The 54,743-nt window shown below is 41.3% G+C and overlaps 2 protein-coding genes across 4 annotated transcripts; one reads left to right on the forward strand and one right to left on the reverse strand.

Annotated features, from left to right (window-relative positions):
- Positions 1-5,902: 5,902 nt before the first annotated feature.
- BIVM (basic, immunoglobulin-like variable motif containing) lies at positions 5,903-28,965 on the reverse strand. Of its 3 annotated transcripts, none has more exons than XM_081948421.1 (10): positions 28,719-28,965; positions 23,483-24,072; positions 22,302-22,428; positions 21,946-22,041; positions 21,698-21,802; positions 19,742-19,836; positions 13,279-13,411; positions 12,367-12,450; positions 9,312-9,408; positions 5,903-7,197 (listed from the first exon to the last, which is right to left on the reverse strand). In XM_081948421.1, the coding sequence occupies exons 2-10, from the start codon at positions 23,958-23,960 to the stop codon at positions 6,904-6,906; spliced, it is 1,509 nt and encodes a 502-aa protein (XP_081804547.1). In that variant the 5' UTR covers positions 23,961-24,072; positions 28,719-28,965; the 3' UTR covers positions 5,903-6,903. The 3 variants fall into 3 exon arrangements, with proteins under 3 accessions (XP_081804547.1, XP_081804548.1, XP_081804549.1); XM_081948422.1 differs by lacking the exon at positions 28,719-28,965 and adding an exon at positions 28,297-28,454; XM_081948423.1 differs by lacking the exon at positions 28,719-28,965 and having other exon boundaries at positions 23,483-23,628; positions 23,870-24,025.
- Positions 28,966-29,347: 382 nt separating this feature from the next.
- Positions 29,348-54,359, forward strand: POGLUT2 (protein O-glucosyltransferase 2). Its single transcript, XM_081948741.1, has 10 exons — positions 29,348-30,743; positions 33,721-33,926; positions 36,392-36,597; positions 37,806-37,883; positions 40,858-41,030; positions 42,260-42,497; positions 44,181-44,390; positions 49,015-49,104; positions 51,629-51,733; positions 54,177-54,359. Exons 1-10 carry the CDS (start codon positions 30,562-30,564, stop codon positions 54,192-54,194), a joined length of 1,506 nt encoding a protein of 501 aa, XP_081804867.1. The 5' UTR covers positions 29,348-30,561; the 3' UTR covers positions 54,195-54,359.
- The last annotated feature ends 384 nt before the right edge of the window (positions 54,360-54,743 follow it).

Below are 54,743 nucleotides of genomic sequence, written 5' to 3' on the forward strand. Positions count from 1 at the left end.
TACTTTTAATTTCCATTAATCTGTTCAGTATTACTGCTATTGGTTATAGCATTTACAGTACTGTGCACATACCATTGTAGTTCTTTTTATAATATAGATTGTGCTACTGAACTGCATTTTCACATTGTATTGCTGTATTTTTACAACACACTATGTTATGGTTCAAATCTGTTTAAAAAAATTGTGTAGAAAACAGTTTTTGTACTTTGTAACTTTTGATTATCCAGTGCAGAGGTTTTACACATTTCCTTTTATGTAAGAATTTGGCTAAATATGAAATAGAATTTAGTTAGGTTTATACAGCAGAACCAGAGGATTTGCGCTCCCTAATTTTAGCCACTTGTTCATACTAAATATATATGTATATATTTCATTTTTTCCAATATTTTAATAGCATATGTCTTTACTTTTTCTATCACGAAAACTTTGTAGTAATCTGAAGTATGAAATTCAGATAGGAATAGAAGGTGTGTGCAGAAATTGGAATTTTTTAGATTTTTTAGTTTTTTTTATCCTATCTTATTTTTATAAATAAACTAGATGATCTATAATTCTTTTTTTAAAAAAAGAACTGTTTTATATAGAGTCTCCCCTTTCCGTGCAACTGCACACCCCTAGCTGTACAATGTCCAACTGCTGTAGATAGGAAAGGGATCCAATCTTTGTGGGAAGAAATTAAATTTTTCACTCCCGCATCTACATTTTAGCTTCTATAATTACTAACTTCATTATTCAGTGTAACAGGTTCAGTGTAATTGTCAATAATATCTTCAGTTAAATCAGGTGAGAGGAATCACATAAAGATGAGTAGCTCCAGACTATCCAAAATTATTTTTTTTAAATTGTTGAGTTGTTCTTTTTTATAGTATTCCCTGTAACATTGTTTGAACCCTTTGACATCTCATAGGCAAACCTCCTTCTTGATGAACTTTAGAAAAATTACCAGTGTGCATCAATGGAGGAAAAATATCCATAAAGAATTTGACAAGGACACAGCTGATTGTTGATACAAACATTGGTTTAACATGTTAAACAGATGTCACATCCTTTCGCAGGCCATGACGTAATTCCATTTCAAATATTTTGGGCAATTTATGACACTGCTGATTCCAAGTGTGACATCTTAGCAATCAATAGGGATAGCACATCTGGATTTCAACTACCCAGACAACCATTCTATAACAGAAGAATTTTTTAATCTCTTTTTTTTTGCCTCTTACTCAAAAAGCTTCAGCTCAAATACACAATGTGTAGCATGCAAATATTGTTACATATTTTTATGGAGATTCTCAGTCATCCAGGTCATAGTTGTCCCAAAGGTGCTTTTTCAAGAGGCAACTGGACTTTCTGGTTTTGTTTTGAAAACGTTTCGCTTCTAGTCGGAGCTGAAGAAGCTTTTTGGATAAGAAGTGAAACGTCTTCAAAGAAAAAACTGAAAGTCCAGTTGACTCTTGAAAAAGCACTTTTGGGACAATATTGTTACATATCATATTTTTCAGACTATAAGATGCTCCGGACTATAAGACGCACCTAGCTTTTGGAGAGGAAAACAAGAAAAAAAAATCTGCCTCTGCCTTCCAGCAATTTGGCTCCTTGCAGTAAACAGCAAACAGCCTGGTTAGCTTCAGCACAGCCTGATTTAGCACGAGCAGCTGATTGACGGTTGAATCTGCCTCCCGGAATACCGCCTATCAGCTGTTCCAGGCTGTGGGGATCGCCACCTCCCAACGCTGCTGCCCATCGCAGCTGTTGCCTATCACTGCCTCTGTGTGTTCCATTTTCGGCCACTGCACATGCCATTTTTGCCCTCCGCATGCCCAATTTTTGCCCCACCTATCCCTGCCTGGAACGGGCTGAAAATGGGGTGTGTAGAAGCGATAGGCGGTAGCTGCCCATGCTAAATCAGGCTGTGCTGAACTGGAGCAACTGAATTAGAGAAAAAGCTGATGTAGAGCTGCTGCTGCTGGTATAACAACTAAGGATTCAAGATTTTCAAGGAACTGGGATTATGTAGCTTTCATCCAGCTTCTCTCTGGAGTTTTAACCCCAAATTAATAGGCAGAAAGCAAACATGAGATAGTTCAAACTTCCTGTTGAGACAATCTGCTGGCTTTCCTCTCCTCACTGGGTTTGGGGAGGTATGTTTGCTGATATTGTCTGCTCCAAGATAATGTCTGTTTCTTGCAGCAGCTTCAAGCATTTTGCACTTGAATACGCAGTCAAGGAGAAGAGAAAGGCTTATATCAGGAATGTTGATTCAGGAGTCTGTTCTTGCTATCTGGTCTTTGCAATCTGGCCTAAACATCAGTCACTAAGGATGAGACATCTTCATTCCCTTTAAAAGCAAACAGGAAACTCAGCACACAGGCATCAAACTCAAATTTCTATTCCCTGTCATTTCCTTTCTCTAGATGAGCAGAATTTCTCAGATGTCCCCTCCCTCACTTTACTAGGAAAGCAAGATCAAAACTATAGAACGTGGAGAAAGGATTTTTATCCATCAGAAGAGAGCCAGAAGGGACATTGGAGGTCTTCTAGTCCAAGCCTCTGTTTTTTCCTTTTACATGCCTTCTAGGTTTTCATCCTTGGTTTTGTGCATTTCTAGGGACGCGGTGGCTCAGTGGCTAAGACACTCAGCTTATCGATCAGAAAGGTTGGCAGTTCAGCAGTTTGAATCCCTAGTGCTATGTAACGGAGTAAGCTCCCATTACTCGTCCCAGCTTCTGCCAACCTAGCAGTTCAAAAGCATGTAAAAATGCAAGTAGAAAAATAGGAACCACCTTTGGTGGGAAGGTAACAGCCTTCTGTGTGCCTTTGGTGTTTAATCATGCCAGCCACATGACCACAGAGACATCTGCGGACAGCACTGGCTCTTTGGCTTTGAAACGGAGATGAGCACCGCCCTCTAGAGCCATGAACGATTAGCTCATATGTGAGAGGGGAACCTTTATCTTTTTAAAAGAGATGTAGTGATCTTTTACAGATAATGCAACTCCAGTTCCTGTTTTGTTAGGTCTGTTTCTTTTGGAATAGTTTGTATCCTTCCATTAATACATTCCGGTAGTGAGTTTCATCCCACCAAGTTTCGGTAATGGCTGCTATATCAAATTTCAAATGTGTCATCTTAAAAAAAACACGCTAGGAAATAAAAGTGAGAAATACCATACCTGTCTGGCAAATCTCCTGTTGAATTAATATGTAAAAATATTAATTCAAATAAATGTCATACTGGCAACATGCTGGTTTCTTGTTGCACAGGATGACATTTCGTGTTCTAGTCATGTGAGGAGCAGGATCTAATTGCTAAGCTACTGGGAATATTATTGAAGTTAAAATATAATGAGAAAGTGCCGATGGCTCCACCATGTGGCTAATGTAGTAATAATTCTATTGAATTATTGAATATGAAGAAAAACTTTAGAGGTTACCCCCAAATATATGTCTGCATAGTTTCCATTTCATAGAACTTGCAACTCTGAAGCATTTTTATCATAAAAATATGCGGGTCCTATTAGGAATGACTAAAGTCTCAGATAAATACTATCAGCAACTGAACGTTATTTTCCTCCCTATGCAAGCTATGGAAAAAATTTGCTCAGACCTAAACCTTAGTTCCAAAAGAAGGCTCAGACAGAAACTGATTTTACTTATATTCTGCATTGAAGAGGTTTATCTTTGGCTTAATCCCTTGTGTTGGAAGGAAAATGACACCATTCCCAAATCTGAACGAATCAATCTTTGTATAACTGGAAGAATTAAACAAGAATGCATATGTTTTGCTAACTCTTTTGTGCCAATTTCCATGCAGTTATTATCCTTCTAAATAGATGTAGAATAAAGGAAGATAGTCAGGTCCAGAAATATTGGGACATCGACACAATTCTAACATCTGTGGCTCTATACACCACCACAATGAAGTTGGAATGAAACAAACACAATGTGCTTTAACTGCAGACTGTCAGCTTTAATTTGAGGGCATGTACATCCAACTCAGGTGAACGGTGTAGGACTTACAGCAGCTTGCATATGTGCCTCCCACTTGTTAAGGGACCAAAGGTAATGGGACAGAATAATAATCATAAATCAAACTTTCCCTTCTTAATACTTGGTTGCAAATCCTTTGCAGTCAATCACAGCCTGAAGTCTGGAACACATAGACATCACCAGACGCTGGGTTTCATCCCTGGAGATGCTCTGCCAGGCCTCTACTGCAACTGTCTTCAGTTCCTGCTTGTTTTGGGGGCATTTTCCCTTCAGTTCTGTCTTTAGCAAGTGAAATGCATGCTCACTGGGATTCAGGTCAGGTGATTGACTTGGCTATTGCATAACATTCCACTTCTGTCCCTTCAAAAAATCTTTGGTTGCTTTTGCAGTATGCTTTGGGTCATTGTCCAGCTGCACTGTGAAGCGCCGTCCAATGAGTTCTGCAGCATTTGGCTGAATGTGAGCAGATAATATTGCCCGAAACATTTCATCCTGCTGCTTTTGTCAGCAGTCACATCATCAATAAATACAAGAGAACCAGTTCCATTGGCAGCTATACATGCCCACGCCATGACACTACCACCACCATGCTTCACTGATGAGTTGGTATGCTTAGGATCATGAGCAGTTCCTTTCCTTCTCCATACTCTTCTCTTCCCATCACGCTGGTACAAGTTGATCTTGGTCTTATCTGTCCATAGGATCTTGTTCCAGAACTGTGAAGGCTTTGTTAGATGTTGTTTGGCAAACTCTAATCTGGCCTCCCTGTTTTTGAGGCTCACCAATGGTTTACATCTTGTGGTGAACCCTCTGTATTCACTCTGGTGAAGTCTTCTCGATTGTTGACTTTGACACACATACACCTATCTCCTGGAGAATGTTCTTGATCTGGCCAATTGTTGTGAAGGGAGTTTTCTTCACCAGGGAAAGAATTCTTCGGTCATCCACCACAGTTGTTTTCCATGGTCTCCGGGTCTTTTGGTGTTGCTGAGCTCACCGGTGCGTTCCTTCTTTTTGAGAATGTTCCAAACAGTTGTTTTGGCCACGCCTAATGTGCTTGCTATCTCTCTGATGGGTTTGCTTTGTTTCTTCAGCCTAATGATGGCTTGCTTCACTAATAGTGACAGCTCTTTGGATCTCATCTTGAGAGTTGACAGCAACAGATTCCAAATGCAAATAGCACACTTGAAATGAACTCTGGGCCTTTTATCTGCACATTGTAATTGGGGTAATGAGGGAATATCACACACCTGGCCGTGGAACAGCTGAGAAGCCAATTGTCCCATTACCTTTGGTCCCTTAACAAGTGGGAGGAACATATGCAAGCGGCTGTAAGTCCTACACCGTTCACCTGAGTTGGATGTACATACCCTCAAATTAAAGCTGACAGTCTGCAGTTAAAGCACATTGTGTTTGTTTCATTCCAACTCCATTGTGGTGGTGTATAGAGCCAAAGATGTTAGAATTGTGTCGATGTCCCAATATTTCTGGACCTGACTGTATAAGCTTATTTCTGCTTTTGAACTCATGCTACAGATTACAAGAGGGTTGTATGTTTTCCTGTTGCTATAGGGACATCTCATAAAATGTTAGAAATAATCAAAACAGTTTCTTGGTGAATACACCCAAAACCAGGTTTTAGTTAGTTCATGTTTTCGGGAAATAGAAAATTCTGATCTATGATTGAAATAAATTACAAATGATTCATAATGTTTTTCTCATTTTGGCCAACTCATTTCACAGGAAAAATCTTATCATCTTACACAGGAATATGAACACTTCATTTTTAGTACCAAGTTTCTAAAAGCATAGACAAAAGTTAATCCAAAACGTGGACAAAATAATCCTACATTTTTTATTGTCTCCAGTTTTGCATATCCAAAAGTCAAACATACACATTTAAAGACCAAGCAGATAATCAATGGATAAAGACCGTTTTTATTAAAATGGTTTTTCCATGAGAACCAATATTATACTTCCAAATAAAACTATTTGATATGATCATTTGAAAAAAGTAGTCACAAAGAGTGCTCTGAAGAGGTATATTGCTGTGGCTGCCAGTTTATTTGGGCACTTAAACATCTTCCTCAACAATCAAACTTCAAGTTGTGAAGCGAAAGAGAATGCAAACATTACAAGAAATCACTGCAGCCCACCACAGAAAGTTTTGGTATTTACTGGATAACCATATGAAATGAATGTGAGAGATTTCTTTAAAAGGAGCCAATCAACTGAGAGTGAATTCAGGTCACACAAAAAGGATATGACTGGCAGTGGTGGTTTGTGTTTATACTAGACCAATTCTAAAAGAAACAGATAGTCACTTATCTTTCCTTAGGTTTCTTGCTTATTAATTATGAACTGCCAGCTCAAACAGCTTAAACTGTACAGAACAATATTTCCATTGATCAACAGACCATCAATTAATTATATATTGACATTTAGTGTTTTGTCAGTTCTGAATTGTACCATAATTTATTGCATTTTTGAAAATACTTAAAAGCAAATATATTTTACACATTTGTCGTCATTATATAGTTTGCAATTAATAAATAATTTGGGAAGGTAATAATCTCATGCTTTATCTATAATCTGCATCACGTAAATAACGAACTCTCCTGCCCACAAATGAATTTGATCTACATCTGTTCTGATTTGATAGTCTGAAACATAAATCAATTAGCCATTGTACTAGATTGCCCATTATCTGGTACTCTGTGCTTATCTTTTAACTAACTTTTCTTGTTATTCCCAATATATAATAATTACAATGTATTATATACCAATTACGTACTGAAATAACAAACATTCCTAAGAATTTTATATGAAATTTCCCTACATTCCTGTTTCTGTGCATAATAAGTTATTACCATGCTTTAGGAATGTACTAGAGTAGCACAGATGAATTTGCCTTCCTTTTTAGTCTTTCCCATCACAGTTGGCGTAATGTTGAAGGCCACTATTCCGCCTTTCATGAAGATGAGACAGCTTCCTCCAAACAGAAACTTGATGGAAGTTAGCACTGAATGATCGCCCAAGGCGCCCATGTTGCTTCTTGGAGATGTTGTCTTCGCTCTCAGATTTGGCTAAACCCTGAGTTGGAGATGGAGGCTGCAGTTCTTGCTGAGCATTTCCAAGTGGAAAATTCCAAGGTCCAAATCGATGCCAATTAAACCTCTGAAGAGCAATGATACAATGTAGATTCCCTCCTACCTAAAATGTACACAACGTTTGTTAAAATAACACTCTCGATATATTAAGTAAGAGCTAAGTTCGCTACCCCTTTGAATTAATGCCTGGAATGCTCTTCCCGACTCCGTTGTTACAGCCTCAAACCCTCACAGCTTCCATCTCAAACTGTCTACCGCTACCCCTTTGAATTAATGCCTGGAATGCTCTTCCCGACTCCGTTGTTACAGCCTCAAACCCTCACAGCTTCCATCTCAAACTGTCTACCGTGGACCTCACCCCATTCTTAAAAGGTCCGTAAAGGGGACGTGCATAAGCGCACCAGCGTGCCTACCGTCCCTGTCCTACTGTTTATCTGTATTTATTTCCTTTGTTCATATTTATGTTCATACTTATACTTGTTATCTTGTACATGTTTGACAAACAAACAAACAAATAATGCTTTCTTTGTATTTTGCACTGGTTAGAATTCTTTACTGAATATAATCTATGGTTACAATAAAACTGAAGAACTGAAGAAGTGGTGAAACATATTCAAGGGGAAAAATACCCAAAGAAAGTCCAGTTGCCTTTTGAAAAAGCACCTTTGGGACAAACGTGACCTGGATGATTGAGAACTTCCATAGACAGTTACAATTTATTCTACATTAACATTATTTTAATTAGTTTACATGCAATTCCCCAATTCAGATTTTTGTGCTAACTTTTTTCAGTCCACATAGCACACCTGTTACATCTTCTCATCATGCATTGTTGGTTCAAGGTATTTGAAAAATCTAGTGCAAATATTTTCAAAATGCAGGCCTATCTGATTTCATTTCTCTTGCATCTGCTCCTGTTTTATTCCTGTTCCATTTCCAATTCCATTCCATTCCAAAATTTATTTGCTGCCCATCTTGCCCTGGGGCTACTCTGGGCAGATTATAATAATAAAACAGGGGAAAATGATACAATTAAAAATAACAATAGCAAAGGAATGAAATAATAAAACAGGGGAAGTAGAGCCATATGAAATTTAAAAAAATGAGTGGTGTGGGGGCAGGAAGTGCAGGGGGGAGTGGATTCAGCAAGTTAGTCTAGCAACTTCCAGTAATGTAGTATTGGATAGCGGGCCAACTGGCAGGGCCAGGTTTTTAGGCCCTTGTAGATGGATAGGAGGGTGAGGGACAAACTTCACCCAGGGAGATAGGATACTTCTGAGGGCCAGTACTACAGCAGAGAAAGTCCTGTCAGTATAAATCGACAGACAGCACAAGTAGGGCAGTCTTGTCTTAGAAGAATGAGAGTTCATAAATTAAGCTATGGAAGGCTTAAAAGAAATAACCAACACCCTGAACTGCACCTGGAAGTAAACTGGCAGCCAGAACAGCTCATGAAGTAGCTGTCTACCATGGGTCATTCTAGAGCAGTGGTTCTCAACCTTCCCAATGCTGCGACCCTTTAATACAGCTCATGTTGTGGTGACACCAACCATAAAATTGGTGGTTCCTTAGACCATCGAAAATATGTCCTGACCCACAGGTGATCCTGACCCACAGGTTGAGAACCATTGTTCTAGAGACTCCAAAGATTGCTCATGCTGTGACATCTTGTACCACTTGAAGCTTCCATATGCATTTCAGGGTAGCCCCAATTTAAAGCAGTAATCAAGAAAGAGATGATTGGGCTTGAGTGGGCAAGTACAGGGAGTCCCGATTCAGAAAAGGTGGCAGCTGGTCAGTGGTGGGTTCCGGATTCCGTTCCAACTGGTACGGTTGGAACGGCCCCGGCGTCACCCACATGAATGCGTGCGGTGCGTGTGCATTTGTTGTAGCTTCAAATGATGCCCCCTCTGATGATCAGCTGTGCTTTAGAAACTATTTTTTATCCCAAACTAGGGGATAAAAAGCACGTGCGCGGACACTCAAAATGAGCAAAGTTATGTGCTGAAGCTGACTACACTAAGGACGTTAGCCAGATGAATACCTGGTAGGCAGATTTCCCCCCCCTCTTTTCCTCTCCAAAAACTAAGGTGCGTCTTATACTCCGAAAAATACAGTAATCATCTAATAATTACTAAATGAGAGAATATCTAAATGTGTTTTATGAATGCTAACAAGGCAAACATGCAGCTCTGCTTTGATATGAAGCCTTCTTACCTTCTTTGTCTTCCGATACTGAAGACCCCTTTCCAGGTGCCTAATATCTAAGTATTCAGGATTCTGAGTGTTTAAATCTGTTACAATGTCTGCCCACCTACACAGTAAGAGGGAAATAAGTTCATAAATGCAACAGAAATCTGGAATATTATTACTAGTTAATCCTAGATAGACAAAAATTCTAATGTACTTAAGTAAATTAACCTGTACAATAACTAGCAAATACTGACTTTTTTTTCTGAAATGAAATTCAGGGGTTCTGGTCCTTTGATTCATTTTGTAAGTAACACCACTTTATTATCCTCTTTTTCCCATGAATTTGTTTTAGTTCTATGTATGAAAAGCACGGGAAAAATTAATAGATACCTAACTTGAAGACATTCCAAAGCCACCAAAGAGATGCAAATGCTTCCATTCATACACTACCATCAAATATACTTTTGATCCTGGTTACCACAGAAAAAGTTCATTCTCAAAAATCTTATAGGCCAGGCAGATTTATAAGCAAGAATTTGATTTTTAAAAGTCTGGTTTAAAATCATTAACTGAAATTTGTTTTTGAACTGTCATCATAAAGGGAATGGCAATCTGTGATGTTAACTGTGGGTCTCATTTTTCACGTAATAGCTGCAATAATAAATATTCTGCTGGACTAGTAAATATTTTTTCTGGACCAGTTGATGTTTTTTAATTACTTCTTATAAGCAGCTATATGGATAAAGGTAAAGATTCTCCCACACAAGCGTGCTAGTCGTTTCCAGCTCTAGGGGGCAGTGCTCATCTCCGTTTCTAAGCCGAAGAGCCAGCGCTGTCTGAAGACGTTCTTCATGTTCATGTGACTGGCATGATTAAACAACAAAGGCGCACGGAGCACTGTTACCTTCCCACCAAAGTGGTCCCTATTTTTCTACTTGCATTTTTTACGTGCTTTCAAATTGCTAGGTTGGCAGAAGCTGGGACAAGTAACGGGAGCTCACTCCATTATTAGGCGCTAGGGATTTGAACCGCTGAACTAGCAACCTTCTGATTGACAAGCTCAGCGTCTTAGCCACTGAGCCACTACGTCCCATACGCCATATGGATACCTGGCCCTTCAGTATATTTTAAGGGCAATCTAAAACGTTGCCAAGGACGTTTTATAAATAGATCCTCATTAATACTGATGTTTTATTCAGTGGCAGCTAGCAAATGTTATCTAAAGAAAAAAGGCCTTCTGCCCAGTTTAGGAATCTACTATTCCAGGCAAAGAACTGTCTAGTCCAGGGGTGTCCAAACTTGGGAACTTTAAGACTTGTGGACTTCAACTCCCAGAATTGGCTGGGGAATTCTGGGAGTTGAAGTCCACAAGTCTTAAAGTTCCCAAGTTTGGATACCCCTGGTCTAGTCATTTCTTGAAAAATCTAGTGGTGGAGCACTCATGACTTCAGGAGGAAGACTGATCCATTGCTTAATAGCTCTTAAGAGTCAGGAAATTATTATTTAAGTTAAATTTCCACCCGTTGGCATTATTTAAGTATCTATTTATTTTATTGTCCGTGGCCTCCATCTCAAATGCAAGACTCTGGGTGGTTTATTTTTGGTTGTTATGAAGAATATATCCATACTCTCTGGCCAGTGACATTCCTTCATATATTGGAAGAATTATACCATATGTCCTCTTAATCATCACTTTTTTAGATTAAGCATATTAAGTTTCTTTAACTGCTCTTCATAGGACTGGCCCCAGATTTGTCATATGGTCACCTTTCTCTGCATTCTTTCCATTTCCTCAAAAAAATTTTTTTTTTTATTGTGGTGATCAAAATGTGACATACTAAACCACCTATTTTCTACCTGTGCACCTGTTTGAATTCCAAACTTTACATTTCTCACCATTATTTTGTTGGGTAGGGCCAAATATTCAAGTCTATCAAGATCCTTTGAAGCCTTCAATCTGTTTTCTGGAATGTTAGCAATCTCCAAATTTTAATAGCATCCCTTTTATTCCCTCATCTAAGTCATTTATGAAGGTTTTGAAGAATACTGGTTTCAGGACAGAACCTACCCCACCCCTCCATATGGAAACAAATCAATTAAGGACCATGCATTGACTATTAACTTGTTCAGCCAGCTGTCAATCTATCCAATTGTAAGACCATCCATCCCACAAAGATCTGGTTTATCGAGAATGGGCTGATCTACTTTCTGAAGTTTTTATATCTCTATAAATGGTCTCGGTTGATATCATTAATATTAATAATGCAAATCTGGGAACTGAGGTTCAAAACTGAATCTAAGTATACATCCAAAAGCAAATATGAAGAATTGTTTTCAACAAAGCTAAACCATTTCATTAACATCTAAAGTGAATGTCAATTTTCTTCCATTCCCAAGGTAAGTGTATTTTTTGCCCTCAGAATCTGATTCTCAATACTTTCAGTTAGAAGGCACATGCCAGAATAGCACTCACTTTGGGAGATGGATGAAATATTAGCTCTCTAGAAAAGAAATATCAACTAAAACCGTGATGGCGAACGTATGGCACGTGTGCCACAGGTGGCACACGGAGTCATTTGTCAGGGCACGCAAGGCGTTGCCCTGTCAGCTGGCCAGTGTGCATGCACGCGCTGGACAGCTGATTTTGGCCTTCTTTTGAGGCCATTTTCCACCCTCTGGAGCCTTCAGAGAGGCCTCCTGAAGGCTCCGGAGGTCAAAAATCGGCCCTACGGACAAACAGGAAGAAAGCCTCTGGAGCCTGGGGAGGGTGAAAAAACCGCGCCAAAAGAGCATAGCGCATAGCGTTATGGGTGTGGCATGCCCACGTACAATCCCCCTGCATTCCCCCCGCTTTTGGCATGGGAGCCAAAAAAGGTTTCCCATCACTGAACTAGAACGTGCAAATTTCCAGATTTCAATACATTTTCTAGTCTATTTGGGAATTTGTATCTTACGCTTATTTATCTAGGAATCGATGTTCATGAGTATTTGTGGATGCCAAAAGAAAAGAATGCTCCATATTTGAGTATCGTTCAAATTATATGATCTTTTGTGAATTTACTAGGGTGTGCCAACTTACTTTTTGCAGTGAATAGTGGGGTGTTTTCTGCTTGGCTCTCCAATGAGTATCCAGTGTTCTACATCTTGCTGTAAGAGACATCCTCTGGTGCACAAAAATGATAAGACAAAATGTTTATCATAATAATAAACTTTATAAACAAGCAATTTAACTTGCCACTGCCTAAAATTAATAATTAGTTGTCGTATGGTTAGATGTTTTACTTTAATATAAATGCAAAAACATACATACAATAGATGACAATGATCTCTGTAGAAACACTGTTTTCTGCCCCTTTAATAAGTTAAAGGTCAACAGAAGTGTAAAATCCCATTCATACGTACTTTTAAGGAAAGAATAGCAATTCTCATAAATGTGGGTTCATGCAAATTAGCGTATCTACTTTTAGTAGAAGTCAAATTAATAAAATTAGAATTGATTCATCTTATTAAAAAATAAAACTTTTATTTAAACAATGAAATGCAAAGATTTTTAATGAAGGCTTTAAAAGGCTATTCTTCCAAATGAAAGAAGCAAGACTTATATCAAATGAAACATGAGTTAGACATTTGGAATACAGCTGAAATAAATAAAGAAATCAATGCATTTATTATACAAATTCATGTCTTTCAGACTTGTTTGGTGATAAGCAGATTTATCCAGAGTACTGCATGAGAGACAGTTCTTGTAGAACAAGATCTGCAGTTTAAATTAATGTTGCTCCTATTTTGAAAAACTGTACATGAAAAAATATTGCCATCTAGTGATTAATGCAGATAAACCAATCCATGTAATTGTACTACGTATATGATACTACATTATAGCTGATAAAGCTATAATGTTAATATGAGCAATTAAAGGGTCACTTTTGATAAGATAATTGCAGCTGTGTTGGTCCCACTGATGAAATCAAGTAGATTTTGAGGGTCTTACTTATATGCTTTGCTCGGCTTTATTGGAGTTGCTTCAAATCCAATTGGACAAAAATAATGATTTTGGCAATGATAAATATATGCCATTGATTCATCTCGCAGCCCTTGTGTTAATTTTGTTAAAGCTCCTGAAGCTACAAATTAAAAAGAAATTAAAACATTAGAAAGGTATTTTATTGGTTATTAAGACACACACTTTTAGATTTAATATTTTTTTAAAAATTATAAACTATTAACTCTGTTTCAGGGACTCTAATCAATATAATGTAATATAATGCCAAACAATGTAGTAACATAGGTAGTCCTTGCTTAGTGACTGCCTTATTCAGCCGTGTTGAAAAAAAAATTACGACCAGTGGCTGCATATTTGACCTTTGCAGTGTTCCTTAGTTATTGGATCACTATTATAATCAGCATGCATTATCCTGTGCCTGACCTCTCCCCCCACCCCTTGCGGAATAGAGCTATTGGAGAAGGGATTATAAACAGATAAACAAGCTCCCAATGGAAGGATACACATTGAAAGCAATGCATTGGCACCCACAGCCATAAATCACGGTTGTGTAGCATGCTTAATGCCAGTGCATTATTTTCAATGCAAATTCCCCACTGTGTGCCTGCTTACTCTCTTGTTATCCCTTCCTCTCCAATGAAGGTAAATACAAATATTAACTGCCTTCTTGCTAATTTTCCCAGCAACAGGATCAGCATTGCAAAGAGAGGGGTGGGGAAAAGGAAAATACAATTCCATGATTTCCCACTAAGCAACTGCTCTACATGAGAATGAGAGGAAAAGGGGGGAAAGAAGAAAGAGGTAAGGAGGATGGAAGGGAGAGAAAAAGAAGGAGAAAGGGTAGGAAGGGGAAGAATAGGAATAGGAGAAAGGTAAGGGAAGAAGGAGGGGGAAGGAAGAAAGTATAGAAGGGAGGGAGGGAGAAAAGAAAGGGAAAACGACCATTGACTTACCTGAACGGTTCTTCTAGGTGCGCTGCGAGTGGAATCCAAGCATGGGCTAACTTTGTCCATTAGCCTAGAGACTGAGTTACGTAATTGTTGACCATGCCTCCTCTGACTGGGGTAATTCAGTTTTGTACGAAGGCTCAGCCGATCCAAGAGATTGAACAAATGTCACGGAATGCAATAGTCAATGAGGTAAGTAAGCCATACGAATGAAAGTGTAGGCAAAGGTCAAATGCCCGGGCCAGCTGAAGCTGAGGGCGGGTTTGGATTCCCCTCGCAGCGCACATAGAAGGACCGTTCAGGTAAGCCAACGGTCGTTCTCCTGTGCGCTGCTTGGGGAATCCAAGCATGGGACATTCCAAAGCAATGAAGCTCAAGGGCGAAAGCTAGGCTAGTCAGGGGCCCTAGGTGGTGAAAGAACCCTCTGCAAGACTCGCCGCCCAAAGGAAGCCTCTTCCGAGGCATAAGTGTCCACTTTATAATGTCTGACAAAGAGCGACGGTGATGACCAAGTCGCCGCCCTGCAGATGTCCTCCACTGAGGCCTGCATTGCCCAGGTAGCAACACTCCTGGTGGAATGGGGAGTGATACGTCTGGGAACCGGTCGGGATTGACTGTCGTAGGCAAGGGCGATACATGCTTTCAACTAGCGTCTGATGGTATGTGAGGACACCTTCTGGCCCATGGATGAAGGCTGAAAGGACACGAACAGTGCCTCCTGAATGATGTAGTGCATTTCACATAGCGAAGGAGGGCCCTGCGAATGTCAAGGTGATGACACTGCGCTCCTGTGGATGTGAAGGCTGCGGGCAGAAGTCTGGAAGAATGAGTTCTTGTGCTCTGTGGAACCAAGAGTTAATTTTCGGAAGGAATGCTGGGTCTAACCGCAGAATGACTGGAAGATACAGAGGTCCTCGCGGACCGACATCCCCGCCAGCTCCAACACCCTTCTAGTTGATGTAATTGCTACCAAGAAGACAGTTTTAAGGGTCAACAATCGGAGACTGATCATGCAAATGGGCTTGAATGGTGCAGCTGTGAGAGCCCTAAGCACCAGAGACAAGTCCCAGGTAGGGTAGCAATGCCTGAGGTTCGATGCATCCTTCAGGAATGATCGGACCCTGGGGTGTTATGCCAGGGAACGGCTCTGCCCGCCGCCAACCACAGTTGATAGAGCCGCAATTTGGCGGCGGAGGGTGTTGGGCATTAGTCTTTTGTCCATGCCCGTTTGCAAGAAGTCCAATACCTGTGGTACGGATGTCTTGATCGGGTCAACGCTGTCTGTCTGACCCCATCTGCAGAAAGCCTGTCAAGTGGCCTCATAGATGCGAGTTGTGGATGGACGTCGCGCTGCCTGGATTGTGTCGATGACTTTGTCAGAAAAGTGTTGTCGAGTCAAGATAGCCCGCTCAAATGCCACACGGCTAACTGTAGCAGTTGGGGGTTCGGATGAATGAGAACTCCCTGGGAAAGGTGTATCTGATAGTCTGGGATTCTCCAGGGGCGAGACGGATAGATGGACAAGGTCGGAGTACCAGGGGCGGCATGACCCATCGGAGCGATCAGGAGGACATCCACCGGTTCAACTAGGATTTTCCGAATAACAAGCGGAATGATTTGTAGAGGCGTAAAGGTGTAAAGAAGGCCCTCCAGCCATGGGCTGCGAAGTGCGTCGGTGCCCTCCGCCCCCTGTGTTTGGTACCTGGTGTAAAACCTCGGAAGTTGCAAGTTGTGAGGCTGTGCAAAGAGGTCCACTTCAGGTAAGCCGAACCTCTGAGCCAGTTCCTGGAACAAGGCTGGATGGAGACGCTACTCTGCCTGGTCCACTGTGGCTCTGCTCAGCCAATCCGCCTGTGTGTTGGCTGTGCCTGATATGTGCTCCGCTCGAATCGATAGTAGGTGGCTCCCCACCCAATGGTGGAGTCTCTCCGCTTCCAACATCAAGGACCTGGACCGCGTGGCTCCTTGGCGGTTGACATGAGCCTTGGAGGCCACATTGTCGGTGAAGACTAACACATGGTAGGGCGTCACCAGAACCCGAAATTCTTGGAGGGCTAGCCGAATGGCCCGAAGCTCCAGCCAGTTGATGCTGTTCCGGAGTTCTTGGGCAGTCCAGCATCCCTTGCCACCCGGTCCAAGGCGTGAGCTCCCCAGCTGAATAGACTCGCATCTGTCATTACTACGATGCGATCTGGCTCCTTGAAGGGGCATCCCTTGAGTAGTTTGGATGATGTCCACTATCGGAGCGATCGTAGCACCTTGGGTGGCAATGTAACCCTGGTCTGCGAGTGACTGGTGTGGGCCCTTTGGAAGGGGAGCAGGAACCATTGAAGCGGCCGTGCGTGGAACCGTGCCCAGGGAACTATGTCTATGCATGACACGATTTTCCTGAGAAGTTGGGAAAGAACTGCTAGCGGTAACGACCTCTGTCGTAGCACTTGACTCATCAGGGTCTGCAGGCTCTGACGTCTCTCCTGCGATAATGATACCTCGCACAACTCCGAGTTGATGAGAGTCCTGAGGTGCAGTAAGGACCTGGTCAGGTGCAAATGGCTTTTCGGAAAGTTCAGGATGAATCTGTGGCACTGCAGAGTGTCGATTGTAGCTTGTAGGACCTTCCTCAAGTCTCAGCCCAGCGGCTGTGGGGGTAAACATGGCTGTAGGCTCCGAATGTGTGGGCGTTGGAGCTGAGGCTGGACTGGCCTCAGAAGGATCAGGGGAAGATTGGGGCCCCAATCCCCCCTCCTTAGTTGTTAGTTCCAGGGGGTTAGGGAGGTCCAGAGACGAACCCTGTATCCCAGTCCAATGAAGGGGAGAACCAGATGAGGGGCCTTCAGCTACTAAGGCCGGAGGTGACCTGTTGGTGGCCACGGGGACTTTTAATTTACTTTTGTCTTTGTGCTTGGCGGCCCTAACTGGAGCCGCGGATGAAGCACGAGCCCTGTGGCTAGCGGCCCTAGTGGTGGCTCTCCCCACCCTAGTACTGGCCCCAGCAGCCTCGGAGTGCAGCAGGGAAGAGGTAGAAACCTCAGCACTGCCTCCGGAGATGGAATGATCAGCCATAATTAATAACAGGGAGTTGAAAGGCTCAGCTCACATCTCAATATCAGAGGTGATTGCCGGAAAGGCCGAAGTGGAATGACTCTGAATACTTGCAAGGCAATCGCGTGCGCTGGAGCAAAGAGATGGCGAACCGACCTCAGCTTCCAGAACAAGCCGTTAGTGATGTAGCTGCCGTTTGGGCGCAAAACGCTAAGCGCGCCCCTTCCGGCTGCCCTCAGCGCCCAGAGAAGCGGCTTCAAAATGGCCACCACAGCAGAGAGAAACAGCGCAAAATTCAAATGTCTTCAAAATGGTGACTGCTCGCTACGGAGCACTCTACAATTCGCAGCTGGCACAACAGAAGCCAACAACAAAGGGGGCGGCAGCACCACAACTGTGAGGCAACAAAATCACGTTGGGCCAATCACGCTCTCTAAGCAGATCGTGGCCACTCAAACCAACGTAAGAGAGGCAAACCTACTCTCATTGTGGCGCCTGCGGGAGCGGAGAACGGTGAACCGACTCACATCCGCGGTAGCTAGCTGCTGCAATCCTTTCAATGCACTGGTCCCCCCGGCCACAAGAGCCTTAAGGCAGCGGTTCTCAAATAGTGGGGCGCGCCCCCCTGGGGGGGCGCGAGGCTCCGTAAAGGGGGGCGCGAAGGCTCCCTTTCCATCTGGGTGCAACGGCGGCGGCGTGGGCGAGGCATAATATATCCCGCCTGGAAGTGGCAGCACTTCGGACTGTGGATTTTCATTGGAGCCGCAGGCTGGAGCTGTGCAAGAAGCCTGCTCGGGCGGGGGTGGGAGGGAGGGAAGCATGGCTGTCCCAGGCTTCCCTCCCTTCCCCCCCGCCCCAGCCCAAGCAGACTTTTTGCACAGCTCCAGCCTGCGGCTCTGATGAGTCTCTGAGCAGTCCCCAGCGCTGCCACTTCAAGCCGGGATATATTCTGCCATGCCCTCGGCGGCGTCTTTATGCAGGTAGCTCGCCTCCCCGCCAGCAGCTCCACCGCCAGGATTCCGTCTGGAAGCGGAAGCGCAACAGCCGCTGTTGGGGAAGGGACAAAGGGGCGGCGGTCGCCCGATCTCGCCACCCCTTCGCCCCTGGTAACGGCGACTGTTGTGCTGCTGCTTCCAGCTGGGATGCTGGAGGAGCTGCTGGCAGGGAGGGAGGGAAGAAAGGGAGGAGGGAGTAAGGATAGACAAGCAAGAGGGAAAGAGGAAAGAAGGCAAGCAGGCAGGAAGGAGGCAGAAGGAAGGAGGGAAGAATGGAACTGGAAGGGAGGCAGGGAAGGAGGGAGGGAGAAAGGAAGGATAGGAGGATAGGGAAAGAGGAAAGAAGGCAGGCAGGCAGGGGGAAGAGGAAGGAGGGAACTGGAAGGGAGGCAGGAAGGAAGGGAAGGAGGAAGGGAGGGTGGAAGGAAGGATAGACAAGTAAGAGGGAAAGAGGAAAGAAGGCAGGCAGGCAGGGGGAAAGAGGAAGGAGGGAACTGGAAGGGAGGCAGGAAGGAAGGGAAGGAGGAAGGGAGGGTGGAAGGAAGGAAGGATAGACAAGCAAGAGGGAAAGAGGAAAGAAGGCAAGCAGGCAGGAAGGAGGCAGAAGGAAGGAGGGAAGAATGGAACTGGAAGGGAGGCAGGGAAGGAGGGAGGGAGAAAGGAAGGATAGGAGGATAGAGAAAGAGGAAAGAAGGCAGGCAGGCAGGGGGAAAGAGGAAGGAGGGAACTGGAAGGGAGGCAGGAAGGAAGGGAAGGAGGAAGGGAGGGTGGAAGGAAGGATAGACAAGTAAGAGGGAAAGAGGAAAGAAAGCATGTGACTACGGTGGGAGACGAGGAAAGACCGGTGTGCTATGTTATGCAGAGGTGTACTTATAACAATTTTATAGACAAATTATACTATTTACAGTCGCGCGGGGGGGGGGGCGCGAAATGTTTTCTTCTTCCTAGGGGGGGCATGACAGAAAATAATTGAGAAGCACTGCCTTAAGGGAAGCCGCCGAAGCACCAACGGGAGCAAGTCTAGCCCAGCATAATTACTGCTCGTCGGAACGAGCGGACAACGCGGCTAACGCTGTCTTCAACCACAATATCAGTTCAAATGCATGAGATAAATCCAGAAGTAAATAAATCCAGAAAGAACAACTAAATAAATAAAGAATACATAAGGAAATAAATAAGGAAAGGAGTAATTTGTCTAATGTCCTAGAAGAGAAAATTTTTAAGTCTCTTAGGCTGGACTGGGTTAAAAAACTGTATTACCCCAGTCAGAGGAGGCGTGGTCAACAATTACGTAACTCGGTCTCTAGGCTAATGGACAAAGTTAACCCATGCTTGGATTCCCCGAGCAGTGCACAGGAGAATAAACATGAAACCAATTGTGAAAAATAAACAAATCCCACAACCATTTCGTCCTGCTCTTTTAACAGGTACAAAGAATCAATCATGCCATTAAAACTGCCTTCTTACCAGTTTCTCCAGCAGTCTTATACTTCCCATGAGGTTTATAGAGAAAATAGGAGCACCCTTTTACATGGAAATAATCATTAATTTGTCTGAACCACCTGAAAAGCACAAAATGCAGAACTGCGTATTTTAAATGTAAATTAGCAATTAAACAATAAAAAAATATTTCACCTGCCAGACACATATGACATGGTTAATATTCCAACTATTCCTTAGTCAGATATATAGAATAATTATAATTGGGACTGCAATCTGTGTTTGTTTTAAAGTATTTCTTCTTACAGGTCTAATAGGTAAATGTAAAGGTCCCCCTCACATATATGTGCTAGTCATTCCCGACTCTAGGGTGTCGTGCTCATCTCCGTTTCAAAGCCGAAGAGCCAGCAGTGACCGAAGACGTCTCCGTGGTCACATGGCCAGCATGACTAAATGCTGAAGGCTCACAGAACACTGTTACCTTCCCACCAAATGTGGTTCCTATTTTTCTACTTGCATTTTTATGTGCTTCCGAATTGCTAGGTTGGCAGAAACTGGGACAAGTAACAGGAGCCACTGAGCCACTGTGTCCCACAAATCTAATACTAATAAGCTAATAAAAACATCAATCTTAAATATCCTTGATTCAAATTATGGGCACATTTGTTTCTTTCTCATTTTGAGGATTAACATCACTCCAAAATTCAGATATTCTTTTCTTCTGATTTCACTCTAGAATGCCCTCTTTCAAAGAACTTTTTCTAACCTTTATGTTTCCTTTATTTAGCCAAATTACTTTATAACTCTAAACCCTTCCCTCTCTCTTTTGCCCTATTCCTCTCACAAAAATAATTGTTCACTTAGTTAACAGAAAGTTTGGGCTCAACTGTGGTAGTTAAGTTGAGAACTATCTGTATTATGATTGTTTCTATTTATCTACAATTCTACCCATGGCTTCCTAGAAATAAGCTAATGAGCATGCAATAGAATTGCAAGCCCAAATTTCTTTTCCAGAATAAAGATGATGCATTATACAGATAGAGATACGCTGTCTATGTACATTCCACCATAGGGGAATGAGACAGTTCAAGAAGTTTTTAGCAGCGATGGCTAAATCAACCGTTTTGATAAAAGAAAAAAAATCTAACTACTTTTGTTTCTACTTGGAAACAACTTCTGGACTTTGTGCTTGAGATGGAAAAAAAATGAAACTTTGATTTTGGGTTTTTCCAATTACATAGACTTATTCTTATAAAAATGGCTAAATACAGTCTGTATTTTTGGACTATAAGACACACTAAGATTTTGAAGAGGTAAATTTAAAAAAAAAAGGTTTTTGCCTTCCCCGGACCTCTGCAGGCCTCCCAACCCCTCTGCATGTCCTATTTTTTGTGAAACGGGGTGTGCAGGGCAAAACCACGATGCATGGGGGGTTTGGGAGGAAAGAAATGGCGCAATTTTTTTGCAAAAACGGGGCTTGTAGAGGGTATGGGAGGCCTGTAAAGTGCTCCTGTGGGCTTGGGAGGGTAAAACCACCCCTGTTTTTGTGAAAAACGGGCCCCTTTTCACTCATTTTTGTCCTCCCCAGCCCCCAGGAGCACTCTACAGGCCTCCCAACCCTCTGCAAGTCCATTTTTACAAAAAATGGGATGCACGGGACAGGATTTCGGGAGGCCAAAAATGCTGCATTCAGTGTATAAGATGCACCCAGATTTTCACCTTCTTTTTGGGTGAAAAAGTGCATCTTATACTCTGAAAAATACGGTAGTTTATACTATTATGTAAAAGATTGAGGTTCGATGTTACTTTTTATTCTACTGTACCAAAGGGAGTTGGAAGTCAATACCATTTCTTTCTTTTCCCATTTTTCTCTACACTCTACACTTTTCTCTTCCCTTTCTCCTCCCCCAATTTTCCTATTATTTGCTTTTGCTTTGTTTTGTATTTTATACTATAAACTAATATAAAAGGAAGGGTTTTTACCTCATCAATGTAGTATTTCCAGTAAATGGACCAAATCTTATCTCTTCAAAAGGTGGCTGAATGCCCAATATGTGCAAAGCTTCTTCTTGAGTAATGGGTGGTAAACTGGATTTAGAAATTTAAAAAGTTCAGAACATAGGCAACTATAGGAAAGAAAGACTAAGCTGCATCTTAAGTACACTAAATGGCAACAAAAGCTTCACTAGGTTATGAAAAGAACACATTTAATATACTGAAGGATAACTTACTTTCCAGTTCCCATTGTGCTGTATAGGAAATTCCAGCATGAGACTAGAGACGAAATCCCACAGGAAGTCTTATATTGGGGGCGACTTATGCAGTACCTTTAAAACAAATTTTTCATAGGCAAATTTTCATATGAAAATGTAATGAAAACCAGAAGGCATAAAGCATGTTGAGCTTTAATGCATCTCAATTTCCTCCCACAAAAATGTCTTCAACCCTTGCCATCATGGCACTTAGATGCCACAGCTACTAAAAAAAAAAGATATGACTCCTCAATTATTAAAAAAAAAAACCTTAACCAGTATTAAAGTATTCAGCCATACAGAACTATAGTAATGCCAATGTTTTCAAACACTACCATCGCCGAAGATCTAACACTTTCCGTGGCTTTATTTCTTCAAGGGTGTAATGCTGTGGACATTCTCTGTATTGTTTACTTTTTTTATCTACAACCGTTTTCTTGCTTCCCTGTTTCTTCATGTTTCCTGTAAATAAATTAAAGAAATTATTTCTAAATATTCAGGAGTAATTTCTTGACAGAACAATTTATCAGTGGGACAACTTGTTTCCAGAAGTTGTGAATGCTCCAACACTGGAAGTTTTTAAGAAGAGATTGGACAACCATTTGTCTGAAGTGGTGTAGGGTTTCCTGCCTAGGCAAGGGGGTGGACTAGAAGACCTCCAAGGTCCCTTCCAACTCAAGAAATTATTTCTAAATATTCAGGATATTAAAGCTTATGTTTTTAACTCTTCTTCCAGTTCAATTCTGAATAGTTACATATCTCTTTTCAGCATATTCAATGCCCCCATGTGTTCCATGATATTGTACGTATATTTTTACCCTGTAATATTTAAGTCATTCTTCCTTCCTTCCACCGGGTCCTCTATTTTCAAATTTGAATCTGAAAACTCCTTGGGACATGACTTTATTATTTAAAATACCATAAAGACGGTAGGACAAGAAGCAACGGGAGGAAACAAATCAAGGCAACCATTTCTCTTTTACTTTTGAGGTTGTATACGAATGGTGACTTACATATGCTGCTCCTACCTTATTTGTACACCACTTTAAGAAATTGGGGAACTTTATTACTAGAATCATAGCAATATTATTTTCTATCTAAGTAGTAAGTTGATAATGCCAGGAATGGGAAAGAAAACCTAATTCCCCATGAACACTGTAGTTGTGAATGAGGTGAGCATGTAAATCAGGGGTGTCCAAACTTGGGAACTTTAAGACTTGTGGACTTCAACTCCCAGAATTCCCCAGCCAGCATAGCTGGCTGGGGAATTCTGGGAGTTGAAGTCCACAAGTCTTAAAGTTCCCAAGTTTGGACACCCCTGATGTAAATTAATTCAATTAAGTTCAAGATATGATTTTGGCAAATAAAAAATTTATTTATGTAACTACAGTTGTTTCTTAAATATTGAAACTGTAATAGTACCTGATTATATAAACGACAACTGATGGCAGAATAAAAATATTTTCATTTCTTAGAATAAGAAAGATGCTCTAGATGCTTAAATAGAAAAAGGTACCTGCTTGATTCATCAAATCTGGGGATGTATCATTGAATTCAGACTTATCAATTTCCCAGGCCAATGGCAGCTTCCCAAGACTAATGGATAAACTTTCCAGGTTAGGATCATCGTTGTAAACTATATCCGAAGGTCCAGTTCGAACACTAATAAAAGCAGAATTATTTCCATCACTTAAGGCAGAACTGTCTTGTAAGCAGGCACTCACTGTAGCACTTGGGCTTTTGCAAATAGATGTTACCCGATTTAAAAAAGCGTAGTCTGAACAAATGGTATAAAACTTTTCTCGGGTGTGAGTCACAGGACATCCCCACGGATAATGCCTGTCCCCACCAGAACTCAGAGAGGCCCCTGAGGTACCTGGAGCACAAAATGATTTTACAGTACCATGAAGATTAACTTCTGAAGTCTTCCTTCCATTTTTGGGTCCATTTTCTTCAGAATCACTCTCCAATTGAGACCCTTCGATGTTAGGCATTGAATGACTTGTCGTTCTTTCTTCCCAGATGAGGAAGGTACATCAAGTGTTTTTTGCGCACTCAAACATAATTTACACTTATTCGAGATTTTCAAGATGTATTTCAAATTTCCTGAAATGAAAAAGAAAACATTTTTTTAAGCTAAAAATCCAAAGTACAAACCATACCGTTTCCCTGAAAATAAGACCACCCCGGATAATAAGCCCAATTGGGCTTTTGAGTGCATACGCTAAAATAAGCCCCCCCCCAAAAAATAACCCCTTCCTGAAAATATTGCAACACAGCAGCAGCCATGAGGTGACCACACTCGCAGCCTCCTACACCTCAAAAATAATAAGATCTCCCCGGAAATGAGGTAAAGTGCTTATTTCGGGGGTCAAAAGAAAATAAGAGCCTGTCTTATTTTGGGGGAAACACGGTATTTCTAACAAAAACTTAGGGCTTGTCCACATCTTTAGTTTCTCTTATCTTATACATGTTTTGAGAGGAACTTCTATGAATTTCAGTCTCAACTAAGAAGACGCAAAAGTCAAGCAAAAGTTGCTATTTAATTATTTAAGTTGCTTTAAAGCAGGGGTGTCCAAACTTGGGAACTTTAAGACTTGTGGACTTCAACTCCCAGAATTCCCCAGCCAGCCTGGCTGGGGATTTCTGGGAGTTGAAGTCCACAAGTCTTAAAGTTCCCAAGTTTGGACACCCCTGCTTTAAACCAACTGAAAGTACACCTCCTAATTTATTAATCAGATCCCAAAGATCTTCAGATGAAACTCTTCCTTAGCTACCGTATTTTTCAGAGTATAAGCCTCAAAAAAGAGGCTGAAAATCTGGGTGCGTCTTATACATGGAATACAGCATTTTTTTTGCCTCCTGAAACCCCGCCCCTTCACCAAAATGGCCATGCATAGCCTTTAGGAGGCTTCGAGAGTTCTCCTGGGGGCTGGGGAGGGTAGAAACGAGTGAAAAATGGGTTATTTTATGCTCGTTTTGGGGGGGGTACCCCCAGGAGCACTCTACAAGCCTCCTAAAGGCTAATCATGGCCTTTTCTTGGAAAACAAATGTGCCTGTTTTCCCGAAAATGGGCTGTTTTGGGGAGGTCTGCAACGTACAAAGACTTTTTTTAAAAAATGCCTCTTCAAAATGTTGGTGCGTCTTATACTCCAGTGCGCCTCATACTCTGAAAAATACGGTAATCCACAAATTAGGCAAGAAATGTGGCTAATGAAAAGTTGCTTTCAGTGATGTTGCCCCTGTCTATATGACACATTGCTTAATGGTCCTGGAAAGTTTGCCCAGAGATGCAAAACTATCTAAGTTAAATGGTTAGTGCCAGAACTTGTATGTGGAAAAATTGCAACATCGATTTTTACTGATGTCAGGTGGATAGACTTCATTACAATGGGAATGTGTATTCTGTTGGAAAATCCAAAGGACTAGGTTACAAACATACTGTCATGGAGAAAGGATATGCATCTTGTTGCCAAATCCTGAGAGCAACCTGATGGCACATAATCGATCAAAAGTTAGTGCGATTTCAAACAAGGGCTCTTGCACTAAATTAAGAACTGTTTTAAGAATGATGCTAATCTAATCTAGTGACCTTTCAAATAGGTTCATAGAAGCAATCAATCAACATTTTTCATACCTTACTAGTTTTCACTACGTATAACACTTTTTGTTTCTAGTTTGCCACAAAGTGGGAAAAAACCCTATTCATTGACGAAGTACACTAATAAAAATTTCCATGAAGATGACAAAACTTCAAGATTAGCATCTGTTATCCTTTTGTATATTTTTAACTGCAGTCTGCACAGGCATTCAGTGTAGCCATAACACCAGGCACACCATCACTCTGCAAAGGATGCACAGCAGGTTCATTTGCTTCAATTACATAATATTACATAAATTGTTCCATGGTGTTCGTGGATTCCTACAGAAGGCTGTCAGGTGCTTTTGTGAAGCTGGTAAGTAGAGTTTGAGGGCAGTATCTTTCCAGTTTACCTCAAGCAAATGACACAAGATTAGATAGTTCTGGATTCAGAAATCCTACATAACATGCCAGGTACAAATCAAAATAACTCTTCCAACTCCAGAAACATCACACAAAACGTCATTTTAAAATGACTGTGTAAAAGCCATACAATCACTTTTTCATCCTAAAAGAAACCTCAGGATTTAACATATACATGGAGAAATATTTCATTCTGTGCATCACACTTCATGTAGTTTAATTAATTCAAAGGGATATTTTCTCCTACATCCCATCTAAAATTTTATCAGCTTTGTTGATAAAATCCTTCCCATTCATTATTTAAATTTAAAATGCCCTAAACCCATGATGGTGAACCAAAGGCATGGGTGCTAGAGGTGGCATGGAGAGTCCTCTCTGTCTGGGCACGTGCACGGTTGCCCCAGCTCAACTAGATGGTCATCAGATCTGGGCACCAGCCAGCTGGCTATCGGGTTTACGGGTGCTCTGGCGCTCACATGCATGCACCTTCCAGTTTGGGCATTCTGTGGCTAAAAGGTTCACCATCACTGCCCTAAAAGCTTTAAATAAAGACTTATTCAAACTTCTGCTCAGAAGGGCTGGGAGGGCTAAGTACAATACAATAGCAGAGTTGGAAGGGACTTTGGAGGTCTTCTAGTCCAACGCCCTGCCTATGCAGGAAACCCTATACCGTTTCAGACAAATGGCTATCCAACATCTTCTTAAAGGCTTCCAGTGTTGGGGTATTCACAACTTCTGGAGGCAAGTAGTTCCACTGATTAATTGTTCTGTCAGGAAGTTTCTCCTCAGTTCTAAGTTGCTTCTCTTCTTGATTAGTTTCCACCCATTGCTTCTTGTTCTACCCTCAGGTGCCTTGGAGAATAGTTTGACTCCCTGTTCTTTGTGGCAACCCCTGAGATATTGGAACAATGCTATCATGTCTCCCCTAGTCCTTCTTTCTATTAAACTAGACATACCCAGTTCCTGCAACCGTTCTTCATATGTTTTAGTCTCCAGTCCCCTAATCATCTTTGTTGCTCTTCTCTGCACTCTTTCTAGAGTCTCCACATCTTTTCTACATCGTGGTGACCAAAACTGAATACAATATTCCAAGTGTGGCCTTACCAAGGCATTATAAAGTGGTATTAACACTTCACGTGATCTTGATTCTATCCCTCTGTTTATGCAGCCTAGAACTGTATTGGCTTTTTTGGCAGCTGCTGCTCATATTTAAATGGTTGTCCACTAAGACTCCAAGATCCCTCTCACAGTTACTACTATTGAGCAAGGTACTACCTATAATCAAGATCACGTGAAGTGTTAATACCACTTTATAATGCCTTGACTCTGGAGAGAGTGCAGAGAAGAGCAACAAAGATGATTAGGGGACTGGAGACTAAGACATATGAAGAACGGTTGCAGGAACTGGGTATGTCTAGTTTAATGAAAAGAAGGACTAGGCGAGGCATGATAGCAGTGTTCCAATATCTCAGGGGCTGCCACAAAGAAGAGAGAGTCAAACTATTCTCCGAAGAACCTGAGGGCAGGACAAGAAGCAATGGGTGGAAACTAATCAAGGAGAGAAGAAACTTAGAACCGAGGAGAAATTTCCTGACAGTTAGAACAATTAATCAGTGGAACAGCTTGCCTCCAGAAGTTGTGAATGCCCCAACACTGGAAGTCTTTAAGAAGATGTTGGATAGCCATCTGTCTGAAACAGTATAGGGTTTCCTGCCTAGGCAGGGGGTTGGACTAAAAGACCTCCAAGGTCCCTTCCAACTCTACTATTGTATTGTATTGTATTGTATTGTACCTATGCATTTCGTTTTTCTTGCCTAAGTATTTTGATTCAAACACATTTAAAAGGTGTCAGAATCAGATGGCTGTTTTTGATCCATCACTGACTAATTACTTTCACTAATTACTTGTATATTAAATCCTCTCCAAGATTAAAATACTGTGCAGTTTGAAAGGCAAAGATAAGTATTCAGAAGCCACTCGGTTTAACACTGCATGTCTAGACAAACAGAAAAGGAATATAGATAAAATTCTATAGTAGAATTAACAAAGGACTGTGGCTTCCAATTAGAAGAGTCACCAGGATTTTATTTTCAAACATACAGGTGCCAATGAACATTCCCATAAATGAAACCACACAAAAAATATTAGCCTACAAAAAGGCAACTTTTCCAGACGAGCATAGCAACAGGACCGGCTAATTTATCAGCCATCACCCCAAATCCTTCCCCTAATATTGGAGTAATATAATCCATTTATCCTCTACCCCGTTGCTATGTGTTTGCAGCAATACCAGAGGCGACCACATGAAACTGAAACCCAACATTACCAACAATGCACAGGAATGGAAGCCATGGCTTCCTCAACTGCCTCTTCCAAAAGTGGCACCTTCCAAAGCTTTTGTACTCCCAAGGGAGGCGGTGCACACAAGCAAGATGTCCAAGATGTGGCTGACTCTCCCCTCGCAGCGTTTCCCGGCGGCAATGCCGGCTTGTGTTGTTGGAGATGGTGGCTCAGCCACACCTGGAGGGCCACATGCAATTTACGTTCCATTGCATTGTTCTTGCATTTCCTCTGCAAGGATGTGCTACCGTTATTCAAGGAGGCTCCGTCTAATTTACTTTTGAGAGATCCTCCCTGACATGCATCCACGCCCTTCCTTAGAGGATAACCTCTCTAAGCCACCTTTGATTGCATCCCAGGTTTCTTGCTCCCTCAAAAGAATGAAGAAATAATATAAGAAATCCTTACTTGCTCCAGGCGCTCGCCTCCTTCGCTTCTCCTTTCCTGCGGACGATTAAGACCAGTAACTCCGTATTTTACATACATATAAATATAAATAAATAAACAGGCTCTCAAGCTCTTCTACCGTATATAGGATTATGGGGCCTGTCCACACCATTGTCCATCTTTTAGCAGCTTGCTAGCGGCGAAAGCACTTCCAATTTGTGCACGTGCGCGCGCGCCACCGCACTGTCACCTACGCGCGCGCGCGCGCGGTCTCCCCTTAAGCCATGCCCTCCCCCCCCCCCCCCAATCCCGGGGTGGCTATTGTGCCTCTTGATTGGCAACTCTTTCTCATTCGCCAGAGGAGTGACGTAGGTTGGGCCGCTTTGCGAATTACCTCGCTTGTCCTTCGGGCGCGTGCCGAAAAGACGGAGCCCGATTGGCTTGCGGGAAAAGGGGGGGTCCATACGTAATGCGCGCGCGCGCGCGCGCGTGTATTTGTGCCTTTCTCCAAACCTCGGTCACTTTAAAGTTTGTGGACTTCAACTCCCAGAATTCCTCAGCCAACATATCTGGCTGAGGAATTCTGGGAGTTGAAGTCCACAAGTCTTAAAACTGGCCAAGGTTGGAGATCCCTTTAACGTTCCCGCCTCTCTTTTTCCTCGAATGAGGATCGGTGCTTCTCGGGTGGGAGAGGTAACCGGTCACTGCAGGAAGCCGGAATGCAAGAATCGTTTTGTTTTGGAGCGGTGTTGAAATTTTGTTAATCAATACTGCATATGAATGCAATTGAATTTCCCGATGCTGCACTATTGTCTAGGGGGGGGGATCAGTTTAAAGATATTTAGATGCACTTTACACCGTTTTTTTTAGCACGATCGTCTTTGTGGCTGCTTGAGAAATAGCTAATTCAGTGCTCCCAAATCAGGATAGGGTTATAGCGGAATCCGGATTGTAATAAGTTTGTTTAAACCATTATATTCCTTTTTAAAGATGCCCATCAATCTGGTGAACGCCATGTTTCCTAACCTGCAAGCAATACACAACTCTTGGTGGTAAGATGCAAACACGGTAGTCTTTCATAAGATCTTGCAAATATGCTTTTAATTTAAAACGCAAATTACGTCAAGCATGTGGGGCCTTGTGTCTCTGCCCTTGTGATTTTATATACTATAGATAATAAACTAAATCAACATGGGATTCTCCCTAACATCTCTTACAGTGCTGACAATTGGGAGCTTTTAAGCAGGAAGATGCTACATGGCATATTTAAAGTGCTTTTTAAAAAATCTGATTTTCCTACATTCCATCAGTTTTTCTGCCTATAAACTGTTCCCAATTTCCGGATCCCATTGGACTACAATTCCCAGCATTACTGATGAACCTGGGAAGTGGCTCCCATGTGATTTTTCATTCGGAAGAAGTTTTCTTGGGCCAATGATGCTATTCCTTTCCCTTCTCCACCCCTTTGGGCTTGGCAGTGATTGTAAGATGTTACTGAAGAAAAAAGAGTGAAAGGCTGCACAGATAAAAAACAAAGGAATTAGGATACAGCTTTTGTTCATTTCCCTCCTCCCCCTCCTCTTTTTCTCCTAAATGATCCAGAGCAAAACCAGACCTTCCCTTCTAGATTTTTAAAAGAAGCTGAAATTATTGGCTAGGAATTTTTCAAAGGACGCCTGGAAGGATTGGAGCGTGCATTTAACAAAGCATCAGGAAATGATGTGCGGCTGAGGAAATATTTAGAGAGAACCACATAGTGCATACTTCTGCTCGTTTTTTAACCCAACAAAGCAAGACGTCTGGCTAAGCCGCTCCTTCGCCTGGCATTTGGTTTGCTTTGTTTCTTAAAAAGGAAATCCTGTAAATGTTTAGCATTTGGTTGACTTGCTTTTTAGCTCTGGGGACAATCTCTGTAGTATGTGAATCACTTTATGGATCCCAGCTAAGTCCGGAAAGAAGTTTACTATGGGGACCTGGACTGAGAGCAGGAGTTGTTCTTCCTGCTCGGTATTTTTATATCCAGGCTGTGGACACTGAAGGGAAAAGGTAAGCACAGTTTCTCCAGATAACAGTTTTTCAAATTAGGGGGAGATATAGAGAAAGAGTCTGTAAAATAATTCAGGGTTAATATGATTCCACATAGACCTGCAAGTGACAACTACCTTTGTAGCTTAACCACTGTAGATCTGTTTACTTCCCTCCAGCTTCTATGTTTGTGTAGTTACTCATATAAAGGTAGTCCTCGGCTTACGACCACAATTGAACCCAACTTTTCTGTTGTTAAGTGAGACATTTGTTAAGTGAATTGTGCTCCCTTTTGCAAGCTTTCTTGCCACCGTGGTTAAGGGAGTCACTGCAGTTGGATAAGTTAGTAACCTGGTTGTTAAGTGAATCTGGCTTCCCCATTGTTTGTCCGTGGGTTAGCAAAAGGGGATCACATGACCCTGGTACCCTGCAACAGTCAGAAGTATGAACCAGTTGCCTAGCAACTGAATTTTGATCACATGATCATGGGGATGCTGCAAAGATTGTAACTGAAAAAGTCACGTATTTTTCAGTGCCGTTGTAATTTTTAATGGCCACTAAATGACCTGTTGAATGTCGAGGACTACCTGTGGTACCTAAAATGCAAGGAATGAGATGATCCTGATAGGTGTCCTAATTTAGGAATAGGAAATCGTGGAGACAATAGTAAGATGCTTTTCCTTTATTGCAACAAGCTTGCTCCATACTGCAAACACTTTAAATATTTTATTTTAATTTGTTTGCCTCCCATTTTGCCATAAGGCAATTCAGCTAATCCCCCAAGAGAATGGCTATAATTTTCCATACACCTCCGTATGGAAGTCCACTTTCAAAGGCCTATTTCTATAGTTTCATCGGACGGCATAATTTTGCATGTATGTTTGTGTGCATGCATCCTTCCATTCCACAGAATCTCATTTGTTATGTTCTTAAAATAATAATTTTGTAGCTTCACAGATGTTTGTTAGATTTCATGATGTCTTCAATATCCTCCCCCCCCAACTTTGAGAAAATATTTGGAATTCTTCTTATTTCTGATCTCTATCCTAAATGTAGATCATTGAAATAAACTTTAATTGCTTAATTGTTAGAAACATTGCTGTTTTTAATCATTTAAATGTTGTTAGTGATGGGAATATACTCTTATACAATCTATTGTCTTTCCAGAGAATCCCAACTTTATATGTGGTTCGAATACTAATGCTTTTTTAAAAAATCAGATACTGGAGGGAATTTTTTGTATGAAATTATGGGTGAGAAAAACTTTTCAGGAAAAAACCCAATGCATTGCTGAAACAATGTAGTTTAGCATTGTACTTGATAATGGAACTCTTCTACGTTCTCCTAGATCTATAAAGATAGATGCAGCTTCTGAAATAGACTTCCTGAAGTTATGAACTTCTTGGTTCTGGGGCTTTAAAGGGGAATTAGTTAAACTGATAAAAGAAAAGGCCTATATATTATCATGATGGTGGTATGCATCCATTTAGTTTCACAGACAGTGTGTTTCTGAGTACAGGTAGTCCTCAATGACAATTGAGCCAAAATATTCTGTTGTTAAATTAGACATTTGTTAAAGTGGGTTTTGTCCCATTTCACAACTTCTCTCGCAAGAGTTGTTAAGTGAATCACTGCAGTTGATAAGTTAGTAACCTGGTTGTTAAGTGAATCTGGCTTCCCCATCGACTTTGCTTGTTAGAAGGTCACAAAAGGAGATCACAAAATTCTGGGATGCACCAAAGGCCATAAATATGAACCAGTTGCCAAGCATCTGAATTTTGATCATATGATCATGGGGAATGCTACAAAGGTCGTAATTATGAAAAACAATCATAAATCACATTTTTCAGTGCTGTTGTAACTCTGAATGGTCATTAAATGAACTGTTGTAAGTCAAGAACTACCTGTAGAAGACCTTGGAAATGACTGGCAACTTTTGCGATATCAAGAAAGGTAGGATTCTAGGGTTTTCCTTGAAACAACAAAACCAGGGACATTCCCAAGGTCTAATATGAAACTAAGCAATTGTACACAATCTTTAAGAATCCTATCCCACATATAACTTACATAGCCCTTTGGATTTATGTGTAACATTTAATGTCATAATGATATTATTCACTAGGCCAATGAGCAATATGAAATGAATATTCATTTTATATAGGAGGGAAAGCATCTTAGGTTATCTTCAAAACGTTGATAATCTATTTTCAGTTATATTATTCAGGCCTGGATCCAACAGTGAAAATAATTTTAGACTATGGATTTAATCTCTTTATAAAGGCTTTAGGCTTACAGAAGCTTTAGAGCTGTGTTTGTCCACCCGAGTGCCTACTAATGTGTGGATTTCAAAACTTACAATTGCCCAGGTGACATGGCCCTTTAGTAGTTGAGGTTCACATATCTGGATTAAGTTATGTTGGTGAAACCATGGTATCTCTGCTCATTCTGCAGTTTTAAGGTATTTGATTTCTATATCAGAAATGTAGCCCCAGGATATCACCACCTGAATTTCTGGGGAAATGAAATTTCTAAGAAATAATTTTTAAAGATTATCAGGAAGTTCAACTACAAAGTCAGATTGCTAATTTACTAGTCTTTTCTTGCAATGTGTAATTTAAGTGGCTTCAGGGCTCCTGAAGTCTCCATTAACATTGGGTTATCAGTGACATTCTGATGCAGGAATAACTTGATGAGCAGTTAATATAGAAGATAATTCCTTGATTTTTAAAAAAGTTTTATAGCTAGTGTGATTCATTTTAATATGGTAGATTAGCCTTCTCTAACCTGGCATCTTTTGGATGGTTAAGACTAGATCTCGCATCATTTCTAGCTACTATGGAAACTGCATCAAAAAGTTCCTGAATGGAAAAAAGTATATATCAGGCTCATTTTTTTGGTAAGAATTCTGAAATCCTTCCACGCGTGGAAATGAACCTGTTAAAAAAAAATCTTAGTTTTCCCCCCCTCCATAATTGTCTTGTTTTTATCCCTTGGATAGATTTACCACCTCCCCTGGAGAAAAAGCATTTCAGGTGAAGATCACAGCACCCGATGAGCAATTTACACGAGTGGGAGTGCAAGTATTGGACAGGAAAGATGGTTCCTTTATTGTGCGATACAGAATGTACGCAAGCTACAAAAAACTGAGAATTGAAGTGTGGGCAAAAAACAAACAGGTTGCCGAATCTCCTTATATTTTAAAAGGTAAAGAAATGGTGCCATACTAGCTTGAAACCAAATTATTTTTAAAAGTGCAACCTTCTGCACAAGGATGCACGAACGCCCTGCAGTTCAGTTAGTCTTGTTTAGAATCAATATTTTCTTTTAATCTTCCTTTTCCCCAACCAATTTCTATCCCAAGAGAGGATGAGAGTAAATCTACATCTTGAGAGCTATTGAAAATGCAGAAGTATTAATTTTTATGAATGAACAAAGGAAAGAGCAGAAAGGAATACAGGTAGTCTTCATTACTACTAACATGTAGTCAACTTACTACCAGTCACTTAGTGACTGTTTGAAATGACAGTGGATCCCCCAAAAAGTTCATGTGAGCTGGTTTTGAATCTCCTTTCTGCAATTACATAATCACATTTCAGACAACCAGCAACTAGTCTGCATTTACGATTGCTGGTAGTGTTCTGTGGTCATATGACCATGGATTATGTTTTTGCCAGTATCGACATTCACTGCGGAATGGGATTGCTCATCGCGGCCAACTCAATGTGGGAGAACTCCCGGTGGCCAATTTTCCATGGGACAACTTGCTGCGGGACAATTCAATTATTCAATACAATTATTTAAAATAATTTTAAGCATATTTTAATTTTTGTTATATTTCATGATATGCCCCTCCTTTGGCATCCTTTCTTTAATAATTCTATTCTGCTATTTCTTCGATATTAGTGTAACTCTTGTCCCATGGCAAGTTGTCCTGTGGTGAATTCGGACATGATGAGGTGGCCGTGACGTGAGTCGGCTGCAGCGCATTGGCTGTGGCGAGTTGGCCACGGTGAGTCTTACCCACAATGTATTTCAATCTAGCAATAACAAATACAGCTCCAAATCTTGCCATATAGCCAAATCTTGGAGATTTTGGAATTTCCATGTGAAATGTTGTGAGCTTAGGGCAGGAATGCCAAAATCTTGTTAGATTTGGTAATCTCCTGAGTTTTTGGCCACTTATTCTCTTAATGTCTCTCCCAAGGATGACTTGTTCTGCTGCAATGCACAAAAAGTTTGGAACTTTTTGCAGTATTGTACACAATGTGTACATGAAAAATCTAGTCGCATAATTGAAATAAAGTGAATAAAATAATGGCAATATAAGATATAGTAATGCCTGAGATCATTGGCGGAACTGTTGGCAAAATTCCTAGCGCTCTCTGTCTCTCTTAACATGTTTACATTTCTCTTTTTCATTATTTTGATGATCTATAACAAATTATATTTTAAGGCACCTGGCAAGATATTGACCAATCATTGTTTACAATGAAAGAATAATTGAATAAATAAATAGGCAGATGTGCCACTATCTAGATAGAGCTTATTTTTTGTCTCATTTCAGGATAAAAAGTCTAAATTAATTTGGAATATTAATATATTTCATACTAAAGGTGAATTTTGCCCCATTTTACAACATTTCTTGCCACAGTTGTTCAGTGAATCACTGCAGTTGATAAATTAATAATCCAGTTAGTTAGTTAGTTGTTAAGTGAATCTGGATTCCCCCTTGGCTTTGCTTGTCAGAAAGTCGCAAAGGGGGATCATGTGACCCCGGGACACTGCAACCGTCATAAATATGAACCAGTTCCCAAGCATCTGAATTTTGATCACAGAACCATGAGGATGCTGCAAAGTTGTAACTCTGAAAAACAGACTTAGGACACATTTTTTTCAATGCTGTTGTAACTTTGAGCAGTTACTAAGTGAATTGTTGTAAACCAAGGATTACCTGTAGATTGAGCCCAGATGTGGAAGTCCAAATGAAAACACAATTGGGGTCTCGAGGAATGTGGGAGGCAAGTCAAAAAAAAAGCAGAGCAATTAAAGTATTGAAGCGGGCAAAAGACGATGGATAGATGATTTCTCTTTTTTGTTGTTCTGATTTGCTTTTCCTTTTCTCTCTCTTTCTTTTCTTTTTTAGGTAGGTGACATGCTTAGAAGTTAGCTAGGATAGAAAGGAAAAGCCTTTTAATAAAAAGTGACATGATTAAAAGCTAGAATAAGTGATAGAAAGAAGAGAAGGGAGAATATTAGTGTAAACACCTTTATATTATATAATAAAATAAAAGTAATACCAAGATAAAACATGGAATAATTGAATAATGTCAGATTGCAACCTAATATAAATGGGTATCATTATTAGAGATATATAAGTTGATTGAATGTAACAATTATGATTAACTTTATTAGTTTTATTTGTGTTAGAATGTATGACACCCAAGTGCCACTCTGTTCATGCATTGATTTGATATATTTGTAAAAAATAAAAAACTTGGGGGGAAAAGAAACACAAAACACAATCGGGGTCTTTGCTTGAGCAGTTATGTAACATACAGTTATTTTGCTTAATCACAGAAGCCCCACATCCGTTCAGAAAGGAGAATCCTTCTGAAGTTAGCCAAGACAAAATGCATGATATAACTTTAAAGCACCTGTATTGTGCACAGGACCTGTTTACCATGAAAACTGTGACTGCCCTCAGGAAGATGGGAGTGCTTGGCTGGAGATGATGAGCTGTCCTGAAGCCATTCAGCAGATTCAGAGAGATTTGGCACATTTTCCCGCCATCGATCCAGATAAAATTGCCAAAGAAATTCCACAACGGTTTGGACAGAGGCAAAGTCTGTGCCATTATACCATCAAAGACAACAAGGTACACCCTGTGCTATAGTGCCACAATAGACAATGACTGTCCTGCAAGTAAACGTCTTAGAAGAAGCTCTGAGAATGAAGGGAAAGTAGTTTCTCTGGATTCAAGGAAGCTGGGAGATGAACAGAACGCAAAGTCAATTTTACCTCTGTACTATAGAGATTTTGCACTGAAATAGTTACTCCCAGGGATGGGCTGCTGGGGGTTTGCATGAGTTTGGGCGATTCTCTAGCTAGAATTCTGCCTGGTTTGGCGAACAACCCTCCCCCCAATGCCACCCTTGGCTAGCACTGCCCGCCCTGCCCTTCCCACCCTGCCCCTCCCAGGAGTCTCCATGAGGCCCATTCATCATGCAAGGTAAGTGCAGGGCCCACGCGGAGGCTCGGGGAGGGCGAAAAATGGGCCTACCAGAGGTTCCGGAAATCCAGACACGGAGTTGTTTCTGGCTTCCGGAGCCTGGGAGGTGAAAAACGGCCCTACTGGAAGTCCAGAAACAGGCCATTTCCGGCCTCTAGAGTCTGGGGGCAGCAGTTTTTGCCCTCCCAGAGGCTTGAAGAAAGACTCTGGAGCCTGGGGAGGGCAAAAAACGCCCCCCCCCCACTGCCGTGGTGCAGGAGGCCAACTAGAAAACACCCACCATGGCTACGCTGACCCAGCAGTGGGGCAGCGAACCCGTTACTGGAACTTTTGAACGCCACCCCTTGTTACTCCTATACCTCTCTACCATTGGTTTCTGCATCACTTAGTCATTTGATATCACTACAGCTTGCTACAATAAATATTAAGCAATTATGGAGCGCATGCAATATATTGGTCATGAACTGAAGAATTTTTCTAAGTTAAAGGCATTATAATAAGAATAATAGAAGTTACTTAAACTTCCGGGGAATATGGAACTAGTTTTATTCCTTGATGACTGAATCCTGTCTAATCCTATGGGGTAACATGATAATATCTTATCACCCCAACCAACATAGTCATTCTTGCTGAGGATAATAAGAATTATGCTCCATGCCTATTGTAAAAAAAAATAGCAATTTGGTAAGGATAAACAATAATTCTAATAAAGAGCTTTACAATCCGGCTACAGAAAGTGAACTTGTTTGTCTTTTTTTGTTTTGTTTTGGGGAAGTAAGAGAATGGAAATGAGCCTAATATTGTTTTGGAAAAGAAAAAAAAATCCCTAATTTGTGATTCTTGAATTACTTTAGATTTATATAAAGACCCATGGTGAACATGTTGGCTTCAGAATTTTCATGGATGCTATTTTACTTTCTTTGACAAGAAAAGTGAGTATATGCTTTAACTATGTTATAAATCTTTTTATTTTTATTTTTTATTTAGTACTAGCTGATAACCCGGCATTTCTTCATAGGGGGAAAATGTCTGGAATAAACATAATGTTGGATTTTCCCCTTACCAGAGGGAGCCGCCTTGTTGAGTACTGTGAAGCCATTACCATGGCAACTCCTCTGCACTGTACAGTAGAAGCCATTTTAAGGCACAACAGGATGTATCTTAAAAGAACACACAACCCCGGAGTATTAGGGGTGTCTTACCCCCACAGTATTTTTTTGTAGAGAGTAAGTCATCTGTGTACCAAGTTTGGTTGAAATTGTTTAAAGCATTCCAGAGGTATGCTGGAACATATACACACACACATACACAGCAGAGGTGGGTTCCTACCAGTCTGGCCCAGTTTGGCCAAACCAGTAGTGGTATGGCAGCGTGGGTTGCTGGAACTGGCAGCGATCCAGGCCTGCCAGGCCCCTGAACCAGTTCTCTAGTCGGCGCCGTTGGCACCACCATCTTGTTTTTAAGTTCTGTGCATGAACAGAACAATTTTAATTGAGCTATGCATGCGCGCATCCATCAGACGCACAAGCAGTAAAGCCGTCCGGAAGCCACCCCTGATACACAGCCATTTATATAGAGAGAAATTTAGTAACAAAATGCTTGTCATACACTTGCAGAATCATCCTTTCTATTTCCTAAGTCTTCAAAGTCCACGTTAACGTTGCCTAAAGAGTTATTTGCCCCAAAGCCCAACTGTACTTCCATGACTCAATGGCTGACAATGAAAGATGCTGCTTTGATCATCTTCAGGTGTATTGTGGCAGCAGGACACTAAATGGGCATATTTAGATGGCAGAAAATACCCACTAGCCAATTAATTCTGCTGTCGAAGTCCACTGCTCACCTCAGTTCTGAAAAATAATGTCCTTTCCCCTGTTACCAAAGGAATAATTTTGATAGCTGTTTGTCGGCCTGCCACATTGAATTATCCATTGTTATCCAAATAATCAACATTGACTTGATGGCAATAAGTTCTATCCTTCTTTATCTAATTAAGGCAGCTTTATGGAAATAAAAGAGCCCTGTGTTTGTGTGTATGTGTATTGAATATGTAACCCTTTCAATGGACACATTGAAAAAAAGCATGACATTATTTTGGTGGTTTGGGGGTTTTACTTAGTCCTCTGGAAGAAAGTGGGAATTTTTGGAAGTTTGCACAAGTGGGAACTTTTGGAAGTTTGCACATTATGTGAATGGCAATTTGCATAATAGAACAGAACAGAATTCTTTATTGGCCAAGTGTGATTAGACATATAAAGAATTTGTCTTGGTGCATATGCTCTCAGTGTACATAAAAGAAAAGATACAGTACATATGTCAAGAATCATAAGGTACAACACTTAATGCTAGTCATAGGGTACAAATAAGCAGTTGAATCATATTAGGAAACAATCAGTTAATATCGTAAGAATACAAGCAACAAAGTTACAGTCATACAGTCATAAGTGGAAGGAGATGGGTGATAGGAACGATGGGAAGACTAATAGTGTAGACTTAGTAAATAGTTTGACAGTGTTGAGGGAATTATTTGCTTAGCAGAGTGATGGTGTTTGGGGGAAAATTGTTCTTGTGTCTAGTTGTTCTGGTGTGCAGTGCCCTATAGCGTCGTTTTGAAGGTAGGAGTTGAAACAATTTATGTCCAGGATGTGAGGTGTCTGTAAATAATGATCTTAAAATTGAACCTATATGTATATTCTGGCAATGCTAGACTGTGTACAGAGTTCTTGCTGGGCTGTGCCCAGGGGTTTTGGATCTCACCAGTGAAAGAAGAATATAGGATTTGTAGAAACTCCCACAATACCATTCAGAATATTTGTAGGGAACAGACTAGTAACAAACTACTACTACATATAGAGACAGATGCTCCCTTAGGATAGACACCAGCACGAGTCCAAAAACTTGTTTCCTGTTTGATTGGGAGGCAGTTTTGAAGGACTTTACAAATTTGAAACGAAGCATTCCACTTGACTTTAGGAAACCTATTTAAAAACCTTTGAAATGTTGACGCATAGTTGCTGAAAACTATAGGCTGGCACTATAGACCACTAGATGGCAGGGTACTCATAAATTGTTTGGCTTTGAATTAAATATTCTGGTGTTTGTTAAAGAGATAGTAAATAATGCCTTAATAATCCCCCCTCCCCGACAAAAACAGTTGAGGAAATGCAGATTTAGCAAATGCATTGATTTAAGAAAGTCGTCATTTTCATTCAGCTATAAAGTTGAGAATAATAATACTGGCCTACATCGCAGTATTATCCTAAGAGTTCCAATTGAAGAGAAATATGTAGCTGAAAGTTGAACATGAGGTTCTTGAGGCTTTCTGAACACTTGCTTGCACAATTATGTAATGAATTGTCTACAAGCAAGCAACCAAATTCAGAAAGCACCAAAGTTTTCACTATTCAAAGTGTAATTTACACACAGCATTTAAAGTAAATACCGTGTACTGATTACCGATGTACAAATGCAAAATGTTGATTTTTGGGGGGTCAGATGAATAAAAATGCATGCCATAAAATTATAGAAGGTAAGTGAAGCTCAGGAATTCCAACATTACATAATATATATGCTAATCATCTATGCTAATCATCTTTCATACAGAAAATGTATCTGCTATTTAATGTTCCAGTTATGCCCTCTTAAATGTTGTTTAATGGCTAGAATCCACAATCAAGTATATAGGAAAAATTGGCTGCTCTGAGTCACCTTACAAGGGAGATAGGAGGCATAAAAAATTAATAAATACCGGTAAATAAAATAAAAAAGTTATATTAATCATATTTAAAGAGGTGGTAACTTTTCAGGAATCTTTTGATTGCCATCAGGAGAAACTGAATAAGCAACCGATAAGTAAATAATCACAAATATTAATATACAAATAAAGTTTTTTTTATTGTGTCTTAGGTGAAAATGCCAGATGTAGAGTTTTTTGTGAATTTGGGAGATTGGCCATTGGAAAAAAAGAAATCTTCCCAGGATGTCCAACCCATATTCTCCTGGTGTGGATCTAATGATTCCAAAGATATCGTAATGCCAACATACGACCTGACAGATTCTGTGTTAGAAACAATGGGGCGGTAAGAATGTCTCTATTGTTTATAGGAAGTTATTAAAATTATTATTAGCTGAGCATGATTGGTTTCTATTGTAATCTATGTCTACAGAGTTTATTTCACACATTTAAATTATTCTGCTATTAAGTCTCTCCTTGAAGTGTCATAAGGGATGGGATTCTAGCGGTTCGTACCGGTTCAGGCGAACCTGTAGCTCCGACTATTAGTTTGGAGCGAACCGGTTCACTCCGACTTTCAGCTGGGCCTGCCCGCCTCTGCGCTGTACTCACCTATATTCCCTTTTCTGAACCCCAGCTAATAGCCGTGGCAATCCAGCTGTTTTCAACTGTTTTCCTCCCCAGCAGTAATGTGATTTCTCTGTAAATTGTGCATGTGAAGCGCTCAGTGAACCGGTTGTTAAACCGGTAGGATCCCACCCCTGGGTGTCATCCAGAATGAGGCATTTCGTCTTTAGTCCAGAGTTCCCCCACTTTTTCAACTCTACAGACTAGTAGGGGGAGGTAGAGAGGAGATGGTCCTGAGTGCAGGTGGTGGGTAAGCATGCATGCATGCGGTCGCCCGCTACTCATGCGAGTGGGGATACCTGCACGCATGTGGTCGCCCAGTGCTCAGGCAAGTGGGGATGTGCATGTGCAGTTGCCCACCACTTCTGCCACCCGGTTCTGAAAGGTTCAAGGCCTCATTGTGGGCCGCAGCCCAGGGGTTGGGGATCCCTGCTTTAATCCTATCAGTAATAAACATCTGGGGACGCGGTGGCTCAGTGGCTAAGACGCTGAGCTTGTCAATCAGAAAGGTCAGCAGTTCAGCAGTTTGAATCCCTAGTGCCACGTAACAGAGTGAGCTCCCGTTATTTGTCCCAGCTTCTGCCAACCTAGCAGTTTGAAAGCATGTAAAAATGCAAATAAAAAAATAGGAACCACCTTTGGTGGGAAGGTAACGGCGTTCCTTGCACCTTAGGCATTTAGTCATGCTGGCCACATGACCACGGAGAAAGTCTTCGGATAGTGCTGGCTTTTCGGCTTTGAAACAAAGATGAGCACCGCCCCCTAGAGTCAGGAACGACTAGCACTTATGTGCAAGGGGAACCTTTACCTTTACCTAATAAGCAACTAAGGATGGGAAAGAGAAAAACTGTTCATGGCAAAACCTTCTTTTTGGGTGTAAGATCTTCCTGAAACTTATGCCCAGAACTCCCCTTCTTACTAACGTTTTCCCATTTTTTCCTCCCTAAGAGTCAGCCTGGATATGATGTCTGTTCAAGCGAATACTGGGCCGCCATGGGAAGAGAAAAACACCACAGCAATCTGGAGGGGTCGTGACAGTAGAAAAGAGAGGCTTGAACTTGTGAAAATGAGCCGAAAGTTCCCAGAAATCATCGACGCGGCCTTTACAAATTTCTTCTTTTTCAAGCATGATGAAAGCCTCTACGGCCCAATTGTGAAACATATTTCCTTTTTTGATTTCTTCAAGGTGCATTTATTGTCTGTCTGTCTGTCTGTCTATCTGTCTATCTGTCTATCAATCCATCCAGCCATCCATCCATCCAGGGGTGAAATCTACTTACCTTGGCTACCAGTTCGCAACCACCTTTGCGCATGCGCAGGATCTTCCAGGAAAGCTAGGAAATCCTGCTTTCTAGCTAATATAAATCGCATGTCACTGTTGATCGTCGGAAATACCAGTTCGCCTGAACCGGTAGCAACTTTTTTTTTAAACTACCAGTTTGGCCGAACCGGTCTGAACCGGATTCATTTCACCCCTGTATCTATTTATTTGCTCAACGACCATATTACCAGTTTAACAACTGTAATGATTCACTTATGAGCTATGGCAAGAAAGGTCGTAACATGGGGCAAAATTCACTTAATTGTTTCACTTAGCAACAAAAGTTGGGCTCAGTTCTAGTCTTAAAGTCAATGACTTTCTGTTGCTTCCTTCCTTTTCTAGTTTTTTGTTAATTTTTAATGCGCAAGGTGTTAAATGTTTTAACATTCTAATGGTTTTATACTGCTTTTTTATTGATGATTTAAGCCACCCAGAGTTGCTCACAAGTGAAGTGTGTGTGTGTATGTGTGTGCGCGCATGCGAACACACACACACTTCAATTATCCCATCTACATAAAATATTCTGTGAGGTCTGTAAATGGCAGAGATAAAAATGCTTTGCTATATTACTGATGCTTTAGATACAGATTTCTTTGGTTTCATAGTTGATTGCTATTAATAAAGGCAGGATTTTTAAAACCAAGAGCTACCTTGTCTTTGCTCAATAACTTACAACCCTTTCAGGTGTCACGTTCCTTCCCATCAGCCCTACTTATTGCTCTGCTGGCAAGAATGGATGAGTAATGGGGCTGAACTAGGGACGTGCGATCAGGGGAGGCAGGGGAGGCAGAGCCTCACCTCTCTTCATGAAATAATAGTATATAATATTATATACTATATATATATATATATATATATATATATATATAATATTATAATATTATATACATCCGTCCGGGCGCGCTCCCGGATGACGAAGGCATGAAAGTGACTGGGGAACGACGAGAACCTTCCTGCCTCTGCTGGATTTCGTGCGCTCCTCGCGACTGTAGTCGCGAGGAGCGCACGAAATCCAGCAGAGGCAGGAAGGTTCTCGTCGTTCCCCAGTCGCTTTCGAGGACTGCGGAGCGCGAGCCAACGGAGCATGCTCAGGAAGGCGGGGAATGGGATCACGTGTGCTGGAGGCTGAGGCAGCCTGAGCCTCCAGCACACGTGGTCCCATTCCCCGCCTTCCTGATGACGTCACCAGCCTCACCAGCCATAAACCTCACCGCACATCACTGGGCTGAACATTTCGAGTCCCATATGTTCACTACCCCGACTTAAAATGTAATTGAAGTGCCATTGCAAAACTTAAATCTTATGGATGTGTTTTTTCTCCCTGTGCCAAAGAGAACAACAATTGGCTAAAATTCCTTATTTACCATACTCCCAGTAGGAATTTGAAGTTTGATAAACAAATAATGAGTGGAATGATTCTGTCTGTGGAATATCCTCTACCCAGATATTTCATAAATATTGGTCCAGAGTTTAATTCTTGGGTGGCTTTGGTGAGAACCTCCAGTGAAATGAAATCTTGATTAATGGTATGTGGTTTGTATTTTGCAGTCTAAATACCAAATTAATATTGATGGCACAGTGGCTGCATATCGGCTGCCCTACTTGCTGGCAGGAAACAGTTTAGTGTTGAAGCAGGATTCCATCTACTATGAACATTTTTATAACGAATTACAACCTTGGAAGCACTTTGTTCCATTTAAGAATGACCTGAGTGATCTCATGGAAAAACTCCAGTGGGCGAAAGATCATGACGAAGAGGTAAAGATAAATTTCATTAATAAAAATCTGTGGATTGCAATGCTACAAATCTATTTCGTTTGGTATTATGAAATACCAAACTACTGTGTTAACTCGCACAGGGGGAAGTTGGTTATATTTAGTTTATCCTGTAGTAGTTGCCAGTGAAAACTGTCATGAGAGCATTACAGAAACTGTTGTTGATCTTGACTGGCAGTGCCTTCCGAGGTTTGAGGCAGAAATTGTTCCCTTCTCAGTTTAGCTGTCCCTAGGACCTTTTCTGAATGCAAAGCACAGACGGTGATTCAGAGGAATCTGACTATTCAGAATTACTTTACCTAGATCAGGCGTGTCAAACTCAAGGCCCAGGGGCTGGATCTGGCCTGCGGAATGCTTAGATCTGGCCCATGGGGCTTTCCTGGAAACAGCGAAGATCCGGCCCACGCTACCTCTGCCTGCAAAAGCGGAGCTCAAGAGGGCCGTCCTCCCGAGCTTTGTTTTTACTGGTAGAGGGTTGCAGGAAGCCATCGCAAGCAAAAATGAAACTCGGGAGCCCATTTTCGCTGGCTGAGCTCTCAGCCCACCACAGGCGCCCCCAACACTAGTGACGTCGACCTGGCGATGCCCATCCCGGCCATGCTCACCCCAGCCTCCCAAGGTCAAACACAACCCCGATGCAGCCCTCAATGAAATCGAGTTTGATACCCGTGATCTAGATCATTCTTTTGTAATGAAGACGTCTCTACTAACTGAGGTCGCCCATCAAATGAAGGAAATATAGATATTTTGATTCTCTATGGCAGTTGTAACATGCGGTAGGTATATGTTTGGAAAGTTATCTAAACTAAGATGTTCTTAAAAGTAGTTCCGCTACTTATTTTTTCTAAAAATATGAAATGATAAACCCATTTTTTCAAGTAATATTTTCATGTATGGATTAGGGCAGTAGAGCAGCTTATTTTAGGAATAGTGACAGCCTTCATTTTGAAAAGCTTACTCACAATTCTAGAAACAGAATCATAAGAACTGCAGAATTTAATGGAATGACATCTACAGGAGAGTGGAAACATTTGAAAGCATGAAAAATGTTTTGAAAAAAGATAATAAATCAGATAAACGTAGACTTACTAAATTCAAAAGGAACAAGAGAAAATAATTATTACTTTTATTTTACATGGCAGCAGATATGTTTCAACAGTAGAGAGAACAAATCCATTCCTTAAATATTCCAAACAAATTTGGGGAAAACTGAAGAGTAACTAGATACACTGCAGCTTACCCAACAAAAAGAAGTTTTCAACAAACCAATTACTGAAAAGGAAATGAGGCAACGCAAAAATTGAAACTGAATAATCTTGGACCAATGTACATAAGACTTTCCAGGAAACTTGTCTGAGGATTTGATTTGGTTTATATAGTGCGCATCTCACAAAAATCAATATAAATATAGTATAAAATGCAACCACACATGCTTCAACAAGAAACCAAATCAATTTAAATGTGGCATTACCATTAACTGAGGTGATGAATGATAATCAACAATATTAAAGACTTCGTCCTTCCCGGAAGGAAGCTTTAACTTCTCTGATTTATACATTGGGGAACTACCCGACTCATCTAAGATTGTATAGATCTATTTCAATATTTAATGTAGTTTATAAGCTTTGTATGGCAATACTTGGAGGGAATTGTAAGTGACCTTCTAACTGAATTAATACCCTCTGGTTGTCTTGAAGAGCTATACAGTTTGAGTGATAATATTGACAATGTGAATCAGAAAAGTTAAGAAAGTGGCCATGATTTTTCTAGATACACAGAAATCTTAAATAGGTTAACTATGATATGAACTTTCTTATATAGATAGGCCTATGCGATGCCATGTGTTATATGGATGTATGCCTTCTCTATAGCAATAGCACTTATGTACTGCTCCATAATGCTTTACAGCAGAGGTCCCCATAGCCTACTACCAGGCTATGGCCTCTTGGCCACCGGACTGTGTGAGTGGCTTGCCAGTGTATGTGAACGTGAACATGTGCACAACCCCCCCCCCCCCAATTGTGCTACCGTCTCTGCAAGTGTTACGCGCACACAGCCCTGTTTGTGTGCATGGATGCACGGGTAAAGGGACACCAACCCAGAAAGGTTGGGGGACTCTGCTTTATAGCACTCTCTGAGCGGTTTACAATGTCAGCATATTGCCGCCAACCATCTGGGTCCTCATTTTACCGACCTGGGAAGGATGGAAGGCTGAGTCAGCCTTGAGCTAGTCAAGATCGAACTCCTGGTTATGGGCAGAGTTAGCCTGCAATACTGCATTCTAACTACTGCACCGCCACGGTTCCTATAGTGGTGTTTTCCCTCTCAAATGAAGTTTGCCACTGAAATACCTAATGGTATCCCAGAGGGCCTGAACGACCTGGCTTTTCTCCCAGGTTTTTAGTCCAGGGTGGTTGGAACCCTTTGCAGACCCGATGACATGTTTGTCTTACTGACTCAGCCTCTGCCATCTGATTATTGCCATTATTACTGTATTTTTCAGAGTATAAGATGCACCGGAGTATAACAACGCACCATGGTTTTGAAGAGGCAAATTTTTTTAAAAAGGGTTTTGCACTCTGTAAACCTCCCACAAACGGCCTGTTTTTCGCAAAAAAAAGGCTTGTTTTTTATTTTCACAAAAAGGGCATGAATAGCCTTTAGGAGGCTTGTAGAGTGCTCGGGGGGGGGGGACGAGGAAAAAATGGCCCATTTTTCACAAAAATGGACCCGTTTTTTTTGTCAAAAAAGGGCATGGATAACCTTTAGGAGGCTTATAGAGTGCTCCTGGTGACTGGGGGGGGGGGCAAAATTGAGCAAAAAACGGTCTATTTTTTGCTCATTTTGCCCTCCCCAGCCCCCAGGAGCCCTCTGAAAGCCTCCTAAAAGCTATGCATGCCCATTTTGGTGAACGGCAGGGTTTCGTGTGGCAAAAAATACTGTATTCAGTGTATTAGACGCACCCAGCTTTTCAGCCTCTTTTTTGAGGGAAATGGGTGCGTCTTATACTCCGAAAAATACGGTATATGTTTTTTTTTTTTTTATAATTGGTTGCTATGAAGTTCCTTGGTCAGTGTCCAACAAGCCAACAGAGTGATTAGGTACCAGGCACTAATTCATTAGCATGGCAAGAACTGTCTGAATTCTCACTTTAAGATTGGAAAGTATTTTGAATTTGGTACTCTGTAACATGAGCCCAGTTTTCCTCCTCATCCCATGCCGTGTGTTTATTCTGGAACATCAAGCCTAAGGAGCCTTTTTTTAAAACTTGAAATGATATCACTGCTTTATATTTATTTCAGCAGATGACAGCATCTGTCTGATTTAGTCTGGGCTTTGGAAATAAGCAGATCAGATTTGGTTAGTATTTTGATGGACGATAGCCAGGAAATACCAGGGCTGTAGGCTTGCCTGGGAGTCAAAACATTACTTAAAAGAAGGCAGCATCAAACTAGGCTGCTGCCAGGAAGACCATATGGACGCATGCATCAAGTCAGATGAGTTGAGCTTGATTTGAGGAAGTTTGTCATGTAAAACTGGATCTAGTTTTTGATTCATAATTCTCGTTTGGGATCATTATTGTGGTCTTCTTGTGTGCTGTGAGCTTGCTGGTGTTTTCTTGTTCATGTTTCATAACCATGTTAGATGGGTGGGTTGGTTATTTATTTGTTTTGTTCAACTTTTATAGCCGTCCATCTCAGTGTATGACGTTGGGTGGCACTGATAATAATTACAGGTAGTCCTCGACTTACGGCCACAAGTGAGCCCCAAATTTCTGTGGTTAAGTGAGACATTTGTTCAGTGGGTTTTGGTCCATTTTACAACCTTTCTTGCCCATGGTTGTTAAGAGAATCCCTGCAGTTGATAAATTAGTAACCTGGTTGTTAAGTGAATCTGGCTTCCCCCTCGACTTTGCTTGTCAGAAAGTCGCAAAAGTTGATCACGTGACCTTGGGACACAGCCACGGTCATAAGTACGAAGCCGTTGCCAAGCATCTGAATGTTGATTGAATGATCGTGGGGATGCTGCGAAGGTTGTAACTTTGAACGGTCACTAAATGAATTGTTGCAAGTCAAGGACTACCTATAAATGGCATTTTTGTGAACTACCTGCAAGAAGAGAAGCAAACTCAGAGCACACCAAGAATATGATAGGTCAACTCTGAGCTATATGTGTTTTCCGCTATTGCTATCATTACTGCTAGCTAAGGAACAGCAATAGCACTTAGACTTATATACCGCTTCACAGTGCTTTTACAGCCCTTTCTAAGCGGCTTACAGAGTCAGCCTATTGCCCCCAACAATCTGGGTCCTCATTTTACCCACCTCGGAAGGATGGAAGGCTGAGTCAACCTTGAGCCTGGTGAGATTCGATCTGCCAAACTGCTGGCAGAGGGTGATCAGCAGAAGTAGCCTGCAGTACTGCACTCTAACCACTGGGCTCTTCCAGTTTGATTTATCTGTGCTGTGCTCCTTGGAAACCGATTAATGTGTAGATAGGAACGGGTGGAAAGAGAAATTTAGGAAAGCTAAAGTTTAAATATGAAAATACATTAATTCAGTATTTACTCTATCTGTCTTTCCCACCCCATTTTTCCTCTTGGTAGGCAAGGAACATTGCAAAAGCCGGACAAGAATTTGCAAGGAACGCCCTCATGGGAGATAATATATTCTGTTATTATTTCAAACTATTTGAGGTCAGTTTCATCTTCCTTTCTTGAACTTACACTGAAATCTGCTGAGATAGAGGATTAACAATGGGCCCCAGCTTTAAAAACCAGTACTTCATTTTGCTAACAATTAGGGGGCCATTTGTTTTTAGTTGTTCCATTTCTCTACGAGAAAGTGAAATGACCAGCCGCATAAGCTAACTGAAGCCTCTTCTATCCCCAGTAATTTCTGAAAGCAGGGAATGAAAAATAACACATGGGAAAAAAAAATATGAAAGCCGAGGTGTGTAAAAACGGATGGAAAAGAATTAACATTACAGTTTTAATGTTAATTTCAGTAACACTCATTTGAGGGGAAAAACCTTTGCTGAAATATATTGGATCCCTTCCATTATTTACTATTTCAAGTAAGCATATTAGGCTTCTTCTGTTCGTTTTCCTACTAATGGGATCAGCACTCCTAGACTTACAAAACAAATAGATTCTTGGCTCTGTCACATTTAAAAGAGTAAAAATTGCTCAGAGGAAGATATTTATTTGATCCTTCTGGAACTGATTTTTTTTTTTTTAGAAAACTTCTAGTGGAAAATAATAACAGATTAACAGTTTTATTTATTTTCTTTCTTTCTTTTTTAAATGACCCCACTAATTCATTAAGTGTATCTCAATAGTTAGGTATCCTGTTTTCCCGAAAATAAGACCTCCCCGGATAATAAGCCCAATCGGGCTTTTGAGCGCATGCGCTAAAATAAGCCCTGCCCTGAAAATAAGCCCCCCCTGAAAATATTGCAACACAGCAGCAGCCAGGAGGTGATCACACTTGCCGCCTACTGCACCTCAAAAATAATAAGACTTCCCCAAAAATAAGGCCAAGTGCTTATTTTGGGAGTCAAAATAAAATAAGACCCTGTCTTATTTTGGGGAAAACCTGGTAGAACTCCAGAAAGAGTTATTTGGACCTCAATAGCAAATAGATACTTTTAAGAAAAGTGTTGTTCTTTTATCTGTGAATGATGGATTATCAGCCTATCCTAGGAATATTATCACTAGAAGTAGAGTCACCTGAGGGTGAAAAATGTTCTCCATCCTTGAAATTAGTTGTCATAACTTTCACTGAATGGTCTTGTGTGAAGGCAACAAGTCTTTGTGAGTAGGGCACTCCCAAGAGGTCTCCATGTCTTTGATGACCTTCATTTACTAATTCCATCAGTCCCCAAATTCTGTTCTAAGAGCAAAGACAATATATATCTACTTTTCTCCTTCCTCATTTTTATCATTACAACTATCTTAAGTAGTAGGTCAGGTTTCCCTCTCTGTACATTACATTAAGGGCTACTTTACAACTCATAAAGAGCTAGGTAATTGAATTCATTTACGCATTCCCATAACATGCAAATACTTCCATATTCTCTGAGCCCATATTTATTATCTCTAACATGGTTTATTTTATGGCTGTAAAATGTTAAGCATTCAGCTACATTAGACTTGAACACAGACTGTCTAAATTATTGGGAAACTTTTAAAAACACACTAGTCACAGTTTCACTGGTAGAATCTGCAAGGGAGCACCTTGGAAAGGTTATGACGCTCGCCGCATCACATTGCCGTCACGTGACATTTCGTGACGTTTTTCCTCTTTGCGGAGCTGGGGTGGGCGAGGCTTGCACATGACACATTTGGGCTGCGGGCCACCAGTTTGACATCCTAAATTCAAGTAAGTGTTTGCTAAGAATGTATTTGAGCTTCTACAGATCCCTTTCTAAAGAGAGGATGGGTTCTTCAAAACAACCGTCAGCAAAGATTAAAGAGCTGAACTTTAGAGAGCCTCTTCACACAGATTGTGCATTAACAGAGGTGATGATGTTTTAGCAAGTCACCTTACAGCAGCGGTGGGTTCCGGATCCCGTTGCAACTGGTATGGTGCAATGGGGCCTGGCGTCCACCACATGAAAGCACGCAGCGCATGCATGCATTCTTACCTCTTGCAATGCCTCTGTGAGCCTCCGCGATGCTCCAGCTACTTAGTGGAGCGGCGCGCAGGCACCATGTGCTCCGTGCGCAGAAGTGCCGAAGAGCTCAAATACAGGTAAGGAGCTGAGGTGGGTGGGTGGGCCCTCCGGAGCGCCGTACCGGAACGGTACCCGGTGCTTCGGGAAGGCACCGGTACGCCCGTACTGTGGCGTACCACCTGCAACCCACCACTGCCTTACAGTGTTGTGTGATATTGAATCTTAAAGAATCCAAATTTCCTAAAGCAGTACAAGCCATTTATCGCATTAGAACAGCAGTACACAATATTGTTCAAGGACCACCCCAGGTTTTGTGTGGTACATTCCGGGCCCATACTGAGAGACTTTTCTGGAATCCCGACAAGTGAAATAGATGCTGGAAGCATCTGGAAGGCTTTAGACCCTTGTAAACTCCTTAATCCTTTCAAATGCATGGAAAGTAGAACTGAAGAGCGGTTTTTCTCCCCCTTTAACATCAAGGGGTTGTTGTTTGAAGGAGCAAGGCAAAAAACATATTCTTCTTTAATTTTTTTTCCCATTAGGAATATGCCAAACTACAAGTGAGTGATCCCAAAGTGAGGGATGGCATGGAAAAAGTGGCACAGCCTGATGATGACCTCTTCCCCTGTAATTGCCACCGAACAAAGGTATAGCATCTACGCGTTAATATTTTAGGAGTTGGTTGTTGAGTATCCTGACCTGAGGTTAATGAAAACACTGTTAGCTTTGTAACACAAACCTTGCAGCGCCAAAATGGAGTTTTTCATTGCTTTTCATGTACCAGGAGGGAAGGAAAGAAAGGTTATAGTACATCTAAACTAAATCTTAAGATACCAGCCGAAACCTGCCAGGTCAAGGAGAGGAATGGCTTGCCTATTCAGTAAAACTAGAATTAAAAGTATGCTACAGGAAGAAACTATGTTATCTGATCCTTTGCTTATTTGAAACTTTTTTTTTCCAAAATGCAAGGCTGCAACTAGAGTCAAAAATCCATTCCTTTAAATGTCTATTACTCCCTTAGTTAAATTGTATTTCTAAGATGAGGTGGAGGGTATTGAAATTAAAAACAGACAAAAGCAATTTAAACGGGGAATTGCAGTATTTTTTTCTAAATATCTTTTGCAGAAGGGAGATTTTTTTTCTAAAACCTATTTTTTTAAAATTGTAATGTCCTAAGGATTGCCTTTACATATCACAGCATAAGACCTATACCTGTGATGGCGAACCTATGGCAGAGCCCTCTCTGTGGGCACACTTGCCATCACCAGCTGCTCTTCTAGTTCCAGTGCGCACCAGCCAGCTAGTCTTTATGGGCGCCAGAGCCCTGGAAAACGCCCTGAGCATGGCCTGAAAAGTAGCCAAAAACCAGGCTGTTTTTCAAGCTATTTTCTGGGCCTTTTCCGAGCATTTCCCAGGCTGTTTTTGAGGCCATTTTCAGGCCATTTTGGGGGCATCTTCAGCCTGTTTTGGGGCTGTTTTTGGCCTGAAAAATGGCCTGAAAATGCCCCCCAAAAAACAGACAAAACGCCCAAAAAACAGGCATGTGCGTGCCGGCATGCTGGTCTTCGGGTTTCTGATGCTCAGGTGTGTGCACATGCGCACACATACATGCGTCTTCCGGTTTGGGCACTTAGTGCCGAAAAGGTTCACCATCACTGATCTATTTTAAATGTTATTGTCATATTAATTGGGTTTGTTTTTTTGGATATATATATATATATATTTGGATATTTATCTAATTTCCTTTTAACTTTTGTGATATGTGTTTTTTAATGTTGTACGCCGCCCTGAGTCCTTTGGGAGAAGGGCGGCATATAAATCCAATAAAACAAAAACAAAACAAACAAATATATAGGCGCACCATTTGGGGACATTGCTATGGTCCCATAAAGCTACTCTCATTCCTATGAACAAGCATTGCACTCTAGGTTCTTTCCTCATCTTGATATTTGCATGTCCCAGATACTACCTACAAGGAATCCATTCCTTCCTTTGGAGACAGTTTCAGATTGAATAGAAGCCGATATTTTTCAATATTTCCTTCTTAGATTAAAGGGGAAGCTGTAAGTAAAAGAGAGCATATCAGAAATCGAAAGGCGGAACTGTTTTCATATAGACTCTTACCATGAAGGTGACCTGAGAAGAAGTAGAAGTTGGCATTGGGAAGACTGAAGCTCAGGGTGATTTGGAAATCGTTGTTGCTACTTGTTCATAGGTTCACAGCTGAACAGACAACAGGGAAGACCACAGAATCACAGAATGTAATGGAGCCTAGAGATCATCTAGCCTAATTCAATGACCAGTGCAGAAATCCCCAAAGATGTCCAAGCAGACCCTCCTTAAAGACCCTCAGGGACAGAGGATCCACTGCTTCCCAAGTGTTTGTGCTATTAGCCCTCTCTAACTGGTTTACAGAGTCAGCCTATTGCCCCCAACAATTTGGATCCTCATTTTACCCACCTCGGAAGGATGGAAGGATGAGTCAACCTTGAGCCGGGTGAGATTTGAAGTGCCAAATTGCAGGCAGCAGGCAGTCAGCAGAAGTAGCCTGCAGTACTGCGCCACCATACCAATTATTCCAGAAACACCAAATCCTCTTGTAGACAGCATTGACTCTCAACAGATCACTCACACTATTTAGATAAATTAAAATGCAGCATATTCCAGACACTTGGAATGACCATAGCAGTGGTGAAATTCAACTTTGTTACTACCGGTTCTGTGGGCGTGGCTTGGTGGATGTGGTGTGGCTTGGTGGATGTGGTTGGTGGGCGTGACAGGGGAAGGATACCGCAAAATCTCCATTCCCTCCCCACTCTGGGGCCAGCCAGAGGTGGCATTGGCCGGTTCTCCGAACTACTCAAAGTTTCCGCTACCGGTTCTCCAAACTACTCAAAATTTCCACTACTAGTTCTCCAGAACCTGTCAGAACCTGCTGGATTTCATCCCTGAACCATAGGCCATCAAAATCCATTATTGGAAAATATGTGTTAACTACAAAGGGAAATGGCATAGCAGAATAAGGTATCTAGAACACAATTTAAATAATTCAAGGTTATAAGCTTGTTATAAGTTTCATCTTACTTGCAGGTCAAAGAAGAACTCTGATGAGACAGAGAAAAACTCGTGGCTGGAAATATTTACCTAATCACCTTCTGAGAGTAAGAAGTTACTAAGAGTGAAAACATCTGGATGTCCTTTTTTGTGCAGTATTAATACAACCTTGCTTTTTATAAGCTCTTTTTTTAAATAAATAAATATTCTTTCCATAAATGTATAGTCATTTTTTTTTGAAGACAAAGTATGAGCATAATTTCTATTAATTATAAATTTATTTCAAAACAGCTAACATACAGTATAATAAATAACTCACCTTTTAAATCTCTTTTGGTAAAATATTTCAAAGTATAGTGAAACTCTACGGATGTCACTTAGAGTAGGGGTCCCCAACTCCCGGTCCATGGACTGCTAGTGGTCCAACCCCCTGCTAAAGCAGGAGACACTACACCGCGGGTGTCAAACTTGATTTAATTGAGGGCCACATCAGGGTTGTATTTGACCTCAGGAGGGCAGGGGGGGGGCATGGCTGGGGTTGGGGTGCCCCCTCAGGCTCCGTTTTCACTGGCAGAGGACAGCAGGAGGCCATCCTGGCCAAAA

This window comes from Natrix helvetica (genome assembly GCF_964273705.1).
Source record: "Natrix helvetica genome assembly, chromosome: 3".
Taxonomy (NCBI): domain Eukaryota; kingdom Metazoa; phylum Chordata; class Lepidosauria; order Squamata; family Natricidae; genus Natrix; species Natrix helvetica.

What these genes read in the sequence shown, in the direction of transcription:
- BIVM (XM_081948421.1), bottom strand. Translation starts at nt 23,960, where the DNA reads ATGCCTAACATCGAAGGGTCTCAATTGGAGAGTGATTCTGAAGAAAAT. An exon ending in GGAAATACTACATTGATGAG is followed by an intron (nt 19,837 to 21,697) that starts GTAAAAACCCTT and finishes TGTGCTTTTCAG; the next exon opens with GTGGTTCAGACAAATTAATG. An exon ending in AGTATCGGAAGACAAAGAAG is followed by an intron (nt 7,198 to 9,311) that starts GTAAGAAGGCTT and finishes TGTACATTTTAG; the next exon opens with GTAGGAGGGAATCTACATTG.
- POGLUT2 (XM_081948741.1), top strand. Translation starts at nt 30,562, where the DNA reads ATGTTTAGCATTTGGTTGACTTGCTTTTTAGCTCTGGGGACAATCTCT. An exon ending in TACTTTCTTTGACAAGAAAA is followed by an intron (nt 37,884 to 40,857) that starts GTGAGTATATGC and finishes ATTGTGTCTTAG; the next exon opens with GTGAAAATGCCAGATGTAGA. An exon ending in CCTTTTTTGATTTCTTCAAG is followed by an intron (nt 42,498 to 44,180) that starts GTGCATTTATTG and finishes TGTATTTTGCAG; the next exon opens with TCTAAATACCAAATTAATAT.